Source organism: Oncorhynchus nerka, linkage group LG18 (genome assembly GCF_034236695.1).
Source record: "Oncorhynchus nerka isolate Pitt River linkage group LG18, Oner_Uvic_2.0, whole genome shotgun sequence".
In the NCBI taxonomy this organism is placed as follows: domain Eukaryota; kingdom Metazoa; phylum Chordata; class Actinopteri; order Salmoniformes; family Salmonidae; genus Oncorhynchus; species Oncorhynchus nerka.
Genome location: NC_088413.1, coordinates 18,665,196 through 18,736,981, shown reverse-complemented (window position 1 = coordinate 18,736,981; position 71,786 = coordinate 18,665,196). Strand labels below are relative to the sequence as shown.

The 71,786-nt window shown below is 40.8% G+C and overlaps 2 protein-coding genes and 3 long non-coding RNA genes across 6 annotated transcripts; all 5 read right to left on the bottom strand.

Moving 5' to 3' along the window:
* Positions 1-15,369: 15,369 nt before the first annotated feature.
* LOC135561789 (C-type lectin domain family 4 member E-like) lies at positions 15,370-19,976 on the bottom strand. Its single transcript, XM_065003644.1, has 4 exons — positions 19,948-19,976; positions 19,685-19,827; positions 19,484-19,584; positions 15,370-16,190 (listed from the first exon to the last, which is right to left on the bottom strand). The coding sequence occupies exons 1-4, from the start codon at positions 19,967-19,969 to the stop codon at positions 16,157-16,159; spliced, it is 300 nt and encodes a 99-aa protein (XP_064859716.1). The 5' UTR covers positions 19,970-19,976; the 3' UTR covers positions 15,370-16,156.
* Positions 19,977-30,569: 10,593 nt separating this feature from the next.
* LOC135561787 (C-type lectin domain family 4 member M-like) lies at positions 30,570-52,647 on the bottom strand. 2 transcript variants are annotated; one of them, XM_065003636.1, is made up of 6 exons: positions 52,294-52,647; positions 51,259-51,354; positions 43,630-44,103; positions 42,783-42,949; positions 42,479-42,582; positions 30,570-31,355 (listed from the first exon to the last, which is right to left on the bottom strand). In XM_065003636.1, exons 1-6 carry the CDS (start codon positions 52,394-52,396, stop codon positions 31,196-31,198), a joined length of 1,104 nt encoding a protein of 367 aa, XP_064859708.1. In that variant the 5' UTR covers positions 52,397-52,647; the 3' UTR covers positions 30,570-31,195. The 2 variants fall into 2 exon arrangements, with proteins under 2 accessions (XP_064859708.1, XP_064859709.1); XM_065003637.1 differs by lacking the exon at positions 51,259-51,354.
* Positions 41,030-42,472, bottom strand: LOC135561790 (uncharacterized). Its single transcript, XR_010459653.1, has 2 exons — positions 41,693-42,472; positions 41,030-41,610 (listed from the first exon to the last, which is right to left on the bottom strand). It is a non-coding gene; the product is annotated as an uncharacterized LOC135561790 (long non-coding RNA).
* A 3,943-nt stretch (positions 52,648-56,590) lies between the features above and the next one.
* Positions 56,591-64,798, bottom strand: LOC135561792 (uncharacterized). The gene is made up of 2 exons (XR_010459655.1): positions 64,368-64,798; positions 56,591-57,278 (listed from the first exon to the last, which is right to left on the bottom strand). It is a non-coding gene; the product is annotated as an uncharacterized LOC135561792 (long non-coding RNA).
* A 463-nt stretch (positions 64,799-65,261) lies between these two features.
* LOC135561791 (uncharacterized) lies at positions 65,262-67,817 on the bottom strand. Its single transcript, XR_010459654.1, has 3 exons — positions 67,725-67,817; positions 67,191-67,280; positions 65,262-65,549 (listed from the first exon to the last, which is right to left on the bottom strand). It is a non-coding gene; the product is annotated as an uncharacterized LOC135561791 (long non-coding RNA).
* Between the last annotated feature and the right edge of the window lie 3,969 nt (positions 67,818-71,786).

The following is a 71,786-nucleotide window of genomic DNA, read 5'->3' as shown; positions in this document are numbered from 1 at the left end:
AATCACTATGGTATGGAGTAACATCTAGTTGTTAAAGGACTAATTAATCACTATGGTATGGAGTAACATCTAGTTGTTAAAGGACTAATGAATCACTATGGTATGGAGTAACATCTAGTTGTTAAAGGACTAATGAATCACTATGGTATGAAGTAACATCTAGTTGATAAAGGACTAATTAATCACTATGGTATGGAGTAACATCTAGTTGTTAAAGGACTAATGAATCACTATGGTATGGAGTAACATCTAGTTGTTAAAGGACTAATGAATCACTATGGTATGGAGTAACATCTAGTTGTTAAAGGACTAATGAATCACTATGGTATGGAGTAACATCTAGTTGTTAAAGGACTAATTAATCACTATGGTATGGAGTAACATCTAGTTGTTAAAGGACTAATGAATCACTATGGTATGGAGTAACATCTAGTTGTTAAAGGACTAATGAATCACTATGGTATGGAGTAACGTCTAGTTGTTAAAGGACTAATGAATCACTATGGTATGGAGTAACGTCTAGTTGTTAAAGGACTAATGAATCACTATGGTATGGAGTAACATCTAATTGTTAAAGGACTAATTAATCACTATGGTATGGAGTAACATCTAGTTGTTAAAGGACTAATGAATCACTATGGTATGAAGTAACATCTAGTTGTTAAAGGACTAATGAATCACTATGGTATGGAGTAACATCTAGTTATTAAAGGACTAATGAATCACTATGGTATGGAGTAACATCTAGGTGTTAAAGGACTAATTAATCACTATGGTATGGAGTAACATCTAATTGTTAAAGGACTAATGAATCACTATGGTATGGAGTAACGTCTAGTTGTTAAAGGACTAATGAATCACTATGGTATGGAGTAACATCTAGTTGTTAAAGGACTAATGAATCACTATGGTATGAAGTAACATCTAGTTGTTAAAGGACTAATGAATCACTATGGTATGGAGTAACATCTAGTTATTAAAGGACTAATGAATCACTATGGTATGGAGTAACATCTAGGTGTTAAAGGACTAATTAATCACTATGGTATGGAGTAACATCTAATTGTTAAAGGACTAATGAATCACTATGGTATGGAGTAACATCTAGTTGTTAAAGGACTAATTAATCACTATGGTAATAACATCTAATTGTTAAAGGACTAATTAATCACTATGGTATGGAGTAACATCTAGTTGATAAAAGACTTATTAATCACTATGGTATGGAGTAACATCTAGTTGTTAAAGGACTAATTAATCACTATGGTATGGAGTAACATCTAATTGTTAAAGGACTAATGAATCACTATGGTATGGAGTAACATCTAGTTGTTAAAGGACTAATTAATCACTATGGTATGGAGTAACATCTAGTTGTTAAAGGACTAATGAATCACTATGGTATGGAGTAACATCTAGTTGTTAAAGGACTAATTAATCACTATGGTATGGATAACATCTAGTTGTTAAAGGACTAATGAATCACTATGGTATGGAGTAACATCTAGTTGTTAAAGGACTAATTAATCACTATGGTATGGAGTAACATCTAGGTGTTAAAGGACTTATGAATCACTATGGTATGGAGTAACATCTAATTGTTAAAGGACTAATGAATCACCATGGTATGGAGTAACATCTAGTTGTTAAAGGACTAATGAATCACTATGGTATGGAGTAACATCTAGTTGTTAAAGGACTAATGAATCACTATGGTATGGAGTAACATCTAGTTGTTAAAGGACTAATTAATCACTATGGTATGTAGTAACATCTAATTGTTAAAGGACTAATGAATCACTATGGTATGGAGTAACATCTAGTTGTTAAAGGACTAATTAATCACTATGGTATGGAGTAACATCTAGTTGTTAAAGGACTAATGAATCACTATGGTATGGAGTAACATCTAGTTGTTAAAGGACTAATTAATCACTATGGTATGGAGTAACATCTAGTTGTTAAAGGACTAATGAATCACTATGGTATGGAGTAACATCTAGTTGTTAAAGGACTAATTAATCACTATGGTATGTAGTAACATCTAGTTGTTAAAGGACTAATGAATCACTATGGTATGGAGTAACATCTAGTTGTTAAAGGACTAATGAATCACTATGGTATGGAGTAACATCTAGTTGTTAAAGGACTAATGAATCACTATGGTATGGAGTAACATCTAGTTGTTAAAGGACTAATTAATCACTATGGTATGGAGTAACGTCTAGTTGTTAAAGGACTAATGAATCACGATGGTATGGAGTAACATCTAGTTGTTAAAGGACTAATGAATCACTATGGTATGGAGTAACATCTAGTTATTAAAGGACTAATGAATCACTATGGTATGGAGTAACATCTAGGTGTTAAAGGACTAATTAATCACTATGGTATGGAGTAACATCTAATTGTTAAAGGACTAATGAATCACTATGGTATGGAGTAACGTCTAGTTGTTAAAGGACTAATGAATCACTATGGTATGGAGTAACATCTAGTTGTTAAAGGACTAATGAATCACTATGGTATGAAGTAACATCTAGTTGTTAAAGGACTAATGAATCACTATGGTATGGAGTAACATCTAGTTATTAAAGGACTAATGAATCACTATGGTATGGAGTAACATCTAGGTGTTAAAGGACTAATTAATCACTATGGTATGGAGTAACATCTAATTGTTAAAGGACTAATGAATCACTATGGTATGGAGTAACATCTAGTTGTTAAAGGACTAATTAATCACTATGGTATGGAGTAACATCTAATTGTTAAAGGACTAATTAATCACTATGGTATGGAGTAACATCTAGTTGATAAAAGACTTATTAATCACTATGGTATGGAGTAACATCTAGTTGTTAAAGGACTAATTAATCACTATGGTATGGAGTAACATCTAATTGTTAAAGGACTAATGAATCACTATGGTATGGAGTAACATCTAGTTGTTAAAGGACTAATTAATCACTATGGTATGGAGTAACATCTAGTTGTTAAAGGACTAATGAATCACTATGGTATGGAGTAACATCTAGTTGTTAAAGGACTAATTAATCACTATGGTATGGAGTAACATCTAGTTGTTAAAGGACTAATGAATCACTATGGTATGGAGTAACATCTAGTTGTTAAAGGACTAATTAATCACTATGGTATGGAGTAACATCTAGGTGTTAAAGGACTTATGAATCACTATGGTATGGAGTAACATCTAATTGTTAAAGGACTAATGAATCACCATGGTATGGAGTAACATCTAGTTGTTAAAGGACTAATGAATCACTATGGTATGGAGTAACATCTAGTTGTTAAAGGACTAATGAATCACTATGGTATGGAGTAACATCTAGTTGTTAAAGGACTAATTAATCACTATGGTATGTAGTAACATCTAATTGTTAAAGGACTAATGAATCACTATGGTATGGAGTAACATCTAGTTGTTAAAGGACTAATTAATCACTATGGTATGGAGTAACATCTAGTTGTTAAAGGACTAATGAATCACTATGGTATGGAGTAACATCTAGTTGTTAAAGGACTAATTAATCACTATGGTATGGAGTAACATCTAGTTGTTAAAGGACTAATGAATCACTATGGTATGGAGTAACATCTAGTTGTTAAAGGACTAATTAATCACTATGGTATGTAGTAACATCTAGTTGTTAAAGGACTAATGAATCACTATGGTATGGAGTAACATCTAGTTGTTAAAGGACTAATGAATCACTATGGTATGGAGTAACATCTAGTTGTTAAAGGACTAATTAATCACTATGGTATGGAGTAACATCTAGTTGTTAAAGGACTAATTAATCACTATGGTATGGAGTAACGTCTAGTTGTTAAAGGACTAATGAATCACGATGGTATGGAGTAACATCAAGTTGTTAAAGGACTAATGAATCACTATGGTATGGAGTAACATCTAGTTGTTAAAGGACTAATGAATCACTATGGTATGGAGTAACATCTAGTTGTTAAAGGACTAATTAATCACTATGGTATGTAGTAACATCTAGTTGTTAAAGGACTAATGAATCACTATGGTATGGAGTAACATCTAGTTGTTAAAGGACTAATGAATCACTATGGTATGGAGTAACATCTAGTTGTTAAAGGACTAATTAATCACTATGGTATGGAGTAACATCTAGTTGTTAAAGGACTAATTAATCACTATGGTATGGAGTAACGTCTAGTTGTTAAAGGACTAATGAATCACGATGGTATGGAGTAACATCAAGTTGTTAAAGGACTAATGAATCACTATGGTATGGAGTAACATCTAGTTGTTAAAGGACTAATGAATCACTATGGTATGGAGTAACATCTAATCACTATGGTATGGAGTAACATCTAGTTGTTAAAGGACTAATGAATCACTATGGTATGGAGTAACATCTAGTTGTTAAAGGACTAATGAATCACTATGGTATGGAGTAACATCTAGTTGTTAAACTAATTAATCACTATGGTATGGACTAATGTTATGGTATGGAGTAACATCTAGTTGTTAAAGGACTAATTAATCACTATGGTATGGAGTAACATCTAGTTGTTAAAGGACTAATTAATCACTATGGTATGGAGTAACATCTAGTTGTTAAAGGACTAATTAATCACTATGGTATGGAGTAACATCTAGTTGTTAAAGGACTAATTAATCACTATGGTATGGAGTAACATCTAGTTGTTAAAGGACTAATTAATCACTATGGTATGGAGTAACATCTAGTTGTTAAAGGACTAATGAATCACTATGGTATGGAGTAACATCTAGTTGTTAAAGGACTAATTAATCACTATGGTATGGAGTAACATCTAGTTGTTAAAGGACTAATGAATCACTATGGTATGGAGTAACATCTAGTTGTTAAAGGACTAATTAATCACTATGGTATGGAGTAACATCTAGTTGTTAAAGGACTAATCACTAATCACTATGGTAATGGTATGGAGTAACATCTAGTTGTTAAAGGACTAATGAATCACTATGGTATGGAGTAACGTCTAGTTGTTAAAGGACTAATGAATCACTATGGTATGGAGTAACATCTAGTTGTTAAAGGACTAATGAATCACTATGGTATGGAGTAACATCTAGTTGTTAAAGGACTAATGAATCACTATGGTATGGAGTAACATCTAGTTGTTAAAGGACTAATGAATCACTATGGTATGGAGTAACATCTAGTTGTTAAAGGACTAATGAATCACTATGGTATGGAGTAACATCTAGTTGTTAAAGGACTAATGAATCACTATGGTATGGAGTAACATCTAGTTGTTAAAGGACTAATGAATCACTATGGTATGGAGTAACATCTAGTTGTTAATGGACTAATGAATCACTATGGTATGGAGTAACATCTAGTTGTTAAAGGACTAATGAATCACTATGGTATGGATTAACATCTAGTTGTTAAAGGACTAATGAATCACTATGGTATGGAGTAACATCTAGTTGTTAAAGGACTCATTAATAACTACGTTATGGTGGAGCAGTGTAATAGATTGATAATTGACATGATGACAAATATGACATATTGTTGAGATTTTTTTATTGTAAAAAGTTTCCTTTGATTAATTATTCTATTGGAAAATGTATTTAGATGTCTTGTTTTCGACCCAAATCAATAAACATATTAAACAGCATCATCTTAGTTCATTTATTCATTTACTAGACCTACTATTGACCAATAATAACTTGTGTTTGGGTTGACAAATCACTTATATTATTAGGCCCAAAAAACATGAATGAGAGTTAGAAATAAAGCACAGAACAGAATGAACAAGGAATGAAGAGGAAGTTACACACAACTGTCTGGTCCTCAAGGATGATTCCCAAATGGCATCCTATTCACCTATGTAGTGCAGATAAAGAGAATAGGGTGCCATTTGTCTCACATCCCAATAGTCTCATTCTTATTGGTGGATAGAGCCTTGACACATTCTAACACCTACAGCGTTCTTATTGGTGGATAGAGACTTGACACATCCTGTCACCAGCTGTGGGCCACAGACAGAGAACAGAGAAGTTCAGGATTTAGACACATCAAATCAACTACTGCTCAGTCAGTTAGAAAGGTAATCATACAGTAGATATTACCATTGGGAGTCAGTTAGAATGGTAATCATACAGTAAGTCAATACTTTAAGTAAAAGTACGTTTGAATCATAGATATTACAATAAGAGGTGAGACAGACTGAATTAGTTCATTCATTGATTGATTGGTGTTACGGATACAGTTATCCTGTGTGTGTGTATCCTGTGTGTGTGTTTCTTTTCTCTCCTTCTCCCCTCACAGGTAAAAATCATCGCTCCCCAATCAATCAACAATCAATCATCAATCAGAAGACACACCTCCTCCTATTTCCTGCCCTATCACAGTTCTTTCCCCATGGTTTAAAAACCCCATCATTTGTTTGCTCTGGAGCTCAATCTCTAGCTCAATCTCTCTGTAAATGCCATGTCTGTAGGTCTCTGTGTTTCACTCTCGCTTTGTGTCTTAAACCTCTCTTTTGTTTAAAGCACCTCCATAGCACTTTGTCATCACCTGTGAGTATTGTTTTTGGTTATGGTGTTTGTTTGTTGCTGGTGGGAAAAGGGGGAAACCAAGACAAGTCGCCCATGGGCATACACTACCCGTAGGTGAACTTTGTTAAATACACTAGTTAGAACTGGGCGGACCACCCACTGTATTTTTGGTTAGTTAGTTAGCTGTTGTTAAAGTAGGCTAGTCTAGCTTAGGGGTGTTTTTGAATACTTATTGTTTCTTTCCTTGGGTCCAGCTCAGCCCCTTTTTCTGCTCCCCCCATTACCGTGTGTTTATAAATAAACCTAGAGTTTGACGGTAGATTTCTGTTGTCGTGGTTATTTCATTCACACTTTTACTTTGTCACAATAATAATTTGCATGAGTTATGTTACGGGTCTCATTACCATCCCCCCTAGACTGTCGGGCCAAAGGGGATTTGTAACAATTGGTTTAATCATTGATATTTGGTACGTTGAGTTAAGATGGCCGACTACGTCAACAAACAGGTGATTGAATTGAATGAAGTTAATGAAGAAAACCGGAACAGATTAACTAGGAGCGTGAAGACTGAGACCCATCTCTCAGGTAAGAACTAAGTATTCTAAGTATCTTAGTGTCTCACACAGGAGCTGAGGCACGCAGGCAGGTCTGCACGTACAAACTGAATGCATTCACACACTACCACCACACACTAGAAAAACACTTGTACATTTGTATTGTTCTGTCTTCTGGGTGGTTCAGTTAGAATGGAGCATGGTGTTCAAAACCTGCTGGGGTCACGTACACCAAAATGTATCAATTCAATGTATTTTTTTACTTCAGTTTTTAGAACTATTTGGAACTATTTAAATAAGATTGATGATAACGTTTTTTTAGCAACAACACAGTGGACACCCCGCCAATGTTTTTGGTAAACAGCTGAGGGGCTGGAAAAAATGTAACCACTCTCAAATTCATAGAGAGAGCTACAGTATGTCTGCAAGGAGTGACCATTCATGATAAAAAATTATAGTTTGAACCATGAGGCTACATACACAGTGTTTGTTTACAAATCCATAGTTTATCATTTTATGGTAAAACAAGTTTATATTTGGGTTCTGATGGGGCTAGACAGTTAAACTAAGCTCATGAGGTATTTCTCAGTTACATTTTTCAAGAATCAAATAGGTAAATATCATTAATTTAAATTGATGTTAAAAAAATTGATATAGCAATCGCATGTCTACTCTTTAAATCATGCTTCAGCTATATTGTGTCATTTCTACATACAGCAGCTTCCTGGTAATCAGAGTTGAGATAAACCACACTCTTGAGCCTCTTGAGCAAACGGTTGCTGCCAACCCTCCATTGGGGGAAAACCAATGACACATTCGAAATGTTTGGTTCTCAGAATTGGTTAGGGACGTGGGATGATGTGTGTTATGTTTTAATCTTAATCATTGATGATGATGATGGTGTGTGTGTGTGTGTCTGCCTGTGTTTCTCTGCAGATAGAAGACTAAGACTCTACAGGCTGGCTGCTGTGTGTTTAGGAGTGCTGTGTGTTCTACAAGTCACTCTCAACATCTCCCTGAGACTGGCTTTCGGTGAGTGTATTGTTATCTAATCATTACACTATATCTGAGTCCCAAATGACACACTATTGGGGCGGCAGGGTAGCCTAGTGTTTAGAGTGTTGGACTAGTAACCGGAAGGTTGCAAGTTCAAATCCCAGAGCTGACTAGGTACAAATCTGTCTTTCTTCCCCTGAACAGTCAGTTAACCCACTGTTCCTAGGCCGTCATTGAAATTAAGAATTTGTTCTTAACTGACTTGCCTAGTTAAATAAAGGTAAAATATTTTTTTTAAATAGCGCTCTGGTCTAAAGTAATGCACTCTATAGGAAACAGAGTGCCATTTGGGAACCTGTTCCATTTGGGACCCTGTTTAATGGATTCATTTTGACCAGGGCCCAAAGGACAGATATTTATGTCATTGTCACACCATAGTTCTGTTCTCACAAAGCAAGGAACACAATTCAGACTTACAGACGTTACATAGCTTGTGGGACCAGTAGTTTGACAATATGTTTGAGAAACACACAAAGAACGACAACACCACAACCGTTATCTCCCAAATAGCACCCTATCCTCTTTAAAGGGCACTACTTTTGACCAGGGTACATAGGGCTTTGGTCCTCGGTACTGCACTATATAAGGAATAGGGTGTCATTTGGGATGCATCACATGCAGGAACTTCTTTGTTTTTCAGCAGGCTCTAACGAAGAGAGGAACCAGTTAGAGGCCTGTTACAACACCCTGGCTACAGAAAGGGACAGGTTGAGTGGCATGGTCAGTGTTCTGACCTATGATAATGTGATTCTGCAGAAGAGGCTCTCTGGGTGTGGTAAGTTGTCAAGTCAGTCACTTGAGCTGCGTCCACATTCTCTACCTTTCCTTCTCCTGAAGTGTGCACTTGTAGTGTGCCCTCGGACACTGGCAGTGTTCCGATTTTCTATCTTTCTCCAGAAGTGTGCACATTTCAGTCATACATTTTAATGCATTGGATTGGTGTAAGCACGGCTAGAATGAGTTTTCACCATATTCCTTTAAATCCATGAGTGAGAGTGTATGAGTGTACACTTCGGGAGAAGGGTATAGCATCGGAATTTAACCCCTGTGGGCAGCCTCGTTATGGATTTACTAGCAGTTAATTACGATGTTAGAATATGTTGTTCCATAAAGTATAATGTATTTCTCTGACAGAGCTAAACAGTTTGGAAAATCTGGAAAAGCTGACGGGAAGGAAACCTGTCCCAATAATCTCTCCTTTCCCCAGCAGTGTGCACTTGTTCACTTCCCTTCCTGGATTATAAAAGAAATGACAGGTATATGGGAATTCCCTCTAGCGCCCATGCCTACACCAACCAAATGCTTTTAGATTTCAGGAGAAGAGAGAGAGAGAGAGAGAGAGAGAGAGAGAGAGAGAGAGAGAGAGAGAGAGAGAGAGAGAGAGAGAGAGAGAGAGAGAGAGAGAGAGAGAGAGAGAGAGAGAGAGAGAGAGAGAGAGAGAGAGAGAGAGAGAGAGAGAGAGAGAGATAATGTTTTTATTTAACCTCACTGGAGAGAATTGTACATGAGCAAATGTATGAATATGTTAACAAACAGGATCGAATGTATGACTTTCAGTCTGATTTTAGAAAAACATACTCCACTGATTCATGTCTACTTTACTTGACTTCATCAGGAAAGAGATTGATGAGGGAAATCTGGGTGGAATGGTACTACTTGACCTACAGAAGGCCTTTGATACAGTCAACCACTGTCTCCTAATCTCCAAACTGGAGGCACTGGGGTTAAGCAGTATCCCTCTAGGATGGGTAAAGTCCTATTTATCAGGAAGTAGTAGAGGTTAATGGTTCACTGTCTCAGGCAAAACCATTGAGCCTCTGCTGTTTTTATTGTTTAATGATATGAAAGATGCTTGTTCTTGCTGTCTTTTTCTTTTATGAGGATGACTCTACGCTACTGGTGTCTCACAAAAGTAAAACTATGTTGGAGAGCATACTTAGCACAGAGCTTACTAACATTAGCAAATGGCTTGGAGATAACAAGCTATCTCTGCAATTAGGGAAAACTGAAGCAATTATTTTTGGATCCAGGCGTAAATTGTGTAGGTTGTCTGAAATCAGAGTGGAGTTAGGGGGTGAGGTGCTGACTACTAAAACCTCTGTTAGCTACTTGGGATGTATCCTTGATGGAAGCTTGGATGGTGTGAGCATGGCCAGTAAGGTGCTAGGGAAGGTTAATGCCAGGACTAAGTTTTTGGCTAGAATGTCCGAGCTGCTTGATAAGGACTCCATGAAAGTGCTAGCTACTGCCCTCATTCAATGCCATTTTGACTATGCTTGTACTTCCTGGTTTGGGGGCTTATCTAAACTTATGTAGGGGAAGTTCAAGATAGCCCAGAATAAGTTGATCAGGGTAGTATTGAAGGTGAGTCCACGTACTCACATAGGCAGGAGCTGCTTTCAGGAACTAAACTGGCTGCCTGTTGAGGCTAGGGTGTCCCAGATGAGACTAAGTTTGGTTTACAGGAGTATTTATGGTCCTGCACCCAGATATTTAAGTGATTACTTTCCTCGTGTTATGGATGCACACAATCACAGCACCATATCAGGTATTAATGTGCATGTATGGCTTTTAAGTTTTATGTGTGCTTGTTTTTTTTAAATGGTCGAATTAATAAACTAAACTAACCATAACAGAAGTTGTTGTACCAGCTGCATGGTGATGCAGATCTCCTGGTCTGGATTGGTCTGACTGACTCCGTTAAGGAGGGGACCTGGAAATGGGTGGACGGCACACCACTGACCACATCGTAAGAGAAATTACTACTTTTATAATACGGCTCTAACATGTGGATAGCATTTAGGATGATGTTTCTACCACAGTATCTGACAGTGTCTGACATTTTCACCTGTGTGTCTAGTGTGTGTCCTGTCCTCAGTGGAATGCATAAACAACATTTGGGGAGTTTGCCACACCAAGATTTAAATGCTAAAATCGTCACTGGACAGCATGGCCAATTTATTTACCATTTTCTGGCCCATAGTGTTGCGAGTGAATGTTTATCTTTTTAAGCTTGGAAAAGAAAACATTTCAGACAGATGTTTAAAACCTTAAACCACACACCCTCTCCACCGAATAGCAGGCAGGGGAAGCAAAATAGTGATTGCTTTGCAATGTTTGCAGTTAGCCACTGATTCCTTCGAAACCACTCATTGTTCAATTTGCGATTTCCAACTTGTTGTGTAATGTTTATGTGCAATGCCCAATGAGCACTGATACATTTTATTTATAATTTCTGTTCATATGACAAGGATTTAAAAGGATTTGCCAGTAAATTGTGGACATGATTCATGAGGATGACTGCTTGTCTAGATTGCTATCTAAGATTTTGAAAGTAACATGATCAGTCCAATCAAAGCTACAGTGTATTCGTAAAGTATTCAGACCACTTGACTTTTTCCACATTTTGTTACATTGCAGCCTTATTCTAAAATGGATCAAATCAAAACAAATCTTCATCAATATGCACACAATACCCCATCATGACAAAGTGAAACAAATGTATTACAAATAAACAACTGAAATACCTTATTTACATAAGTATTCAGACCCTTTGCTATGAGACTCGAAATTGAGCTCAGGTGCATCCTGTTTCCATTGATCATCCTTGAAATCTTTCTACTACTTAATTGGAGACCACCTGTGGTCAATTCAAATTATTGGATTTGATTTGGAAAGGCACACACCTGTCTATATAAGGTCCCACAGTTGAGAGTGCATGTCAGAGCAAAAACCAAGCCATGAGGTCAAAGGAATTATTAGAACTCCCAGACAGCATTGTGTCGAGGAACAGATCTGGGGAAGGGTACCAAAACATTTGTGCGGCACTGAAGGTCCCCAAGAACACAGTGGCCTCCATCATTCTTAAATGGATTAAGTTTAGAACCACCAAGACTCTTCCTAGAGCTGGCCGCCCGGCCAAACTGAGCAATCGGGGGAGAAGGGCCTTGGTCAGGGAGGTGACCAAGTACCCAATGGTCACTCTGACAGAGCTCCATAGTTCCTCTTTTGAAGCTTCCAGAAAGACAATCATCTCTGCAGCGCTCCACCAATCAGGCCGTTAGTTGACAGTGCATGTCATAGCGAAAATCAAGCCGTGAGGTCGAAGGAATTGTCCATAGAGCCCTGGGACAGAATTCTGTCAAGGCACAGATCTGGGGAAGGGTAGAAAGCTATTTCTGCAGTATTGAAGGTCCCCAAGAACACTGTGATCTCGCTCATTCTTAAATGGAAGAAGTTTGGAAGCACCAAGACACTTGCTAGAGCTGGCCGCCTGGCCAAACAGAGAAATAAGGGGAGAAGGGCCTTGGTCAGGAAAGTGAAGAAAGTGAAGAACCCGATGGTCACTCTCACAGAGCTATGGAGTTCCTATCTGGAGATGGGAGAACCTTCCAGAAGGACAACTATCTCTGCAGCACTCCACCAATCAGGCCTTTATGGTAGAGTGGCCAGACGGAAGCCACTCCTCAGTAAAAGGAACATGACAGCCACTTGGAGTTTGCCAAAAGGCACCTAAAGGACTCTCGGACCACGAGAAACAAGATTCTCTGATGAAACCAAGATTGAATGCCAAGCGTCATGTCTGGAGGAAGCCTGGCACCATCCGGTGAAGCATGGTGGTGGCAGCATCATGCCGTGGGGATGTTTTTCAGTGGCTCGGACTGAGAGACTAGTCAGGATCGAGGTAAAAATGAACAGTGCAAAGTACTGACAGATCCTTGTTGAAAACCTGCTCCAGAGAGCTCAGGACTTCAGAATGGGGCTAAGGTTCACCTTCCAACAGGACAACGAACCTAAGGACACAGTCAAGATAACGTAGGAGTGGCTTTGGGACAAGTCTCTGAATGTCCTTGAGTGGCCCAGCCAGAGCCCGGATTTGAACCCGATCTAACATCTCTAGAGAGACCTGAAAATTGCTGTGCAGTGACACTCCCCATCCAACCTGACAGAGCTTGAGAAAATCTGCAGAGAACAATGGGAGAAACTTCCCAAATACAGGTGTGCCAAGCTTGTAGCTTCATAAACAGTCTGAATTCTTAAGTAAATGTAATATTTCCGTTTTTTAAATGTTATACATTTGGAAATATTTCTAAAAAGCTGTTTCTTTCTTTGTCATTATGCGGTAAATTCAATAGATTAATGAGGGAAAAAACTATTTAATCAGTTTTAGAATAATGCTTTAACGTAACTAAATGTAGAAAAAGTCAAGAGGTCTGATTACTTTCAGAATGCAATGTATAACGTGATTTGATGTCATTTCATCTGTGGCAAATGGCCTTGAGTCTTCTTGATGGGATCTTCTAATGTAAATCTACGGCAGCACCCAAAGGGGCTTGAACTGCCTAGCTCTCCCTGTAGATTCTGCTGTGACTTAGTAACAGAACACTGAGCCAATCACAGCACAACTAAAGAACTCTACCAACCCGAACGCCCTGTATATTCCGCTGGCTGAAAACACCCCCACAGAAAGCACTAAGCAAAGCTGAAACACCTGCATTTTGGAGCTGTCTTACTCAAGAAAACAAAAAGGAAAAAACTTTGGAGGGAGGGACCTTGGATATTCTCTCCCAATGCGTTTTGAGAATGAGGTGGGGAGAGAGGACAGAAGGAATTGAGGGAAGGTGAATTCAGAAAGAACCAATGGGTGCATTCAAATATTCTATATTTTCTCCAGAAGTGTGCACTTGTTCACTTCCATTTATGGATTCGAAAGGAAATCACCAGTATATGGTAATTCCCTCTAGCCCACATGCCTACACCAACCCAATGCCTTTATATTTGTGGGAAGTAGTGGATGAAAGGATGAAAGGAGAGATCATTGGAACGCAACACAGATCTGAATATTAGAAAACTAATATGGTGGACTCTATGTGTGTTTGTTATCTGTAGGTACTGGAAGAGTGGTAAGCCGGACTATGGTGGTACCAACAACAAGGATTGTGTCGAGGTCTACCATCGGGACAACGTTTTGGCCAACTGGAACGATGCACCATGCAACCGCATGCTGCACTGGATCTGTGAGAAATTACAGAAATAGCTCAAATAGCTCAACGTTTAGGGTCACTTAGAAATGTCCTTGTTTTTGATAGAAAATACAATGTTTTGTCAATTAAAATGAAATAAAATTGATCAGTAATACAGTGTAGACATTGTTAATGTTGTAAATGACTACTGTAGCTGGAAACGGCAGATTTCTTATGGAATATCTATAGTCGTGGCCAAAAGTTTTGAGTATGACACAAATATTAATTTTCTTCAAGGTTGCTGCTTCAGTGTCTTTAGATAATTTTGTCAGATGTTACTATGGAATACTGAAGTATAATCACAAGTATTTCATAAGTGTCAAAGGCTTTTATTGAAAATTACATGAAGTTGATGCAAAGATTTCTTATTCAAGACCTCTGCAATCCGCCGTGGCATGCTGTCAATTGACTTCTGGGCCGCATCCTAACTAGATGGTAGCCCATTCTTGCATAATCAATGCTTGGAGTTTGTCAGAATTTATGGGGTTTTGTTTGTCCACCCGCCTCTTGAGGATTGATCACAAGTTCTCAATGGGATTAAGGTCTGGGGAGTTTCCTGGCCATGGACCCAAAATATTGATGTTTCGTTCCTCGAGCCACTTTGTTATCACTTTTGCCTTATGGCAAGGTGCTCCATCATGCTGGAAAAGGCATTGTTTGTCACCAATCTGTTCCTGGATGGTTGGGAGAAGTTGCTCTCGGAGGATGTGTTGGTAACATTCTTTATTCATGGCTGGTTTCTTATGCAAAATTGTGAGTGAACTCACTCCCTTGGCTGAGAAGCAACCCCACACATGAATGGTGTCAGGATGCTTTACTGTTGGCATGACACAGGACTGATGGTAGGGCTCACCTTGTCTTCTCCGGACAAGCTTTTTTCCAGATGACCCAAACTATAGGAAGTCCAGCAAACCCGGAGTCGCCTCTTCACTGTTGACATTGAGACCGGTGTTTTGTGGGTACTATTTAATGAAGCTGCCAGTTGAGGACTTGTGTGGTGTCTGTTTCTCAAACTAGACACTCTAATGTACTTGTCCTCTTGCTCAGTTGTGCACCGGGGCCTCCCACTCCTCATTCTATTCTAGTTAGAACCAGTTTGCACTGTTCTGTGCTTTTCTTTCAAAAACAATGACATTTCTAAATGACCCCAAACTTTTGAACGGTAGTGTACATATAGGTCAAATACACATTTGTTTAAATGTGTTTATTATTTCATTACCTACAAATGTTTGATGTACATTAACATTTTCCTTAATATTGTGAAATTAAATGTGAGCACATTTACATGGTACCTGACATTATCTTTCTTGCTTTCACCTGTAATTAATTTGTGGCAATAGATTATTGGCAGCCTTTAGAATCAGTCACAATACTGTATCAGTTTCAGCTTTGTCCTTTTCCCTCTAAACAGTTTATTAATGAAGTATTACTTCTATGAAATTATGAAATGGAATGAAATGGCATTGCTTCTATGAAATAGAAAATATGAGGATACTGTGTTGTGTTCTGTGTATTGGCCATAGAGACTATAACACATTAACATTTAAACTTAGGTTAACAGAAAGAAGACAACATTATGGTAATATGTAAATGTTTTAGCTTTGCTTTCGGACTAATCTGAAAAAAACATGTGCAAACTCTACACTTGGTGCCAATGCTTAGCTAGTCTTACTAACAATATTTCTGGTCTGATATCAATCATCGTTTTCACACTGACCACATTAATTAAGTACAGCCCTCCTCCTGCCCTACATTAGACGACAGCCATGGCATTCTCTCAACCAGCTTCACCTGGAATGTTTTTCCAACAGTCTTGAAGGAGTTCCCACATATGCTGAGCACTTGTTGGCTGCTTTTCCTCCACTCTGTGGTCCAACTCATCCCAAAACATCTCAATTTGGTTGAGGTCAGGGGATTGTGGAGGCCAGGTAATCTGATGCAGCACTCCATCACTCTTCATCTTGGTCAAAAAGCCCTTACACAGCCTGGAGGTGGGTTGGGGTCACTGTCCTGTTGAAAAACAAAGGATAGTCCCACTAAGCGCAAAGCAGATGTGATGGCGTATCGCTGCAGAATGCTGTGGTAGCCATGCTGGTTAAGGGAGCCTTGAATTCTTAATAAATCACAGACAGTGTAACTAGCAGAGCACCCCCACACCATCACACCTCCTCCTCCATGCTCCACGGTGGGAACCACACATGCAGAAATCCAGTGGTGGGCCGCCAGGGCCAGCAAGGCCTTCTCTGCTGGCCTAAACATCATCAGAATATGATTTTTTTAAATATATTTTCCCACAAATATGTATAAAATTATTCCCCAGAGTAAGAGTTATACTCTTCATTTCATAGCTTTCCTCTTGGTTGCACTGCTTCCAGCCCCAGGTTGAGATTTGGAGGGCTGGTCTTTATGTTAGATCTTTTATCCAATCATATTCAGCCATCATGTGTTGCCAGAGGTCTAAAATCTGCCCTCAGGCCTTCAGAATCAACAGTGGGGGCGCTTGTAGCTTAAAGTGAATGGAAATTCAAATTTAGTGTCAACCAATCAGCTTTAGAGTTGGCTATTGTACGCCTGCTGGCTGGCTCCAGTGTTACACAGGAGCCAGCTAGCAGGCGTAGTGCGTACACGTCTTTTGATTGGATTGCCAATATTGAGAGGCAGGTCCTATATGGGCAGAATCTCAGAACTAGGAAACTGAATTTGATAAACAAATTAATTTGCGTACTACTAAGCTGTTTTTTCAACCCACAATGGCGGAAGGAGAAGATATTGATTTGGTCGAGGATATAATTAGAACGCCATTCTCAAGACAAACTTTTTAAGAAAAGTTAGACATTGTCAGGAGAGGTCGACGCCGACGCTACAAAGCCTGTCACAGGCAGGAAAGGGGTTCATTCGCCACTTTAAAAGTTCCAACTACGAGCGTTATCAATGGCTCACAGGCTCCGAGAAGCACTGCAAACTGTACTGCTGGGAATGCCTATTATTTGCAAGTGATCGCTTTGGTGTTTGGAGCCACACTGGCTTTGCAAACTTGAGTTGTCTAACCAAGGCAGCAACGAGACACCAAAGTACAGCTGGGCACTTACAAGCAATGGTGCTTTTGAAAACTTTTGGGGACACCCGAGTGGATCTACAGCTCAACGAACAAGCGCGCAGGGCAACGAAGCTGCACAATGAAAAGGTATTGTACTCTTCCCCTGCAATTCTCTGAATAAAAATGTCAATTTCAAGGTGACGCAACGCCTGGTTATACTGCGTTTCTGTCTAAATGTATAGTGTCTAGAGCCATGGCATCATAATGATGGTAATAAGAGGTGGATTAATTCGGGTGGGACAGTGTAGGACTTCACTGAAGGCCCAGGCCCCAGGCCCATGGCACGCTACTGCAGAAATCATCTGTGTTTCTGCGTCTCAAAGACACAGTGATTGAAACCAAAAATCAAACATTTGGACTCATCAGACCAAACACTAGATTTCCACTGCTCGTGTTTCCTGGCCCAAGCAAGTCTCTTCTTACTATTGGTGTCCTTTAGTAGTGGTTTCTTTGCAGCAATTTGACCAAGAAGGCCTGATTCACACAGTCTCCTCTGAACAGTTGATGTTGAGATGTGTGTTACTTTAACTCTGTGAAGCATTTACTAGGGCTACTAATTCTGAGGCTGGTAACTAATAAACTTAGTTTAATAGAGGTAATTTTGGGTCTTTCTTTCCGGTGTCGGTCCTCATGAGAGCCAGTTTCATCATAGCGCTTGATGGTTTATGCAACTGCACTTTAAACCTCTTACAGCTCCCCCCCTACTTTGTGCAATTTCTGCCTGAAGACATACGCAAATCTAACAGCCTGTAGCTCAGGCACAGAACCAAGGATATGCATATTCTTGGTATCATTTGAAAGAAAACACTCTGAAGTTTGTGTAAATGTGAATTGAATGTAGGAGAATATAACACAATAGATCTGGTTTAGATAAAACAATGATAACTTCCAAAATGTGTGTGCTACATGACATTTATCATGAAGTCACCCAGGTGACCAACACAAGTAGCCCAAATGTACCCAAGTGGCCAAATTGGTGAAAGTATACATTTTGAAACAAATAACTATATACAAAATACCAAAATGGTATTCTAACACACTCCCCCACAAAAATTGTGAAAAAATTTGAAGAGAAAAATGTTTTGAAAAAAAAAAATGGAAAAATTGTGCAGGTAGAGTCTAGTGAGTGTGTGGGTAGAGTCTAGTGAGTGTGTGGGTAGAGTCTAGTGAGTGTGTGGGTAGAGTCTAGTGAGTGTGTGGATAGAGTCTAGTGAGTGTGCGGGTAGAGTCTAGTGAGTGTGCGGGTAGAGTCTAGTGAGTGTGTGGGTAGAGTCTAGTGAGTGTGTGGGTAGAGTCTAGTGAGTGTGTGGGTAGAGTCTAGTGAGTGTGTGAGTAGAGTCTAGTGAGTGTGTGGGGTAGAGTCTAGTGAGTGTGTGGGTAGAGTCTAGTGAGTGTGTGGGTAGAGTCTGTGTGGGCAGAGTCTAGTGAGTGAGTCTGTGGGTGTGAGTCTCTAGTGAGTGTGAGTGTGTGGTGTAGAGTCTAGTGAGCGTGCGGGTAGAGTCTAGTGAGCGTGCGGGTAGAGTCTAGTGAGCGTGCGGGTAGAGTCTAGTGAGTGTGCGGGTAGAGTCTAGTGAGTGTGCGGGTAGAGTCTAGTGAGTGTAGAGTCTGAGTGAGTGTGCGGGTAGAGTCTAGTGAGTGTGCGGGTAGAGTCTAGTGAGTGTGTGGGTAGAGTCTAGTGAGTGTGCGGGTAGAGTCTAGTGAGTGTGCGGGTAGAGACTAGTGAGTGTGCGGGTAGAGTCTAGTGAGTGTGCGGGTAGAGTCTAGTGAGTGTGCGGGTAGAGTCTAGTGAGTGTGCGGGTAGAGTCTAGTGAGTGTGCGGGTAGAGTCTAGTGAGTGTGCGGGTAGAGTCTAGTGAGTGTGCGGGTAGAGTCTAGTGAACTAGTGAGTGTGCGGGTAGAGTCTAGTGAGTGTGCGGGTAGAGTCTAGTGAGTGTGCGGGTAGAGTCTAGTGAGTGTGCGGGTAGAGTCTAGTGAGTGTGCGGGTAGAGTCTAGTGAGTGTGCATACTCAGTGCAAGAGAGTCAGTGCAAAAAAACAACAAAAAGGGGTCAATGTGTATTTTTTAATGACATTTTAAGATATATCTTTAGTTCATGTAGAATGACATTTCTGAGTGGAAACAATACTTTTTATGAACATGATTGGAAGCAATATATCATTGTTGTTTTTTATTTCCATATCACAGGGTAAAATGGTCAAATCTCTCACCCTGTGGTCAGTGGGGTGCCGTCCACCCACTTCCAGGCCCCCTCAGTAACAGAGTCAGTCAGACCAATCCAGGCGCTCAGGTGGAGGTTGAAGAGAAACTCCTGTTGGTGAGAAAGATACTGATATTGTCAACTACTATAGACTACATGTGTTAAATACGGGAAGATACAATACTCACCAAGAGATGTTTGATTCTCTCACCTGTTCCTTATCACTGTTTACGATCACCAGGTCTGCTCCTCTCATCAGACACTCCTGTCTGCTCTCCCCCCAGGGTTTTTTCACAGTAGACAGGAAGTACCAACTGGATTCAAACTTCTGCCAGTCTTCAGGACAGGTTTGTTCTACAAGACAGAAATATTATTTTCCATCTCATTATTCTGCATCTATTATTGAAGAATACAAACACAAGTTTACTGCATATTAGATATGTGATGTTATGATCATTTATCAGGTAAACTCACTCAGATTTGAGAACTTTGTCATAAGATCATCTCTCAATACTTTTTATGAACATTATATCATTGTTGTTTTTTATTTCCATATCACAGGGTAAAATGGTCAAATCTCTTTGTGTCAGGGGGTGTTTCCAGGCCCCTCAGTAACAGGTCTGACCAATCCAGGCGCTCTGGTTGAAGAGAAACTCTTTTGGTCAGGATACTGTGTTGTAACTGGTCTGTAGCTGGTCTCTCACCTGTTCCTTAGTCACTGTTTGTAGGTCTGTCCTCTCAGGGTCTGCTCTCCCCCAGGGTTTTTTTCACAGTTGTACCAACTGGATTCAACTGGTCTGTATTCTGCTATTATTGAAGAATGGTCTTAGATATGTGATGTTATCTTTTATCAGGTCAGGGTGTTTGAGAACTGGTCATAAGATCAGCTGGTCTCTCTCTTTAGTCAGGGTGTTGTAACTGGTCTGTAGCTGGTCTCTCTCTTTAGTCAGGGTGTTGTAACTGGTCTGTAGCTGGTCTCTCTCTTTAGTCAGGGTGTTGTAACTGGTCTGTAGCTGGTCTCTCTCTTTAGTCAGGGTGTTGTAACTGGTCTGTAGCTGGTCTCTCTCTTTAGTCAGGGTGTTGTAACTGGTCTGTAGCTGGTCTCTCTCTTTAGTCAGGGTGTTGTAACTGATCTGTAGCTGGTCTCTCTCTTCAGTCAGGGTGTTGTAACTGGTCTGTAGCTGGTCTCTCTCTTCAGTCAGGGTGTTGTAACTGGTCTGTAGCTGGTCTCTCTCTTCAGTCATAGTGTTGTAACTGGTCTGTAGCTGGTCTCTCTCCACAGTCTCATTTCCTCTGTTATCTGGAAAGGATTGATACATATAGCTCCTGGTTAATTCACTCACGTAACAGTAATTCAAGAAATCTAAATGCATATTCTCATGATAATGATTGAGATGATTGGCATGCGGTGTTTACATTTCACCAGTAAAACGTGATGAATTATCATTCAAGATTGACATGGATGTTTAGTCTATTTTGAAATGAGCTGTTCCTGACTTGGTGAAGGACAAAGAACATTTTCTCCGAGACGATGTGGATATAGTCAGACGTTGTAATCTGAGGATTCATTTGATGTATATTCTATAAAGAGATTCATAAGATGCCATCTGTCGGTACATACTTTGATTGAGAAATAATAATGTCATAAACTATTTTTTGTACTCCCTCACCTAAACAAGTATCACTCCACCACTGTTTACAAAAGACATGATTGACATCGGTGAAAGTGGACAGAATATCAGCTGATTATTGATGATGAATGATGCAAATCTGCTAGTTAGCTAGGTCGATAATTCTTTCACTGATTAGGATTTAATCTTCAATGCTCTCAAATATTAACTTCATAATATAGCCTGACCTTCATGGTCTGACCTTCAGCTTATAATGGCTTCATAAAGCCTTCATATCAAAGGCTTCATAAAGCCTTCATAATGTCGTCATAAGCACTACATAAATGTGTTATTTAGCATCTGTAAGTATATGTCATGCTTTATAAAGGGTTCATAAACGTGGCATAACTGTGTGACAATATCTCCCATGTCAAGTGTGACATAACCCACTATGTTGAATATGATATAAACGTGTAAAGGGTGACATGTTGTGCTGAAGGATGAAGCTCTAAAGTTAAGTCATTTTAGTCACATTACACCTAATCTTGTTCCCAGACACTTCCGCCCAAATGCTCGGAAGGTCTGGTGGACCAACGCATAAAACTTGGCCTTCATTAGTTAGGTTAGATTTAAAAGCACATTTTAATTAAGAAGAGAAGTTATGAAAATGGGCAGGGCTTAGCCATAATAATGACTTTGTGGCTGTGTTAACTATTGACGACCAGTGGGAATGTTTTTGCTGAAGGACATAGGCTGATGGAAAATATTTTACTCAATATGGCCACTCAATTTTAGTGCTTGATATCCCAGGCTTATACAGCGCATTTGGAAAGTATTCAGACCCCTTGATTTTTTTCATATTTTGTTATGTTACAGCCTTATTCTAAAATTTATTAAATTGTTTTCTCCCCTCTTCAATCTACACACAATAACCCATAATGAGGCAAAAACAGGTTTTTAGACATTTTTGCAACTTCATTAAATATTACAAAATGTAAATATTACATTTACATAAGTATTCAGACCCTTTACTCAGTACTTTGTTGAAGCACCTTTGGCATCAATTATAGCCTTAGGTATGACACCCCATTCATGGCACACCCGTATTTGGGGAGTTTCTCCCATTCTTCACTGCAGATCCTCTCAAGCTCTGTCAGGTTGGATGTGGAGCATCACTGCACAGCTATTTTCAGGTCTCTCCAGAGGTGTTCAATAGGGTTTAAGTCCGGGCTCTGGCTTGGCCACTGAAGGACATTCAGAAACTTGTTCTGAAGCCTCTCCCGCATTGTCTTGGCTTTGTGCTTAGGGTCCTTTTGGAAGGTGAACCTTCACCCCAGTCTGAGGTCCTGAACGCTCTGGAGCAGGTTTTCATCAAGGATCTCTCTGTACTTTGCTCCGTTCATCTATACCTCGATCCTGACTGTCACGTTGTTACATCCAGACCTTAGTGAGTGTGTGATGGTATAGATGGTATTGAGTACAGTATATTCATATGAGATGAGTTGTTACATCCTGACCTTAGTGAGTGTGTAATGGTATAGATGGTATTGAGTACAGTATATTCATATGAGATGAGTTGTCACGTCCTGACCTTAGTTCCTTTTTTATGTCTCTATTTTAGTTTGGTCATTGCGTGATTTGGGGTGGGCATTCTATGTTTTGTATTCTAGGTTTTGTATTTCTGTGTTTAGCCTGGTATGGTTTCCAATCAGAGGCAGCTGAGAACCATACTTAGGCAGCCTGTTTTCCCACTATGGGTTGTGGGTAGTTATTTTCTGTTTAGTGTTTTTGTTGCACCTTGCAGAACTGTTCGTTTGTCGGTTTGTTGTTTTGTTCCAGTATTCATCTTTATTAAAAGTATTATGAATACGTACCACGCTGGACTTTGGTCCTCTTCTCCTTCTCCCGACGACACTCGTTACACTGACTAGTCTCCCAGTATCTGCTGCTGAAAACATCCCCATAGCATGATGCTGCCACCATCCTGCATCACCGTGGGGATGGTGCCAGGTTTCCTCCAGACATGGAGCTTGGCACTCAGGCCAAAGCATTCCATTTTAGTTTCATCAGACCAGCGAATCTTGTTACTCATGGTCTGAGAGTCTTTTGGTGTCTCCAAAATCTCTGCAGCATTCCAAGCGGACTGCCACGTGCCTTTTACTGAGCAGGGACTCCAATCAAGTTGTAGAATATCTCAAGGATTATTAATGGAAACAGGATGCATCTGAGCTCAATTTCAAGTCTCTTAGCAAAGAGTCTGAATATCTATGTAAATAAGGTATTTCTGTTTATGATTTTTTTTTTATACATTTGCTAAAAATTCTAAAAACTTTGTCATTATGTTGTATTGTGTGTGGATTGATGAAGGGAAAATGATTCTATCAATTTTTGAATTAGTCTGTAACAAAATGTGAGAAAATTGTCTGGCATCTGAATCATTTTTGAATGCACTTGGCTTGTGTAGTCAAGTAGAGCTGATGCAGTTTTTTTAATTTTTTGTCACATTTTTTGAAAAATAAATACATTTGAGCATTGATGGTTTCATTACTGGCAGTGCTTGACCTTGACTGAAATAGGTTCTGGTACTCATTTTGGGTTCCGGTACTGTTTCATATTTAGGTGTAGGAGCTCCACACTACGTTTGAGCTGATATTCCTTAAGAGGAACAGGAGCTCAAGCAGTAGAACATTTGATGTGCCGGTACTCTGCTCCGGTGAGATCCTGCCCAAGTCAAGCCCTGGTTACTGGAAGAATATCAGGACCACTTTGAAAGAATCGGAGTGTTGTATTGAGCATTTACAAAAAATGGAGAGTTGGCGCCACCTTGCGGAAATATTGAAAACAGGCTGGTGGATCGCATCCTGACAAAGCCCCTGGGAAGAAGTTCTGGCTTGGCTACTCTTGGTGTTGCCAACTTCAGGTACTAGAGGGCTGGGGTTCAAGCCCTTATCTCATCTCCTGAAGTTGTTTTCACCTTTCATCTGTCGCCTCGTATTTACGTGTGTGTGTGTGTGTGTGTGTGTGTGTGTATAGATAGATAGATGACTCGGTTCAGTCAAAGAAGAATGATAGAGGACTTCCAGCTATATGGGGTGACGCTCACCCGCATTGCCATGATTACCCAGGACTATTACCCAGTGGAATTGGGAATTAACTTATATCTGGGCTGCACAGTAATGACACATTTCATTTGTATAAAATGTTTCAAATACTTATTGTTCATAAACATATTTTCCAATCGGATATCTCCCATCAGATGCAGGATGATGTCAGTATGTTTCTGTTCCTCCCTGATGAGTTCACTGCCAACATGACGCTGTTGGAGGAGAGCCTGATGGCCGAGTTTGTCCAGCGCTCCACTTGAGTAATGAGCATGTATCTGGTTTCTCTGTCCTCTTAATGTTGACAGAGCCAGAGCACGCATGTAGAAGTAGTCTAACTGGCCTGCTGCGCAAATGTAGGAAAGTAACCATTTGGGGATGTCTTGTTTCTGATCGTGTTCACTCAACACCACTAATTAGCTGAGCTTCTAAGTCGTTTTTTCTTCACCTCACACAGTTATTCAGCATACTTTTCTCACAGTATTTGAAAAATCTTTACAAAACTCTCCCCCTCGATAATCACCAGTCCTCCTTAGAAAAAGCAACATGTCATGCTCTGAGGATCCCGTATATCCAGTGGAAATTTCACAAAATACCTCAGCACATCTCCCTTCCAGCAAAAACAGCTGTGTCTGTCCTGAGCTCACTGGAGCAAAACACTCTGAGGACCGGAATAGCCTAGTTGTTAAAATGTTGCAAGTTCACTAGCATTAGCTTTGGATACAATTGATTGATTTAATACAATGTTGCACATCACTAATGATAGATCAAGGTAGAAAGAGGGGCAGACATGAGAAGTAGAGAGATGAATGTGATTGAAAGAATCTACATTTTCATCCGGATGTTTTCTGATTTTATTTGTTCTAGTTGAAAATGGAAGTTCTTGGCCTACTGCTACATTGCCTTAGGATATCTCTTCGTGCACTCATTTCTTTAGACGCCATTAATGGAATTTCTACTTTAAAATGTTTATCATTTTAATTTCGGTTTGAAGCGGCAGGTTGCATAGCGGTTTAGAGCGTTGGGGCGGTATACTAGGTGAACAATCTGTCAATGTGCCCTTGACTAAGGGACTTACTCCTAGTTGCTCCTGTAAGTCGTTCTGGATAAGAACGTCTAATGAATGATGCAATTGTGTTTTGTATTATTAACCATGTGACAATTATTTTGAGAAACAAATACGTTTCTATTTAATTGAAAATGTTCCACTAAAATGTGTTTATGAAAATTATAACTGACACGCAGATCGGTAGAAATGGAAGGATAAATTGTAAACGTTCCCAAACTGGAAACTCATGCACAGTCTATGACTACTTGTAAGTACAGAACTAGGAACAAAGAACCTACCCCAACACTTGCTTTGTGAGTACATAACTATAGTGTGATAATAAAATACATGTCTGCCCTGTTCAAATGTAGTCAGAAAATGGAATAGAGTCCCAAATGGCACTCTATTTCCTACATAGTGCACTGTCAAAAGTACTGTACTAATAGGGTATCATTTGGGCCTCACCCACAGAAATCCAGTCTCAGGGAGATGTTGAGAGTGACTTGTAGAACACACAGCACTCCTAAACACACAGCAGCCAGCCTGTAGAGTATTGTTCTTCCATCTGCAGAGGAACAGGAAGGCACTCCGTCCTACATTATGATTCAAATAGAACAAACATCATCCAACATCACTAATGACTAATATTAGATTTCTGAGAACCAAACATTTCCATTGCGGTTGGCAGCAACAATTTTCCAAAAGTACACAATAAAGCAGAAGCATCATATAACAGCTCAATCTGCGATTCCTGTAGCAGAATTTAAAGGTGCAATCTGTGATTGCAATATTACATTATTCACATATTTTTAATGTATTATATTTCCCCCTTGATTCTTGAAGAATGCAACTTCTACTGTAAATGCCTCATGAGCTTAACTTTCTAACTCCATCAGGACCCAAAATATTAGCTTGTTCTACCATGGAACTGTTAACAAACACTGTGTAGACTCAGATGGGTAAAACTATCATTTTGATCTCATACAGTACCAGACATACATAGTTCTGTCTATGAATTACATACAGTACCAGACATATATACATAGTTCTGTCTACGAATTACATATAGTACCAGTCATACATAGTTCTGTCTATGAATTACATACAGTACCAGTCATACATAGTTCTGTCTATGAATTACATACAGTACCAGACATACATAGTTCTGTCTATGAATTACATACAGTACCAGTCATACATAGTTCTGTCTATGAATTACATACAGTACCAGACATACATACATAGTTCTGTCTATGAATTACATACAGTACCAGACATACATAGTTCTGTCTATGAATTACATATAGTACCAGTCATACATAGTTCTGTCTATGAATTACATATAGTACCAGTCATACATAGTTCTGTCTATGAATTACATACAGTACCAGTCATACATACTGTAGCTCTGTCTATGAATTTGAGAGTGGTTATATTTCTGCAGTGTGCATTTTTCTGAGAGTGGTTACGTTTCTCTGAGCGGAAAAAAGCGGGCAGGTCACCAGTTGCACAGAGCCTGTTTCAGGTTACTAGACCCTCAGCTGTTTACCAATAAGAGTGGTGGGGTATCCACTGTGTTGCTGTTATAAAGATTATTTTCAATTGATCTTATTAAATAGTTCTACATATTGAATTGATGCATTTTAGTGTATGAGACCCCAGCAGGTTGTAAACCTCAGGCTCTGTACCAACTGAACCACACAGAAGACAGAACAATACAAACACGTACAAGTGTTTTTCTATGACGTGCTATTAGTGTGTGTGCACATGCCAGAATACGTGTGTGCTTTCGGTTTGTGCGTTCATACCTGTCTGCGTGTGTGTGTGTGTGTGTGTGTGTGTGTGTGTGTGTGTGTGTGTGTGTGTGTGTGTGTGTGTGTGTGTGTGTGTGTGAGAGAAAGATAATTCTTTGTACCTGAGAGATGGGTCTCAGTCTTCACGCTCCTCGTTGCTCTATTCTGGTTTTCTTCATTAACTTCTTTTAATACAATCACCTGTTTGTTGACGTAGTCGGCCATCTAAACTAACTGTACCGGATATAAATGTTGACCCCAATCAATCAATTAATCAACGAATTCAGTTTGTCTGACCTTTTATTGCAATATATATGATTTTTACTTATAGTATTAACTTACTTACGATTACATTTCTAACTGACTCATAATGATAATATCTACTTTATGATTACCTTTCTGTCTCCTAATGGTAATATCTACTGTATGATTACCTTTCTAACTGACTCCTAATGGTAATATCTACTGTATGATTACCTTTCTAACTGACTCCTAATGGTAATATCTACTGTATGATTACCTTTCTACCTGACTCCTAATGGTAATATCTACTGTATGATTACTAGTAGTTGAGTAGTTGCTTTGATATGCGTCTCCACTGGTACCTCTCTGATGTCTGTCTGTGGTCCACTACAGTTGATAGAATGTATTAAGAATCCTATCACCTTCAAGCAGGAAGTTGGTAGACCTAACAGGATATTCTAAACAGAGTGATATAACATGATAGCTGCATGACAACAAGTAATGAGGAGCGCAGTCTTTCATCCTATCACTTTGACAGGCCTGTTTGTGGCATCCCCATCCTTCAAATGGAGTTCACATTATGACTCTATCTCTCTCTATGCCTTCGATGGCCTTTTTAAATACTGTCTGTGTGTGACATTAGTGTTAGGAGTTATTTAGAAGTGTATGAAGAAAATCTGTCTGCATCTTAATCAGAGGTTTAAAAGGTGAACTTCACAGAACACAATGTGTGTGTGTGTGTGTGTGTGTGTGTGTGTGTGTGTGCCAATTCAGTACTGCTCTGCCCTCTGTGTGTGTTTTAACAATCCAATCACATTCAATCAGGAAGCTGGAAGACCTTACAAGGACATTTTTCCTTTATTTTTTCATGTGTGCCTTAGTTATTCTTATTAAAGCAATTTATGTAATAATTGATCATGGAAAAATCACAAGCCTATGGCAAATCACATAACATGTTTATATTAAAAACAAAACATAATTCTTTCACTGATTAGGATTTAATCTTCAATGCTCTCAAATATTAACTTCATAATATAGCCTGACCTTCATGGTCTGACCTTCAGCTTATAATGGCTTCATAAAGCCTTCATATCAAAGGCTTCATAAAGCCTTCATAATGTCGTCATAAGCACTACATAAATGTGTTATTTAGCATCTGTAAGTATATGTCATGCTTTATAAAGGGTTCATAAACGTGGCATAACTGTGTGACAATATCTCCCATGTCAAGTGTGACATAACCCACTATGTTGAATATGATATAAACGTGTAAAGGGTGACATGTTGTGCTGAAGGATGAAGCTCTAAAGTTAAGTCATTTTAGTCACATTACACCTAATCTTGTTCCCAGACACTTCCGCCCAAATGCTCGGAAGGTCTGGTGGACCAACGCATAAAACTTGGCCTTCATTAGTTAGTTAGATTTAAAAGCACATTTTAATTAAGAAGAGAAGTTATGAAAATGGGCAGGGCTTAGCCATAATAATGACTTTGTGGCTGTGTTAACTATTGACGACCAGTGGGAATGTTTTTGCTGAAGGACATAGGCTGATGGAAAATATTTTACTCAATATGGCCACTCAATTTTAGTGCTTGATATCCCAGGCTTATACAGCGCATTTGGAAAGTATTCAGACCCCTTGATTTTTTTCATATTTTGTTATGTTACAGCCTTATTCTAAAATTTATTAAATTGTTTTTTCCCCTCTTCAATCTACACACAATAACCCATAATGAGGCAAAAACAGGTTTTTAGACATTTTTGCAACTTCATTAAATATTACAAAATGTAAATATTAAACTAACTGTACCGGATATGCCAGACAGTAGCTCTGTCTATGAATTTGAGAGTGGTTATATTTCTGCAGTGTGCATTTTTCTGAGAGTGGTTACGTTTCTCTGAGCGGAAAAAAGCGGGCAGGTCACCAGTTGCACAGAGCCTGTTTCAGGTTACTAGACCCTCAGCTGTTTACCAATAAGAGTGGTGGGGTATCCACTGTGTTGCTGTTATAAAGATTATTTTCAATTGATCTTATTAAATAGTTCTACATATTGAATTGATGCATTTTAGTGTATGAGACCCCAGCAGGTTGTAAACCTCAGGCTCTGTACCAACTGAACCACACAGAAGACAGAACAATACAAACACGTACAAGTGTTTTTCTATGACGTGCTATTAGTGTGTGTGCACATGCCAGAATACGTGTGTGCTTTCGGTTTGTGCGTTCATACCTGTCTGCGTGTGTGTGTGTGTGTGTGTGTGTGTGTGTGTGTGTGTGTGTGTGTGTGTGTGTGTGTGTGTGTGTGAGAGAAAGATAATTCTTTGTACCTGAGAGATGGGTCTCAGTCTTCACGCTCCTCGTTGCTCTATTCTGGTTTTCTTCATTAACTTCTTTTAATACAATCACCTGTTTGTTGACGTAGTCGGCCATCTAAACTAACTGTACCGGATATAAATGTTGACCCCAATCAATCAATTAATCAACGAATTCAGTTTGTCTGACCTTTTATTGCAATATATATGATTTTTACTTATAGTATTAACTTACTTACGATTACATTTCTAACTGACTCATAATGATAATATCTACTTTATGATTACCTTTCTGTCTCCTAATGGTAATATCTACTGTATGATTACCTTTCTAACTGACTCCTAATGGTAATATCTACTGTATGATTACCTTTCTAACTGACTCCTAATGGTAATATCTACTGTATGATTACCTTTCTACCTGACTCCTAATGGTAATATCTACTGTATGATTACTAGTAGTTGAGTAGTTGCTTTGATATGCGTCTCCACTGTTACCTCTCTGATGTCTGTCTGTGGTCCACTACAGTTGATAGAATGTATTAAGAATCCTATCACCTTCAAGCAGGAAGTTGGTAGACCTAACAGGATATTCTAAACAGAGTGATATAACATGATAGCTGCATGACAACAAGTAATGAGGAGCGCAGTCTTTCATCCTATCACTTTGACAGGCCTGTTTGTGGCATCCCCATCCTTCAAATGGAGTTCACATTATGACTCTATCTCTCTCTATGCCTTCGATGGCCTTTTTAAATACTGTCTGTGTGTGACATTAGTGTTAGGAGTTATTTAGAAGTGTATGAAGAAAATCTGTCTGCATCTTAATCAGAGGTTTAAAAGGTGAACTTCACAGAACACAATGTGTGTGTGTGTGTGTGTGTGTGTGTGTGTGTGTGTGTGTGTGTGTGTGTGTGCCAATTCAGTACTGCTCTGCCCTCTGTGTGTGTTTTAACAATCCAATCACATTCAATCAGGAAGCTGGAAGACCTTACAAGGACATTTTTCCTTTATTTTTTCATGTGTGCCTTAGTTATTCTTATTAAAGCAATTTATGTAATAATTGATCATGGAAAAATCACAAGCCTATGGCAAATCACATAACATGTTTATATTAAAAACATCGAATACAATTATTTTACAGATTACAGTATGTCTACAGACTCTTAAACTATAGAGAAAATTGACGCCACTCGAACTGGGCTTTCTTTGACAATGCAATCACGAATTCATTGAATGAATATTAAAAAGTGTTGATTATTTGGTGTGAGGAGAGCACAGCGCACTGAAGAAAGCAGTAAGATGTGAGACACAGTGTTATGTTTCTGCCAAATGTTCACTGCTAGCGTGCGAGGCCAAGAGTGCAAGCCACTTCATTTAGGCCGCGCAGGTATCTGTATCTGTGTTACAGTATGGTGTCATGTAGAAGAGGCTGGTGGGAGAAGCTGTAGGAGGACAGGCTCATTGTAATGGATGGAATGGAATTCAGGAAACGGAGCCAAACGTGTTTAAAATATGTTTGATGCGTTTGATACCGGTCCATAAATTGCATTCCAGCAATTAAAATGAGCCCGCCTGCCCTCCCACCAGTCTCCTCTGTTGTCATGGTGATGTTAAACCCTTTTCTCACAGATCCAGTAACGATTATTAAAACATGACAGGTCATTCCATGCCTTTACAGGACGCCATGTTTCCGTGTTCAGCTCAACACAGTCCTCCTCCCCATTTGCTAGGTCGTCACCACCATTATCAGGCTGCTGTGAGTACCAGTAACTACAGGGTAAAGAAGACAGAGAAAATAAAATAATAAACATTTTGATTTGTCACATGCGCGAAATACAACAGGTGAAGACTTTAACGTAAAATGCTTACTTATGGGTCCTTTCCCAACAATGCAGAGTTCAAATGTGAGATAAAAAGCTAAATAGAAAAAGGAAATAGTAACACAATAAAATAACAACAACAAGGAATACCGAGTCTATGTGCAGGGGTACGAGGTAGTTGAGGTCATTAAGGGGGACTAGGCAATCAAGATAGATAATAAACAGAGTAGCAGCACTGCATGTGAAAAGTGGGAAGCTGTGTATGTGTGCGTGTGTGGCATCAATATGCGTGTGTGAGTGTGTAGTGTGTGTGTGTGGGAGGATCAATGTAGGATGTCTGAGTGTTTGAATGTGTGGGTAGAGTCTAGCGAGTGTGTGGGTAGAGTCTAGCGAGTGTGGGTAGAGTCGAGCGAGTGTGTGGGTAGATTCTAGCGAGTATGTGGATAGATTCTAGGGAGTGTGTGGGTATATTCTAGTGAGTGTGTGGGTAGATTCTAGCGAGTGTGTGGGTAGATTCTAGTGAGTGTGTGGGTAGATTCTAGTGAGTGTGTGGGTAGATTCTAGCGAGTGTGTGGGTAGATTCTAGCGAGTGTGTGGGTAGATTCTAGCGATTGTGTGGGTAGATTCTAGCGAGTGTGTGGGTAGATTCTAGCGAGTGTGTGGGTAGATTCTAGCGAGTGTGTGGGTAGATTCTAGCGATTGTGTGGGTAGATTCTAGCGAGTGTGTGGGTAGATTCTAGCGAGTGTGTGGGTAGATTCTAGCGAGTGTGTGGGTAGACTCTAGCGAGTGTGTGGGTAGATTCTAGCGAGTGTGTGGGAAGATTCTAGTGAGTGTGTGGGTAGATTTAGTGAGTGTGTGGCTAGATTCTAGCGAGTGTGTGGGTAGATTCTAGTGAGTGTGGGTACAGTGCCTTGCGAAAGTATTCGGCCCCCTTGAACTTTGCGACCTTTTGCCACATTTCAGGCTTCAAACATAAAGATATAAAACTGTATTTTTTTGTGAAGAATCAACAACAAGTGGGACACAATCATGAAGTGGAACGACATTTATTGGATATTTCAAACTTTTTTAACATACCAAAACTGAAAAATTGGGCGTGCAAAATTATTCAGCCCCTTTACTTTCAGTGCAGCAAAATCTCTCCAGAAGTTCAGTGAGGATCTCTGAATGATCCAATGTTGACCTAAATGACTAATGATGATAAATACAATCCACATGTGTTTAATCAAGTCTCCGTATAAATGCACCTGCACTGTGATAGTCTCAGAGGTCCGTTAAAAGCGCAGAGAGCATCATGAAGAACAAGGAACACACCAGGCAGGTCCGAGATACTGTTGTGAAGAAGTTTAAAGCCGGATTTGGATACAAAAAGATTTCCCAAGCTTTAAACATCCCAAGGAGCACTGTGCAAGCGATAATATTGAAATGGAAGGAGTATCAGACCACTGCAAATCTACCAAGACCTGGCCGTCCCTCTAAACTTTCAGCTCATACAAGGAGAAGACTGATCAGAGATGCAGCCAAGAGGCCCATGATCACTCTGGATGAACTGCAGAGATCTACAGCTGAGGTGGGAGACTCTGTCCATAGGACAACAATCAGTCGTATATTGCACAAATCTGGCCTTTATGGAAGAGTGGCAAGAAGAAAGCCATTTCTTAAAGATATCCATAAAAAGTGTTGTTTAAAGTTTGCCACAAGCCACCTGGGAGACACACCAAACATGTGGTCAGATGAAACCAAAATTGAACTTTTTGGCAACAATGCAAAATGTTATGTTTGGCGTAAAACCAACACAGCTCATCACCCTAAACACACCATCCCCACTGTCAAACATGGTGGTGGCAGCATCATGGTTTGGGCCTGCTTTTCTTCAGCAGGGACAGGGAAGATGGTTCAAATTGATGGGAAGATGGATGGAGCCAAATACAGGACCATTCTGGAAGAAAACCTGATGGAGTCTGCAAAAGACCTGAGACTGGGACGGACATTTGTCTTCCAACAAGACAATGATCCAAAACATAAAGCAAAATCTACAATGGAATGGTTCAAAAATAAACATATCCAGGTGTTAGAATGGCCAAGTCAAAGTCCAGACCTGAATCCAATCGAGAATCTGTGGAAAGAACTGAAAACTGCTGTTCACAAATGCTCTCCATCCAACCTCACTGAGCTCGAGCTGTTTTGCAAGGAGGAATGGGAAAAAATTTCAGTCTCTCGATGTGCAAAACTGATAGAGACATACCCCAAGCGACTTACAGCTGTAATCGCAGCAAAAGGTGGCGCTACAAAGTATTAACTTGAGGGGGCTGAATAATTTTGCACGCCCAATTATTCCGTTTTTGATTTGTTAAAAAAGTTTGAAATATCCAATAAATGTCGTTGCACTTCATGATTGTGTCCCACTAGATTCTTGCGAGTGTGTGGGTAGATTCTAGTGAGTGTGTGGGTAGATTCTAGCGAGTGTGTGGGTAGATTCTAGTGTGTGTGTGGGTAGAGTCTAGTGAGTGTGTGGGTAGATTCTAGCGAGTGTGTGGGTAGATGTTAGTGAGTGTGTGGGTGGATTTAAGTGAGTGTGTGGGTAGATTCTAGCGAGTGTGTGGGTAGATTCTAGCGTGTGTGTGGGTAGATTCTAGCGAGTGTGTGGGTAGATTCTAGTGAGTGTGTGGGTCGATTCTAGTGAGTGTGTGGGTAGATTCTAGCGAGTGTGTGGGTAGATTCTAGTGTGTGTGTGGGTAGAGTCTAGTGAGTGTGTGGGTAGATGTCTAGCGAGTGTGTGGGTAGATGTTAGTGAGATGTTAGTGAGTGTGTGGGTGGATTTAAGTGAGTGTGTGGGTAGATTCTAGCGAGTGTGTGGGTAGATTCTAGCGTGTGTGTGGGTAGAGTCTAGTGAGTGTGTGGGTAGCGTTTATTGAGTGTGTGGGTAGATTCTAGCGAGTGTGTGGGTAGATTCTAGTGAGTGTGTGGGTCGATTCTAGTGAGTGTGTGGGTAGATTCTAGTGAGTGTGTGGGTAGCGTTTATTGAGTGTGTAGGTAGATTCTAGCGAGTGTGTGGGTAGATTCTAGTGAGTGTGTGGGTAGATTCTATTGAGTGAATGGGTAGCGTTTATTGAGTGTGTGGGTAGATTCTAGCGAGTGTGTGGGTAGATTCTAGTGAGTGTGTGGGAAGAGTCTAGTGAGTGTGTGGGTAGATTCTAGCGAGTGTGTGGGTAGATTCTAGTGAGTGCGTGGGTAGATTCTAGTGAGTGTGTGGGTAGATTCTAGTGAGTGTGTGGGTAGATTCTAGTGAGTGTGTGGTAGATTCTAGTGAGTGTGTGGTAGATTGTAGTGAGTGTGTGGGTAGCGTTTATTGAGTGTGTGGGTAGATTCTAGCGAGTGTGTGGGTAGATTCTAGCGAGTGTGTGGGTAGCGTTTATTGAGTGTGTGGGTAGATTCTAGCGAGTGTGTGGGTAGATTCTAGTGAGTGTGTGGGTAGCGTTTATTGAGTGTGTGGGTAGATTCTAGCGAGTGTGTGGGTAGATTCTAGCGGGTGTGTGGGTAGATTCTAGCGAGTGTGTGGGTAGATTCTAGCGAGTGTGTGGTAGATTCTAGCGAGTGTGTGGGTAGATTCTAGCGAGTGTGTGGGTAGATTCTAGCGAGTGTGTGGGTAGATTCTAGCGAGTGTGTGGGTAGATTCTAGGGAGTGTGTGGGTATATTCTAGGGAGTGTGTGGGTATATTCTAGGGAGTGTGTGGGTAGAGTCTAGTGAGTGTGTGGGTAGCGTTTATTGAGTGTGTGGGTAGATTCTAGCGAGTGCGTGGGTAGATTCTAGCGAGTGCGTGGTTAGATTCTAGCGAGTGTGTGGGTAGATTCTAGCGAGTGTGTGGGTAGATTCTAGCGAGTGTGTGGGTAGATTCTAGGGAGTGTGTGGGTATATTCTAGGGAGTGTGTGGGTAGAGTCTAGCGAGTGTGTGGGTAGCGTTTATTGAGTGTGTAGGTAGATTCTAGTGAGTGAATGGGTAGCGTTTATTGAGTGTGTGGGTAGATTCTAGCGAGTGTGTGGGTAGATTCTAGTGAGTGTGTGGGTAGCGTTTATTGAGTGTGTGGGTAGATTCTAGCGAGTGCGTGGGTAGATTCTAGCGAGTGTGTGGTTAGATTCTAGCGAGTGTGTGGGTAGATTCTAGCGCGTGTGTGGGTAAATTCTAGCGAGTGTGTGGGTAGATTCTAGGGAGTGTGTGGGTATATTCTAGGGAGTGTGTGGGTAGAGTCTAGCGAGTGTGTGGGTAGCGTTTATTGAGTGTGTAGGTAGATTCTAGTGAGTGAATGGGTAGCGTTTATTGAGTGTGTGGGTAGATTCTAGCGAGTGTGTGGGTAGATTCTAGTGAGTGTGTGGGTAGCGTTTATTGAGTGTGTGGGTAGATTCTAGCGAGTGCGTGGGTAGATTCTAGTGTGTGTGGGTCGATTCTAGTGAGTGCATGGGTAGATTCTAGTGAGTGTGTGGGTCGATTCCTGTGAGTGTGTGGGTAGATTGTAGTGAGTGTGTGGGTAGATTGTAGTGAGTGTGTGGGTAGCATTTATTGAGTGTGTGGGTAGATTCTAGCGAGTGTGTGGGTAGATTCTAGTGAGTGTGTGGGTAGATTCTAGTGAGTGAATGGGTAGCGTTTATTGAGTGTGTGGGTAGATTCTAGTGAGTGTGTGGGTAGATTCTAGTGAGTGAATGGGTAGCGTTTATTGAGTGTGTGGGTAGATTATAGCGAGTGTGTGGGTAGATTCTAGTGAGTATGTGGATAGCGTTTATTGAGTGTGTGGGTAGATTCTAGCGAGTGTGTGGGTAGATTCTAGTGAGTGTGTGGGTAGAGTCTAGTGAGTGTGTGGGTAGATTCTAGCGAGTGTGTGGGTAGATTCTAGCGAGTGTGTGGGTAGATTCTATTGAGTGCGTGGGTAGATTCTAGTGAGTGTATGGGTCGATTCTAGTGAGTGTGTGGGTAGATTCTAGTGAGTGTGTGGGTAGCGTTTATTGAGTGTGTGGGTAGATTCTAGCGAGTGTGTGGGTAGATTCTAGTGAGTGTGTGGATAGCGTTTATTGAGTGTGGGTAGATTCTAGCGAGTGTGTGGGTAGATTCTAGGGAGTGTGTGGGTATATTCTAGGGAGTGTGTGGGTATATTCTAGGGAGTGTGTGGGTAGAGTCTAGTGAGTGTGTGGGTAGCGTTTATTGAGTGTGTGGGTAGATTCTAGCGAGTGCGTGGGTAGATTCTAGCGAGTGTGTGGTTAGATTCTAGCGAGTGTGTGGGTAGATTCTAGCGAGTGTGTGGGTAGATTCTAGCGAGTGTGTGGGTAGATTCTAGGGAGTGTGTGGGTATATTCTAGGGAGTGTGTGGGTAGAGTCTAGCGAGTGTGTGGGTAGCGTTTATTGAGTGTGTAGGTAGATTCTAGTGAGTGAATGGGTAGCGTTTATTGAGTGTGTGGGTAGATTCTAGCGAGTGTGTGGGTAGATTCTAGTGAGTGTGTGGGTAGCGTTTATTGAGTGTGTGGGTAGATTCTAGCGAGTGCGTGGGTAGATTCTAGCGAGTGTGTGGTTAGATTCTAGCGAGTGTGTGGGTAGATTCTAGCGCGTGTGTGGGTAAATTCTAGCGAGTGTGTGGGTAGATTCTAGGGAGTGTGTGGGTATATTCTAGGGAGTGTGTGGGTAGAGTCTAGCGAGTGTGTGGGTAGCGTTTATTGAGTGTGTAGGTAGATTCTAGTGAGTGAATGGGTAGCGTTTATTGAGTGTGTGGGTAGATTCTAGCGAGTGTGTGGGTAGATTCTAGTGAGTGTGTGGGTAGCGTTTATTGAGTGTGTGGGTAGATTCTAGCGAGTGCGTGGGTAGATTCTAGTGTGTGGGGTCGATTCTAGTGAGTGCATGGGTAGATTCTAGTGAGTGTGTGGGTCGATTCCTGTGAGTGTGTGGGTAGTGTAGTGAGTGTGTGGGTAGATTGTAGTGAGTGTGTGGGTAGCATTTATTGAGTGTGTGGGTAGATTCTAGCGAGTGTGTGGGTAGATTCTAGTGAGTGTGTGGGTAGATTCTAGTGAGTGAATGGGTAGCGTTTATTGAGTGTGTGGGTAGATTCTAGTGAGTGTGTGGGTAGATTCTAGTGAGTGAATGGGTAGCGTTTATTGAGTGTGTGGGTAGATTATAGCGAGTGTGTGGGTAGATTCTAGTGAGTATGTGGATAGCGTTTATTGAGTGTGTGGGTAGATTCTAGCGAGTGTGTGGGTAGATTCTAGTGAGTGTGTGGGTAGAGTCTAGTGAGTGTGTGGGTAGATTCTAGCGAGTGTGTGGGTAGATTCTAGCGAGTGTGTGGGTAGATTCTAGTGAGTGCGTGGGTAGATTCTAGTGAGTGTATGGGTAGATTCTAGTGAGTGTGTGGGTAGATTCTAGTGAGTGTGTGGGTAGCGTTTATTGAGTGTGTGGGTAGATTCTAGCGAGTGTGTGGGTAGATTCTAGTGAGTGTGTGGATAGCGTTTATTGAGTGTGGGTAGATTCTAGCAAGTGTGTGGGTAGATTCTAGTGAGTGTGGGTAGATTGTAGTGAGTGTGTGGGTAGATTGTAGTGAGTGTGTGGGTAGATTCTAGTGAGTGTGTGGGTAGATTCTAGCAAGTGTGTGGGTAGATTCTAGTGAGTGTGGGTAGATTCTAGTGAGTGTGTGGGTAGATTCTAGTGAGTGAATGGGTAGCGTTTATTGAGTGTGTGGGTAAATTCTAGTGAGTGTGTGGGTAGATTCTAGTGAGTGAATGGGTAGCGTTTATTGAGTGTGTGGGTAGATTATAACGAGTGTGTGGGTAGATTCTAGTGAGTATGTGGATAGCGTTTATTGAGTGTGTGGGTAGATTCTAGCGAGTGTGTGGGTAGATTCTAGTGAGTGTGTGGGTAGAGTCTAGTGAGTGTGTGGGTAGAGTCTAGTGAGTGTGTGGGTAGATTCTAGCGAGTGTGTGGGTAGATTCTAGCGAGTGTGTGGGTAGATTCTATTGAGTGCGTGGGTAGATTCTAGTGAGTGTATGGGTCGATTCTAGTGAGTGTGTGGGTAGATTCTAGTGAGTGTGTGGGTAGCGTTTATTGAGTGTGTGGGTAGATTCGAGCGAGTATGTGGGTAGATTCTAGTGAGTGTGTGGGTATATTCTAGTGAGTGAATGGGTAGCGTTTATTGAGTGTGTGGGTAGATTCTAGCGAGTGTGTGGGTAGATTCTAGTGAGTGTGTGGATAGCGTTTATTGAGTGTGGGTAGATTCTAGCAAGTGTGTGGGTAGATTCTAGTGAGTGTGGGTAGATTGTAGTGAGTGTGTGGGTAGATTCTAGCAAGTGTGTGGGTAGATTCTAGTGAGTGTGGGTAGATTCTAGTGAGTGTGTGGGTAGAGTCTAGTGAGTGTGTGGGTAGATTCTAGCAAGTGTGTGGGTAGATTCTAGTGAGTGTTGGAAGATTCTAGTGAGTGTGTGGGTAGATTCTAGTGAGTGTGTGGGTAGATTCTAGTGAGTGTGTGGGTAGATTCTAGTGAGTGTGTGGGTAGATTCTAGTGAGTGTGTGGGTAGATTCTAGTGAGTGTATGGGTAGTGTTTATTGAGTGTGTGGGTAGATTCTAGTGAGTGTGTGGGTAAATTCTAGCGAGTGTGTGGGTAGATTCTAGTGAGTGTGTGGATAGCGTTTATTGAGTGTGGGTAGATTCTAGCAAGTGTGTGGGTAGATTCTAGTGAGTGTGGGTAGATTGTAGTGAGTGTGTGGGTAGATTGTAGTGAGTGTGTGGGTAGATTCTAGTGAGTGTGTGGGTAGATTCTAGCAAGTGTGTGGGTAGATTCTAGTGAGTGTGGGTAGATTCTAGTGAGTGTGTGGGTAGAGTCTAGTGAGTGTGTGGGTAGATTCTAGCAAGTGTGTGGGTAGATTCTAGTGAGTGTTGGTAGATTCTAGTGAGTGTGTGGGTAGATTCTATTAGTGTGTGGGTAGATTCTAGTGAGTGTGGGTAGAGTCTAGTGAGTGTGGGTAGATTCTAGTGAGTGTGTGGGTAGAGTCTAGTGAGTGTGTGGGTAGATTCTAGCAAGTGTGTGGGTAGATTCTAGTGAGTGTGTGGATAGCGTTTATTGAGTGTGGGTAGATTCTAGCAAGTGTGTGGGTAGATTCTAGTGAGTGTGGGTAGATTGTAGTGAGTGTGTGGGTAGATTGTAGTGAGTGTGTGGGTAGATTCTAGTGAGTGTGTGGGTAGATTCTAGCAAGTGTGTGGGTAGATTCTAGTGAGTGTGGGTAGATTCTAGTGAGTGTGTGGGTAGAGTCTAGTGAGTGTGTGGGTAGATTCTAGCAAGTGTGTGGGTAGATTCTAGTGAGTGTTGGTAGATTCTAGTGAGTGTGTGGGTAGATTCTAGTGAGTGTGTGGGTAGATTCTAGTGAGTGTGTGGGTAGATTCTGGTGAGTGTGTGGGTAGATTCTAGTGAGTGTGTGGGTAGATTCTAGTGAGTGTATGGGTAGTGTTTATTGAGTGTGTGGGTAGATTCTAGTGAGTGTGTGGGTAGATTCTAGCGAGTGTGTGGGTAGATTCTAGTGAGTGTGTGGATAGCGTTTATTGAGTGTGTGGGTAGATTCTAGTGAGTGTGTGGGTAGAGTCTAGTGAGTGTGTGGGTAGATTCTAGCAAGTGTGTGGGTAGATTGTAGTGAGTGTGTGGGTAGATTCTAGTGAGTGTGGGTAGATTCTAGTGAGTGTGTGGGTAGATTCTAGTGAGTGTGTGGGTAGAGTCTAGTGAGTGTGTGGGTAGATTCTAGCAAGTGTGTGGGTAGATTCTAGTGAGTGTTGGTAGATTCTAGTGAGTGTGTGGGTAGATTCTAGTGAGTGTGTGGGTAGATTCTAGTGAGTGTGTGGGTAGATTCTAGTGAGTGTGTGGGTAGATTCTAGTGAGTGTATGGGTAGTGTTTATTGAGTGTGTGGGTAGATTCTAGTGAGTGTGTGGGTAGATTCTAGCGAGTGTGTGGGTAGATTCTAGTGAGTGTGTGGGTAGAGTCTAGTGAGTGTGTGGGTAGATTCTAGCAAGTGTGTGGGTAGATTGTAGTGAGTGTGTCGGTAGATTCTAGTGAGTGTGGGTAGAGTCTAGTGAGTGTGGGTAGATTCTAGTGAGTGTGTGGGTAGAGTCTAGTGAGTGTGTGGGTAGATTCTAGCAAGTGTGTGGGTAGATTCTAGTGAGTGTTGGTAGATTCTAGTGAGTGTGTGGGTAGATTCTAGTGAGTGTGTGGGTAGAGTCTAGTGAGTGTGTGGGTAGATTCTAGCAAGTGTGTGGGTAGATTGTAGTGAGTGTGTGGGTAGATTCTAGTGAGTGTGGGTAGATTCTAGTGAGTGTGTGGGTAGATTCTAGAGAGTGTTTGGTAGATTCTAGTGAGTGTGTGGGTAGATTCTAGAGAGTGTTTGGTAGATTCTAGTGAGTGTGTGGGTAGATTCTAGTGAGTGTGTGGGTAGATTCTAGTGAGTGTGTGGGTAGATTCTAGTGAGTGTGTGGGTAGATTCTAGAGAGTGTTTGGTAGATTCTAGTGAGTGTATGGGTAGTGTTTATTGAGTGTGTACATACAACCAGTGCAAGAGAGCCATTGCTTACAGTCAGAGCAAAAATCAACAAAAAAAGAGGTCAAAGTAAACAGTCAAGCTTGGACAAACTTTATTTGTATTATTTTTTATAAAATGTTCATGTGCAAATAGTACTTGGTTTCTATGATATATCTTCAGTGCTCGTGGAATGACATCTATGAATGGAAATATGATTTGAAGCAATATGTCATTTGTTAAGTCTCCAAACATCTGGAGGATCAAATCTCACCTTGAACTCCTTACACTGTGGTCAGTGTTACTAGAGCAGTAGTCTCTTACCTTGGGGTGGTCAGTGTTACTAGAGCAGTAGTCTCTTACCTTGGGGTGGTCAGTGTTACTAGAGCAGTAGTCTCTTACCTTGGGGTGGTCAGTGTTACTAGAGCAGTAGTCTCTTACCTTGGGGTGGTCAGTGTTACTAGAGCAGTAGTCTCTTGCCTTGGGGTGGTCAGTGTTACTAGAGCAGTAGTCTCTTACCTTGGGGTGGTCAGTGTTATTATAGAGCAGTAGTCTCTTACCTTGGGGTGGTCAGTGTTATTATAGAGCAGTAGTCTCTTACCTTGGGGTGGTCAGTGTTACTAGAGCAGTAGTCTCTTACCTTGGGGTGGTCTGTGTTACTAGAGCAGTAGTCTCTTACCTTGGGGTGGTCAGTGTTATTATAGAGCAGTAGTCTCTTACCTTGGGGTGGTCAGTGTTATTATAGAGCAGTAGTCTCTTACCTTGGGGTGGTCAGTGTTACTAGAGCAGTAGTCTCTTACCTTGGGGTGGTCAGTGTTACTAGAGCAGTAGTCTCTTACCTTGGGGTGGTCAGTGTTATTGAGCAGTAGTCTCTTACCTTGGGGTGGTCAGTGTTACTAGAGCAGTAGTCTCTTACCTTGGGGTGGTCAGTGTTACTAGAGCAGTAGTCTCTTACCTTGGGGTGGTCAGTGTTACTAGAGCAGTAGTCTCTTACCTTGGGGTGGTCAGTGTTACTAGACAGTAGTCTCTTACCTTGGGGTGGTCAGTGTTACTAGAGCAGTAGTCTCTTACCTTGGGGTGGTCAGTGTTACTAGAGCAGTAGTCTCTTACCTTGGGGTGGTCAGTGTTACTAGAGCAGTAGTCTCTTACCTTGGGGTGGTCAGTGTTACTAGAGCAGTAGTCTCTTACCTTGGGGTGGTCAGTGTTATTATAGAGCAGTAGTCTCTTACCTTGGGGTGGTCAGTGTTATTATAGGCAGTAGTCTCTTACCTTGTTCTGGTCAGTGTTATTATAGGCAGTAGTCTCTTACCTTGTTCTGGTCAGTGTTATTATAGAGCAGTAGTGTCTTACCTTTGGGTTATCAGTGTTATTAGAGCAGTAGTCTCTTACCTTGGGGTGGTCAGTGTTATTAGAGCTTTAGTCTCTTACCTTGGGGTGGTCAGTGTTGTTAGAGCATGTGTCTCTTACCTTGGGGTGGTCAGTGTTATTAGAGCTGTAGTCTCTTACCTTGGGGTGGTCAGTGTTATTATAGAACAGTAGTCTCTTACCTTGGGGTGGTCAGTGGTGTGCCATCCACCCATTTCCAGGTCCCTTCAGTAACAGAGTCAGACAGACCAATCCAGGCTCCCTTATTGAGGCCAAAGAGAAACTCCTGTTCGTGAGAAAGATACTGATATTGTCAACTACTAAAGACCACATGTGTTAAATACTGTAAGATACATTACTGACCAAGATATGTTTGATTCCCTCACTCTCTCTCTCTCTCTCTCACTCACTCACTCACTCACTCACTCACTCACTCACTCACTCACTCACTCACTCACTCACTCACTCACTCACTCACTCACTCACCTGTTCCTCCTTGCTGTTTATGATCACCAGGTTTGCTCCTCTGTTCAGACAGTCCAGTCTGCTCTCTTCCCAGGTTTTCATCTCAGTAGACAGGAAGTAACACCTGGATCTCCACAGCCTCCAACTGTCTGGACAAGTTTTTCTGATTTTCTGACAAATGTTTATCCCTGATGAAGAAATGTAAATAATATGTGAAATATATAACACTTGTTTATTGTATTGAATTTTTTTTACATTGTCATTTAACTATTGGTGAATCCTTGATTGGTGTGCACTGCAGGTTCCACCCTGGACGTAACATGGTAAACATAAATCTGTCTCCTTCCATTTAGTATGATATGTTACATTTCACATGGTGTGTTTTATTTTGTTGATGTCAATCATCAGTTACTTATGAAATGTTTTCACTTTGTTGTAGCTAATGTTAGCTATGTGGCTAGGTTGCTAACCTAAACTAGGTAAGATATAAAGGTTAGGGTTCGGGGTTAGGGTTAGAGTTAAGGGAATGGTTAGCTGACATGCTAAGTATATTGTGGCAAAGTAGTTAAAAAGTGTCAAGTAGTTGCACAGTTGCTAATAAGTTACAGATACTGAAGTCGTCCATGATGTGATTCGAACACGCAACCTTTGGGTTGCTAGACGGTTGCATAATATAATATGGCCACCCATCCTTCCTCCTTTTGTTTTTGCAAATAAGTAAGTAACCTATCTTATGTAACCGTACCAAACGTAACATATCATACTATTCTGAGTGTCACAGATTTACATTTACTATCTTTGAAGTCAGACTGGAGAATGAAAGGTAGAGAAGAGGGATACAGCCCTAGTGACTGACTTGACTACTTACCACTCACAGAGAGCCTCTTCTCCAGCGCCACCTTCTCATTGGTCAGAACGCTGACCCTGTTTCTCAAAATGTCCCTGTCTCTAGTCAGGGCATTATAACGCTCCTGTAACTGGTTTTTGTTATCTGTATTCTCTGCCTGGTCTCTGTCCCTCAATAACTGGTTTCTCTCCATCTCTAGCTGGTTCATGTTATTTTTAGACTGGTCTATCTCCTCCTGCAACTGGTCTCTGTCTGTACACAGGTCAATGATACCACTACTGGTAACTGACTGGTCTCTGCCCCTCAGTAACTGGTCTCTCTCCCTCTCTAGCTGGTTCATGTTCGTCTGACACTGGTCTCTCTCCTTCTGCAGCTGGTCTCTGTCTGTACATAGGTCAATGATACCACTACTGGTATCTGGCTGGTTTCTGTCTTGCACCAGACCAGTGGTGTTGTAACAGTTCTCTAACTGGTTCCTCTTTTCGTTATAGCCAGCTGAAAAACAAAGAGGTTCCTGCATGTAATGCGTCCCAAATACCACACTATTCCTTTTGTAGTGCAGAACCGAGGACCAAAGCCCTATGTACCCTGGTCAAAAGTAGTGCCCTTTAAAGAGGATAGGGTCCTATTTGGAACACAGTCCTGGTTGTGGTGTTTACATTGTTCACCATGTTCAGTGACTTATACAAGGCCAAGGGCACCAGTTACTGTAGTTACTCAAATCTCTGTGGACAATGTCAACATTATTATAATACTTTTTTTTTGGGGGGGGGGGGCAGTTTTTATATTGAGGACAGATAATTGCTTCCATCAATGCAATTGTCTGCATCATTTCCAATCCGCCATATATGTTTTTGGTAAATATACACCTATCTACATATATACATACACATACCCATATACACATATAAAAATATACATAAACATTCATACATGTGTACATACATATACACATTGTAGAATACACCTTTATTATTCCCCACAGACCCTATCACCCCTCCCCCAATTGGAGTGAACTAATACACATTAACACTTAGGTTTCTACCTTAAGTTTATACATATTTTACAGACACAATCTATTTGACAAAAGTTATATTTAGTTTGTTTTCAGTCCTTCCTCTATTTCTGATGTCCATCCAGTTAGATTTGCAGTGGGGCAAAAAAGTATTTAGTCAGCCACCAATTGTGCAATTTCTCCCACTTAAAAAGATGAGAGAGCCCTGTAATGTTCATCATAGGTACACATCAACTATGACAGACAAAATGAGAAAAAAAATACAGAAAATCACATTGTAGGATTTTTAATGAATTTATTTTCAAATTATGGTGGAAAATAAGTATTTGGTCAATAACAAAAGTTTATCTCAATACTTTGTTATATACCCTTTGTTGGCAATGACAGAGGTCAAACGTTTTCTGTAAGTCTTCACAAGGTTTTCACACACTATTGCTGGTATTTTGGCCCATTCCTCCATGCAGATCTCCTCTAGAGCAGTGATGTTTTGGGGCAGTTGCTGGGAAACACAGACTTTCAACTCCCTCCAAAGATTTTCTATGGGGTTGAGATCTGGAGACTGGCTAGGCCACTCCAGGACCTTGAAATGCATCTTACGAAGCCACTCCTCCGTTGCCCGGGTGGTGTGTTTGGGATCATTGTCATGCTGAAAGACCCAGCCACGTTTCGTCTTCAATGCCCTTGCTGATGGAAGGAGGTTTTCACTCAAAATCTCACGGTACATGACCCCATTCATTCTTTCCTTTACACGGATCAGTCGTCCTGGTCCCTTTGCAGAAAAACAGCCCCCATGCTTCACAGTAGGTATGGTGTTCTTTGGATGCAACTCAGCATTCTTTGTCCTCCAAACACAACGAGTTGAGTTTTTACCAAAAAGTTATATTTTGGTTTCATCTGACCATATGACATTCTCCCAATCTTCTTCTGGATCATCCAAATGCTCTCTAGCAAACTTCAGACGGGCCTGGACAGCCACTTATATTTTATTTATTTTACCTTTATTTTACTAGGCAAGTCAGTTAAGAACAAATTCTTATTTTCAATGACGGCCTAGGAACAGTGGCTTAACTGCCTGTTCAGGGGCAGACCGACAGATTTGTACCTTGTTAGCTCGGGGATTCGAACTTGCAACCTTTCGGTTACTAGTCCAACGCTCTAACCACCAGGCTACCCTGCCGCCCATGCAGGATTTGAGTCCCTGGCGGCGTAGTGTGTTACTGATGGTAGGCTTTGTTACTTTGGTCCCAGCTCTCTGCAGGTCATTCACTAGGTCCCCCGTGTGGTTCTGGGATTTTTGCTCACCGTCCTTGTGATCATTTTGACCCCACGGGGTGAGATCTTGCGTGGAGCCCCAGATCGAGGGAGATTATCAGTGGTCTTGTATGTCTTCAATTTCCTAATAATTGCTCCCACAGTAGATTTCTTCAAACCAATCTGCTTACCTATTGCAGATTCAGTCTTCCCAGCCTGGTGCAGGTCTACAATTTTGTTTCTGGTGTCCTTTGACAGCTCTTTGGTCTTGGCCATAGTGGAGTTTGGAGTGTGACTGTTTGAGGTTGTGGACAGGTGTCTTTTATACTGATAACAAGTTCAAACAGGTGCCATTAAAACAGGTAACGAGAGGAGGACAGAGGAACCTCTTAAAGAAGAAGTTACAGGTCTGTGAGAGCCAGAAATCTTGCTTGTTTGTAGGTGACCAAATACTTATTTTCCACCATAATTTGAAAATAAATTCATTAAAAATCCTACAATGTGATTTTCTGGATTTTTTTCTTCTAATTTTGTCTGTCATAGTTGAAGTGTTCCTATGATGAAAATTACAGGCCTCTCGCATCTTTTTAAGTGGGAGAACTTGCACAATTAGTGGCTGACTAAATACTTTGTTGCCCCACTAGATATTTGTACCTGCTCCATTTAACAACATTTCTGAACCTATTTACATTTTACAGACCCTGTATGTTTTACGTTTGTTATCTTGTTGTTATTGGTCCCACTTTGAGCTCCATTCAACTTCTCCCATCAATCTCTTAAAACCATTAATTAGGGATTTCTATTTGCAATATATTTTTCAACTGTGCTGTGATGCTTCACAAAAGTACGGAACCTTTCTATTCTCATAGTTTCTAGAGATTGTAAATTAAAGATTTTTTTTTCTAAAATTATAATTATAGTATTGATCGATTGACTCTGACTTTTCAAATTACCCAGTATTGCTATCTGCAGCGTTAGTTCTAGGTACATTTTGTAATTCTTCAGCCATTCCTGGACCTGTGACCAAAAACGAGCTACATATGGACAGTACCAAAATAAATGATCTAATGACTCTGCCTCCTTGCAGCAAAATCTGCAGAGCTGGGAAGATTGTATCCCCCATATAAATAACATTCTATTGGTTGCAAAAATGTTGTATGATCATTTCAATTGAAAAAGTCGAGTTTTGAATCCGGCGTTGTTTTGTTTGTCAATTCATTAACCGTGTGCCATGGAATCGGTACATTGAAAGTCTCTTCCCCACTATTTTGTCATTTATATGCACAGCTGTTTTTTGGTACTTTTACTTTATTTATCACAAACTTCTTTTTACCATTTTAGTTTTTTTAATGCAGGGCCGACAGACAAGTTCTGTACTTTTTCCCCCTTCAACTTACCTCTTCCATTTTTGTGGCAATGCTGCAATCAGTTGGTATGTACATTTGGTTAGAGCAGACATTTCCATATGTCTGTGTTATCTGCATGTGTGACATAACTCCACCAGTCCTATTCATGATAGCATTTACAAAGATTATACCTTTTTTGAACATTTTATCGAAAAATATGTTTTTTTAAATTAGTTAGCATATTTGAATTTAACCTCAATATTGCTTGATTTATTTGTTCTTTCTTTTCAGATGGATTAAACTGAAATTGCAACCAACCTTCTAAGGCTTGATTAAAAAATAATTATATTTTGGAGATGATTACGCTTTAATATAACCGGAAGTGAGCAGCTGCAATCTGAATAAAGGGAAAAGGCCATTCTTGAACATGGGGTGAGACATTGTTACTACAGTAATTTGCTGGACAACCATTTCAGATTTCAGTCTAACTTTTGTATTTAATCATTTCTGCCCTCCAAATTGATGTTCGTGATATAAATAGGCCCTTTTAATTTTGTCTGGCTTGCAATTCCAAATAAAATATCATAGTTAAACTGTGATATGACTAAAGAGTTCATCAGGATGATTTTTCCACAAATAGACAGGTATTTTCCTTTCCATGATAACAAGATCTTATCTATTTTTGCTAACTTTCTATTAATTTCCTATTGATTGGAGTGAGATTTCACATCCCCGTCAGACCATTGTATTGGTAAACTACACGGTAATATAAAAGTTGCATTTTTTTAGTGCTCCAATACATAATATAGTACACTTATCATCATTTGGTTTTAATACAGAGAGGACAGAAAAAGTGTCTAGATTGTTTATGAGGCTGTGGAAGGATTCTATTTCTGGTTTTAAAATAAAGCATGAATCATCAGCATACAATGACACCTTTGTTATTAAGCCATGAATTTCTAATCCCTGTTGTTGAATCTAATTTTAACAGCTAACATTTTGATGGCAATAATAAATAGATATGCTCGATAGTGGACAACCCTGTTTTACTCTTGACAGTTTAAAACTTTCTGAGATGTAGCCATTATTGACTCTTTTACACCTAGGGTTACTATACATAACTTTAACCCATTTTATAAGAAATTCTCCAAAATCGAAATATTCCATGCATTTATATATAATCTCCAGTCATACTTTTTCAAAAGCCTTTTCAAAATCAGCTATGAAAAGCACACCTGGTTTTTCCGACATTTCATAGTATTCTATTGTTTCCAGCACTGGTCTTATATTATCTCCAATGTATCGTCCATGTAAAAAACCTGTCTGATTAGGATGAATAGTAACTGTCAAAACCTTTTTTATTTCTATGCGCCAAGCAGTTAGCTAGAATATTTGCATCACAACACTGAAGTGTAATAGGCCTCCAATTTTCCAGATCTACTGGATCTTTATATACACCACTTGGATCCTGTTTCAGTAATAATGAAATCAATATTTTTTGGGGTGTGTCAACAATATTGACAAACTACTGGTCCCACACGTTACGTAACGTCAAGTCTGAATTGTGATCCTTACTTTGTGAGTACAGAACTATGGTGTGATAATAAAATACATATCTGTCCTATGGGCCCTGGTCAAACATAATGCAGTACAGTGCATTCGGAAAGTATTCAGACCCCTTTCCTTTTTCCACATTTTGTTACGTTACAGCCTTATTCTAAAATGGATTAAAATATTGTTTTTCCTCATCAATCTACACACAATTCTCATAATGACAAACAAAAACAGGTTTTGTATATTTTTGTAAATGTATAACATCTTATACATTTACACCAAATGTATAACATATTATGCTTCACGGAGTCGTGGCTGAATGAAGACAATATCAACATATAGCAGGCTGGCTATACGATGTACCAGCAGGATAGAACTGCGGAATCTGGTAAGGCAAGGGGCGGCGGTCTATGTATTTTGCTAAACAACAGCTGGTGCACTATATCTAAGGAAGTCTTGAGCTATTGCTGGCCTGAGGTAAAGTTTCTCACGATAAGCTGCAGGCCACATTACCTACGAGAGAGTTTTCATCTATATTCTTTGTAGCTGTTTACATACCACCACAGTCAGAGTCTGGCACTAAGACAGCATTGACTGAGCTGTATTCCGCCATAAGCAAACAAGAAAACACTCATCCAGAGAATGCGCTCCTAGTACCCGGGGACTTGAATGCAGGCAAACTTAACCAAATTTCTATCAGCATGTTAAATGTGTATCCAGAGGGAAAAGAACTCTGCACCACCTATACTCCACACACAAAGATACATACAAAGCTCTCCCTCACCCTCCATTTGGCAAATATGACCATAATTCCATCCTGCTGAAGCCATGAAGTGCTTTGAAAGGCTGGTCATGGCTCACATCAACAACATCATTCCAGAAACCCTAGACCCACTCCAATTTGCATACCGCCCCAACAGATCCACAGATGATGCTGTCTCTATTGCACTCCACACGGCCCTTTCCCACCTAGACAAAGGAACACCTATGTGAGAATGCTATTCATTGACCCCAGCTCAGCGTTCAACACCATTGTGCCCTCAAAGCTCATCAATAAGTGAAGGACCCTGGGACTAAACACCTCTCTCTGCAACTGGATCCTGGACTTCCTGACGGGCCGCCCCCAGGTGGTGAGGGTAGGCAACTACACATCTGTCACGCTGATCCTCAACACGGGGGCCAGCTGCACTATCGAGAGCATCCTGACTGGTTGCATCACTGCCTGGTGTGACAACTGCTCGGCCTCCGACCGCAAGGCACTACAGAGGGTAGTGCGACCAGACTAGTACATCACTGGGACCAGGCTTCCTGCCATCCAGGACCTCTTATGCCAGGCGGTGTCAGAGGAAGGACCTAAAAATTGTCAAAGACTCCAGCCACCCTAGTCATAGACTGTTCTCTCTGCTACCATACTGCAAGCGGTACCGGAGCGCCAAGTCTATATCCAAGAGGCTTCTAAACAGCTTCTACCCCCAAGCCATAAGACTCCTGAACATCAAGTCAAATGACCTCCCAGACTATTTGCATTGCCCCCCTCTCCCCTCTTTAATTTAATTTAATTTAACTTAAAATAAAAACAGAAATACCATATTCACATAAGTATTCAGACCCTTTGCTATAAGACTCGAAATTGAGCTCAGGTGCATCCTGTTTCCATTGTTCATCCTTGAGATGTTTCTACAACTGGAATGGACTCCACTTGTGGTAAAGTCAATTGATTGGACATGATTTGTAAAGGCACACACCTGTCTATATAAGGTCCCACAGTTGAGAGTGCATGTCAGAGCAAAAACCAAGCCATGAGGTCAAAGGAATTATTAGAACTCCCAGACAGCATTGTGTCGGAAGAAGTTTGGAACCACCAAGACTCTTCCTAGAGCTGGCCGCCCGGCCAAACTGAGCAATCGGGGGAGAAGGGCCTTGGTCAGGGAGGTGACCAAGAACCCAATGGTCACTCTGACAGAGCTCCATAGTTCCTCTTTTGAAGCTTCCAGAAAGACAATCATCTCTGCAGCGCTCCACCAATCAGGCCTTTATGGTAGAGTGGCCAGACTGAAGCCACTCCTCAGTAAAACGTACTTGACAGCCCTTTTGGAGCTTGCCATAAGACAACTGAAGGACTCTCAGACAATGAGAAACAAGATTCTCTGCTCTGATAAAACCAAGAATGAACTTTTTGGCCTGAATGCCATACCAAAGAAGACTTGATGATGTAATCGCTGCCAAAGGTGCTTCAGTTTTTCATTGTTAATAAATTGTAAAACATTCTAATAACATGTTTTTTCTTTGTTGTTTTTGGCTATTGTGTTGTTTTGTGGATTGATGAGGATAAAATACATCTTTAGAGAAAAGCTGTAACGTAACAGAATGTGGAAAAAGTCAAGGGGTCTGAATACTTTCCAAATGCATCCCAAATCCCTATTAAAAGCATTGCTATTGACCATTCCCCTAGTAGGGTGTCTTTTGGGATACAACCTCACTCACAGAAAGCCAGTCTCAGGGAGATGTTGAGGGTGACTTGTAGAACACACAGCACTCCTAAACACACAGCAGCCAGCCTGTAGACTCTTAGTCTTCCATCTGCAAAGGAACACGCACACCATTGTCCCACTTCACTAATGAATATGATTAAAACACAACACACAACATCCTACATCACTAATGACTATGATTAAAACACAACACACATCCTCCTACATCCCTAACGATTATGATTTGAACTTTGAGAAACAAACATTTCCATTGCGCCATTGGTTTTCCCCCGATTTAGGGTTGGCAGCAAGAGTTACCTCAAGAGTGCTGTCATCTCAATTCTGAAAACAGGAAGCTACTGTGTGACGAAATTACATGCAGCTTTAGCATGATTTAAAGGGGCAATCTGCAATTGCTGTAGCATGATTTAAATGGGCAATCTGTGATTGCTGTAGCATGGTTTAAATGGGCAATCTGCCTAAATCACTTTTTTTTTTTTTACATTTAAATGAATGATATTTCCCCATTGATTCTGAAGAATGTAACTTAAAACGTAAATGCTCTATGAACTTAGTTTAACTTTCTAAACCCATCAGGACCCAAAATATAAGTTTGTTCTACCATGGAATTGTAAACAAACACTGTGTAGCCTCAGATGTTTGAAACAATCATTTTAATCTCCAGGGTGATCAGTCCTTGAAAACGTACTGTAGCTCTGTCTATGAATTTGAGAGTGGTTACATCTTTACAACCCCGGCGGGGTGTCCACTGTGCTGTTATTTATTTAAAAATTGTTATTTTCAAATATTTGTATATAAATAGTTCCTAATTTTTAAAACTGAAGTGAAAAAATACATTGAATTGATACATTTTGGTGAACTTGACCCCAGCAGGTTTTGAACCCGAAGCTCCGTACCAACTGAACCACCCAGAAGAAGAAGAAGAAGTGTTTTTCTATTATGTGGTATTAGTGTGTGTTTGCATTGTTAGGTGTGTGTTACAGTGTGTGTGAGAGAGAATAAGATACACAGAATTCTTTGTCCTTACCTGAGAGTTGGGTTTCACTCGTCACGCTCCTCGTTGCTTTGTTCCTGTTTCCTTCAGTAACTTCATTTAATTCAATCACCTGTTTGTTGACGTAGTTTGCCATCTTAACTAACCGTACCGAATATCAATGATTACCCCAATCAATCAATGAATCAACTTCAAATTCAGTCTGTCTGACTTCTTATTGTAATATAAATTATTGTAGCATTTACATATAGTATTAACTTACTTATGATTACCTTTCTAACTGACTCCTAATGGTAATATCTACTGTATGATTACTAGTAGTTGAGTAGTTGCTTTGATATGTGTCTCCACTGGTACCTCTCTGATGTCTGTCTGTGGTCCACTACAGTTGAGAGAATGTTGTAAGTACCCAATCACTTTCAAGTAGGACGTCGTATTTCGCAAGGCCTGTTTGTGGCATTGTTCATAAGGAACTGACATTATGGCTTGTACTCCATGACTGGCAATCAATGCCCATATAGGGGATTATTTTCCTCTCTATGTTGTCTGTGTGTGACATCAGTTTGAGGAAATATTCAGAAGTTTGTAAGAAATCTGTCTGCACCTTTGTCAGAGGTTTAAAAGTGGAATTTTACAGACGTGCGTGCGTTTGTGCGTGCGTGCGGATATGCCTGTGTGCAGCGTGCGGATCTGCCTGTGTGCAGCGTGCAGATCTGCCTGTGTGCAGCGTGCGGATCTGCCTGTGTGCAGCGTGCGGATATGCCTGTGTGCAGCGTGCGGATCTGCCTGTGTGCAGCGTGCGGCTCTGCCTGTGTGCAGCGTGCGGATCTGCCTGTGTGCAGCGTGCGGATCTGCCTGTGTGCAGCGTCTGCCTGTGTGCAGCGTGCGGCTCTGCCTGTGTGCAGCGTGCGGCTCTGCCTGTGTGCAGCGTGCGGATCTGCCTGTGTGCAGCGTGCGGATCTGCCTGTGTGCAGCGTGCTGCTCTGCCCTCTGTCTTTGTCCAACTGCAGGTCACACTTTAAAGATCCAATCACATTTGATCAGGAATCTGGTAGACCATGTTAAAGGACAGTGTTCCTTTATTTATTAATCTGTGCTTTTGTTAAAATTCTCTCTCTGTCACCTGTTCCATATCACTGTTTATGATCACCAGGTCTGCTCCTCTCTTCAGACAGTCCTGTCTGCTCTCCTTCCAGGTTTCAGTCTCAGTAGACAGGAAGTACCAACTGGATTCCAACTTCTGCCAGCCTTCAGGACAGGTTTGGTCTACAAGACAAAAACATTTAACTTTTAATTATTATGCACCTCTTATTATTAAACAACGCAATGTGCAATTGATGTCATGATCTTATATTAAGTAAACGATTAGAGAACCTTCTCATGAGATCATCTCTCTCCCTATGTAACTGGTCTCTCTCTTTAGTAAGATTTTTGTATCTGGTCTGTATCTGGTCTCTCTCTTTAGTCATTGTTGTAACTGGTCTGTAGCTGGTCTCGTTCTTTAGTCAGGGTGTTGTAACTGGTCTGTAGCTGGACTCTCTCTTTAGTCAGGTTGTTGAATCTGGTCTGTATCTGATCTCTCTCTTTAGTCAGGTTGTTGAAACTGGTCTCTAGCTGATATCTCTCCTCAGTCAGGTTGTGTTAAATAGGCTTTAAGTTTTCTATATCTTTAGTCAGGGTGTGGTAACTTGTCTGTAGCTGGTTGTTATAACTGGACTGTAACTGTTCTCTCTCTTTAGTCAGGTTGTTGTAGCTGATCTGTAGTTGGTCACTCTCTGAGGTTGAACAGGCTAGTAATAGGGTTTGCAACAACTGCGGCAGATCATTTTAGTACGAGAGGGTCCAGATTCTCTAGCCCAGCTGATTTGTAGGGGTCCAGATTTTGCAGCTCTTTCAGAACATCAGCTGTCTGGATTTGGGTGAAGGAGAAGCAGGGGGGCTTGGGCAAATTGCTGCGGGGGGTGCAGAGCTGTTGGCTGGGGTAAGAATAGCCAGGTGGAAAGCATGACCAGCCGTAGACAAATGCTTAATGAAATTCTCGATTATCGTAGATTTATCGGTGGTGACAGTGTTTCCTCGCCTCAGTGCAGTGGGCAGCTGGGAGGAGATGATCTTATTCTCCTTGTACTTTACAGTGTCCCAAAGCTTTTTGGAATTAGTGCTACAGGATGCAAATTTCTGTTTGAAAAAGCTAGCCTTTGCTTTCCTAACAGACTGTGTATATTGGTTCCTAACGTCCCTGGAAAGTTGTATATTGCGGGGGCTATTTGATGCTAATGCAGAACACCACAGGATGTTTTTGTGCTGGTCATATGCAGTCAAGTCTGGAGTGAACCAAGGGCTATATCTGTTCTTTGTTCAACATTTCTTGAAAGGGGCATGCTTATTTAAGTTGGTGAGGAAAGCACTTTTAAAGAATAACCAGGCATCCTCTACTGACGGGATGAGGTCAATATCCTTCCAGGATACCCGGGCCAGGTTGATTAGAAAGGCCTGCTCGCTGAAGTGTTTTAGGGAGCTTTTGACAGTGACGAGGGGTGGTCGTTTGACCGCGGACCCATTACGGACGCAGGCAATGAGGCAGTGATTGCTGAAATCCTGGTTGAAGACAGCAGAGGTATATTTAGAGGGCAGGTTGGTCATGATGATGTCTATGAAGGTGCCCGTGTTTATGGATTTAGGGTTGTACCTGGTAGGTTCCTTGATAATTTGTGTTTGACATTGAGGGCATCTAGCTTAGATTGTAGGATGGCCGGGTGTTAAGAATGAGAAATGCCAGAATAATAGTAGGGAGAATTATTTATTTAATCTTTTATTTATTTCATCACATTCCCAGTGGGTCAGACGTTTACATACACTCAATTAGTATTTGGTAGCATTGGCTTTAAATTGTTTAACTTTGGGCAAACATTTCGAGTAGCCTTCCACAAGCATCCCACAATAAGTTGGGTGAATTGTGGCCTTTCCTCCTGACAGAGCTGGTGTAACTTAAAAAGATGAGAGGGGCCTGTAATTTTCATCATAGGTACACTTCAACTATGACAGACAAAATGAGAAAAAAAATACAGAAAATCACATTGTAGGATTTTTAATGAATTTATTTGCAAATTATGGTGGAAAATAAGTATTTGGTCAATAACAAAAGTTTATCTCAATAATTTGTTGGCAATGACAGAGGTCAAATGTTTTCTGTCAGTCTTCACGTGGTTTTCACACACTGTTGCTGGTATTTTGGCCCATTCCCCGATGCAGATCTCCTCTAGAGCAGTGATGTTTTGGGGCTGTTGCTGGGCAACACGGACTTTCAACTCCCTCCAAAGATTTTCTATAGGGTTGAGATCTGGAGACTGGCTAGGCCACTCCAGGACCTTGATATGCTTCTTACGAAGCCACTGTCTTGCGAAGCCATTGGGATCATTGTCATGCTGAAAGACCCAGCCACGTTTCATCTTCAATGCCCTTGCTGATGGAAGGAGGTTTCCACTCAAAATCTCACGATACATGGCCCCATTCATTCTTTCCTTTACACGGATCACTCGTCCTGGTCCCTTTGCAGAAAAACATCCCCAAAGCATGATGTTTCCACCCCCATGCTTCACAATAGGTATGGTGTTCTTTGGATGCAACTCAGCATTCTTTGTCCTCTAAATACGACGAGTTGAGTTTTTACCAAAAAGTTATATTTTGCTTTCATCTGACCATATGACATTCTCCCAATCTTCTTATGGATCATCCAAATGCTCTCTAGCAAACTTCAGACGGGCCTGGACATGTACTGGCTTAAGCAGGGGGACACGTCTGCCACTGCAGGATTTGAGTCCCTGGCGGCGTAGTGTGTTACTGATAGTACGCTTTGTTACTTTGGTCCCAGCTCTTGAGAAATGACCCTTCTTTCAAGAGGACTCTACCCCTATCTCTCATTCAGCCTTCTCTCAGAGGACTCACGCCCCTTTTTGAGAAAGGACCCTTCTTTCAAGAGGACTCTACCCCTATCTCTCATTCACTGAGCTCGCTATTTTCTTAAAACTTAGTGCTCATTTTCTTAAAACTAAGCTTGTTAACCCATTATCAAAGAATCCAGGTCTTATCTAAATTTGTTTAGGATAGAGTAGACAGTCTCCCCTGCTCCAGTGATTTCAGGCGGGTTTCATCTGCTCCAACCTCTATGTGGAGTGAGAATTCCCTGGGTCACTGTTGACCGTCGTGTACGGTTGACCTGTCTTCACTCTGGAATCAGTTGAAGACTGCCATTATCCACCCCATCCTCGTTGCCAAGAATTGTAAAGGAAATTCTGCCCTATGTGCACACAAGTGACCACAGGAAACTTCCTTGATCAGAGGTTAGTTTGTTTAATAAGGATTGCAACCCAGAGTATACACTTACAGTAATTTGCATGTAACACACTCATCACAAAATATGGTGTTTTCCCTTTTTATCCCCTACTGAGGATCACCCCACCCTTAACTTTAATACCATATAAGCTCATAATTAATAGTTGGTAATACAAAGATGTCTCTGCTAGGCAGAGTTCAGCTTATTGTGTTATTGGCAGTTAGCTTCCCAATCACTCTTCCCATTTTTGCTGTCATTTGCAAGCAAAAGTAAGACTGGAACATAGCAACAACAGGAACATTTGGTTCCCTTTATCTATCTGTTACCCAAAGTATAGTTTCAACACACAAACATATGACTTTGTACAGGTGACCTTTTCATGCACTTGCAAGGTCTATCACTGATTCTTAATCTCAAGCTCAAGCAAAACATTAATCATTGTACTTTTGCAGTCACCGGTAGAATTGTAATGTACAGATATTATAAAATTCCTTTCAGTCCTCCCACCAGCCTCCTCTGTTGTCATGGTGTTGTTAAACCACTTTCTCAGTAATGATTGTCTGAACATGACAGGTCATTCCGTGCGTTTCCAGGACGCCATATTTCTGTGTTCAGCTCAACACAGTCCTCCTTCCGATTTGCTGGGGTGTCACCATCATTCTCAAGCTGCAGTTTGTGCCAGTAACTACAGGGTAAACAATGAATAAACATTTTGATTTGTCACATGAGCGAAATAGAACAGGTGTAGACTTTACCATGACATGTTTAGTTATGGGTCCTTTCCCAACAATGCAGAGTTAAACTGTAAGAAATAAATTAGTAAAACATTTGCTAAATAAAAAATAAAAATAGTAACACAAAAAAAAGTGAATAGGCAATTAGGACAGAAAATAAACAGAGTAGCACAGCGAGTGTGAAGAATGTGGAAGTGTGTGTGGATGTGTTAAATACTATTTCTAGGGGGTTTAGGGTTAAGGTTAGAATTAGTATAGTTTTAGGGTTAGGAGCTAGGGTTAGTTTTAGGGTTATGTGTACATGTATGTGTGTATTTGAGTATCAGTGTAAGTACAGTGGGGCAAAAAAGTATTTAGTCAGCCACCAATTTTGCAAGTTCTCCCACTTAAAAAGATGAGAGAGGCCTGTAATTTTCATCATAGGTACACTTCAACTATGACAGACAAAGTGAGAAAAAAAATCAAGAAAATCTCATTGTAGGATTTTTATTGAATTTATTTGCAAATTATATGGTGGGAAATATGTATTTGGTCACCTACAAACAAGCAAGATTTCTGGCTCTCACAGACCTGTAACTTCTTATTTAAGAGGCTCCTCTGTCCTCCATTTGTCTATCACACCTGGATGGTAAAATCTCACCTTGTAGTCATAGGATTATGAACAACCCAGAGAATCCGTCCTACTCCTTACACTGAGGTGAGTGTTATTAAAGCAGTAGTCTCTTACCTTGGGCTGGTCAGTGTTAATAGAGCAGTAGTCTCTTACATTGGGGTGGTCAGTGTTATTACAGAGCAGTAGTCTCTTATTGTTAAGGGATTTTTTTATCAATAATGACTAATTATGTATACATTTCAATCAGGACTGACTAATCAGAATACTATTATGTTACTGTATAGATGTATGAATTTTCTTTTAATCCTAGTACTGAATATAATGTGTGTAAATAGAATCAAGAATTAGAACAATGACTGTCTGTTCCTTGGTAGAAATGAATGAATTTATCGTCAGACTGGCTAGAATGCTTATCTACACAGGAAGCCCTTGGCTCGTCATAAACTATATTAAATTGGTGTGGGACGATGTGGGAAGGCTTGAGATATTGCCTTTGTACCAGGGTAAAGAAGAGACGGGACAGTTCGAAAACTAATGACGTCATTTTCAGTTTATAACCTGTGGTAAACTGTATCATGTTCAGTACTCTCAAGAATAAACACTGCTGATTGATTTTGAGACTGGTCTCTGTCCATTTTATGCAAATAAGAGTCTTACAAATTCTTATAAGTGGACTGAGTGTTTAATTTAATTGGGTATTAACCTCTTCAACCTATGGGGGCGCTGTGTCATTATTGGATAAAAAGACGTGCCCGTTTTAAGCACAATATTTTGTCACGAAAAGATGCTCGACTATGCATGGAATTGACAGCCTTGGAAAGACAAAACTCTGACGTCTCCAAAACTGCAAAGATATTATCTGTGAGTGCCCCAGAACTAATGCAACAGGCGAAACCAAGATGAAGTTTCATACAGGAAATGCCCCAGATTCTGAAGGCGCTGTGTTCCAATGTCTCCTTATATGGCTGTGAATGCGCCAGGAATGAGCCTGCGCTTTCTGTCTATTCCCCGAGGTGTCTGCAGCATTGTAACGTGTTTGTAGGCATATCATTGGAAGATTGACCATAAGAGACTACATTTTCCTGGTCTCCCGCCCGGTGTCCTGTGTGCGTAATCTGTAGGTCCATGCGCGTTCCATTTCTTCAGAAGAGAAAGTAAACTGCCACGATGGATTTTATCGTCGATAGATATGTGAAAAACACCTTGAGGATTGATTCTAAACATCGGTTTGCCATGTTTCTGTCGATATTATGGAGTTAATTTGGAAAAATGTTTTTTTTTTCTTAACCAAACGTGATGAACAAAACGGAGCAATTAGTCGACACAAATAATATTTTTTGTAAAAACGGAACATTTGCTATCTAACAGAGTCTCCTCATTGAAAACATCTGAAGTTCTTCAAAGGTAAATGATTTTATTTGAATGCTTTTCTGGTTTTTGTGGAAAATGTTGCATGCTGAAATAGCCTAGCATAGGATTATGCCTCTATCAATACTGTTACACAAATGCTTGTTTAGCTATGGTTCAAAAGCATATTTTGAAAATCTGAGATGACAGTGTTGTTAACAAAAGGCTAAGCTTGAGAGCAAATAGATTAATTTCATTTCATTTGCGATTTTCATGAATAGTTAACGTTGTGTTATGCTAATGAGCTTGCGGATAGATTTACACAATCCTGGATACAGGTTTTTTTTCGTAGCTAAACGTGACGCAGAAAACGGAGCAATTTGTCCTAAACAAATAATCTTTCAGGAAAAACTGAACATTTGCTCTCTGAGAGTCTCCTCATTGAAAACATCCGAAGTTCTTCAAAGGTAAATGATTTTATTTGAATGCTTTTTCTGGTTTTTGTGAAAATGTTGCCTGCTGAATGCTAACGCTAAATGCTACGCTAAATGCTACGTTAGCTATCAATACTGTTACACAAATGCTTGTTTAGCTATGGTTCAAAAGCATATTTTGAAAATCTGAGATGACAGTGTTGTTAACAAAAGGCTAAGCTTGAGAGCAAATAGATTAATTTCATTTAATTTGCGATTTTCATGAATAGTTAACGTTACGTTATGGTAATGAGCTTGAGGCTGTAGTCACGATACCGGATCCGGCATGGCTCGACGCAAGAAGTTAAAACTTGTAGGAATTTAATTCCAGTAACACTTATCTTGGGGTGGTCAGTGTTATTATAGAACAGTAGTCTCTTACCTTGGAGTGGTCAGTGTTATTATAGAACAGTAGTCTCTTACTGTTAAGGGAATTTTTTATCAATGATGACTAATTATGTATACATTTCAATCAGGACTAACTAATCCGAATACTATTATGTTACTGTACATACCTTAAGGGAACATTTTGACATTTGCTGTATGGTTAGTGAGAAAGTCCATATTGCAAATGTACGGTCCCTTACTAGACGTCCGAAAACGTTTCTAAAATTCACGACATTCGGTTTCCATTTATAAAATAATCAAATTTTGGTCATTTTTCCGCTGTCCCGGAAAATCCCACAAGAGGGCATAAACAATCATATTGCAATTGTACAAAACATCACGAATCACGACGTGGCCTTATCTCCAAAACGGAAAATATTTCGAAGCCGAAACTTGGTGAGCGTAGGTTTGGCATAATGGGCAGTTGGCCCCGAACAAGATGGCGTCTAGGCCAAAATGAAAATAGAGAATAGAGAAATAATTGAAAATAGAGAAATAATTTCAAGGAGTCTCCGGTGTCAATAAAAAAAGAACCAGCCATTTATCTATCGTCATTTAAGAGAAATCGTACAATGACAAATTGGTGATGTTCAAAGATAGGTGTTTTTTTAAAACAGTTACAGATCCAGTTGCAGGGTGTTCATACGAATCTTTTTAAAGTGTGCTGCGGAGCTCTGCGAGATTTCTGTGATTTTCTATGATTTTCTGAAATAACACACACTCACTAAACCCTCTGTAAATAACTCAGTTCTTAACGTAAACACTTAAAACTCAGGATTCTGTAAAGGCAAACCCCAATCAGGATATGAGTTTATTTATAGCTTCCTGTGCCAACCGGAAGTGCCTTAAATGGTGTCATAGTGGCTGTTTCCAAGGGTTAAAAAAGTCACATCTCTCCAAAACTTCATATGGGGCGGCAGGGTAGCCTAGTGGTTAGAGCGTTGGACTAGTAACCGGAAGGTTGCAAGTTCAAACCCCCGAGCTGACAAGGTACAAATCTGTTGTTCTGCCCCTGAACAGGCAGTTAACCTGCTGTTCCTAGGCCGTCATTGAAAATAAGAATTTGTTCTTAACTGACTTGCCTGGTTAAATAAAGGTACAAAAAAAAATATGTGTGACTAGGTAACCCTCCTGAACTGTAAATTCGTCATTTCTCCCAACAGATCTCAAAGAAAAGCTCCCTCACACACACACAGGAAGGATGGAGTGACAAAGTGTGGTGCTTAAAGACACAGAGAGCAGGCAATGGCATTACCATAATCCCTAGGCCGTGCCGAGTTCAACGAGATATCCCGCTTGCTCGGTCTAAGCGCAGCGACCATTAGAAAAGTAGGCCCAAAATGAAGCCTGCCCCACAACGTCATTTGCTTTTGGGTGACAACGGCGGAACCGTTAGGTTTAGAAGGACAATTCAACCACAGGAATGTTCCTAAGGTCCTCCCATCTGTGCAAGCATAACCTTGACCGTGTGGCATTAACCCTTAACAGTAAAACAGGGTTTTTTGATCTCACAGATTACAATGACATCTCTCCCCATAGGAATACATTGCCTGCTCCCCTAAATTCAACCTGGAGCCTATGTGGGTTAATAATGCCTTATGAACCTGTCTTCAATGCCAATCCATCAGGCCACTATGAGGTCTACCTGTGTCGATTCTAAGCTTCCTGGAGCAACCGGAAGTGGTTAAATTCACCCAAAAGGTATTTTGATGTAAATAACCTGCAACTGTGAAAATGACTGCATTCAACCCTGTGTAGATCAGTCAATTCTTAACTTAAAGACTTAAAACTCCGTATTCGGTAAGAGGCTACCTCAGTCAAGACATGTGTTTACCTATAGCTTCCTGTGCCAACCGGAAGTGCCTTTAATTGGGTCACACTGTCTGTTTTGAAGGGTTAAAAAAGTCACATCTTTCCAAAACTTCATGTGTGACTAGGTAACCCTCCTCAACTGTAAATCAGTCATTTCTCCCAACAGATGTCAAAGAAAAGCTCTCACACACACACACACAGCAAGGATGGAGTGAAAAAAGTGCGGTGCTTAAAGACACAGAGAGCAGGCAATGGCATTACCATAATCCCTAGGCTGTGCCGAGTTCAACGAGATATCCCGCTTGACCGTAGCTCGCTCGGTCTAAGCGCAGCGACCATTAGAAAAGTAGGCCCAAAATGAAGCCTGCCCCACAACGTCATTTGCTTTTGGGTGACAGTGAGAGAACCGTTAGGGTGAGAAGCACAATTCGACCTCAGGTACGTTCCTAAGGTCCTCCCGGTCCGTGCAAGCCTAACATTGACCGTGTGGCATTAACCCTTCACAGTTAAAATAAGGTGTTTACATCAAACAGTTTGCATTGACTTCGCTCCCCATAGGAATACATTGCCTGCACCCCTAAATTCAACCTGAAGCCTATATGGGTTATGAATGCCGTATGAACCTGTCTTCGGTAACAGTCCATCAGGCCACTATGAGGTCTACCTGTGTTAATTCTAAGCTTCCTGGACCAACCGGAAGTGGTTAAAATCGCCCTAAAAGTGTATATCCATACCCTGCCTGCAGTTTGATAGACATAGTGCATTCAACCCTGTGTAAATCAGTCAGTTCTTAACGTAAAGACTTAAAACTCAGGATTCTGTAAAAGCATACCCGAATGAGGATGTGTGTTGACTTATAGCTTCCTGTGCCAACCGGAAGTGCCATAATTGGTGTCTCAGGGGCTGTTTCGAAGGGTTAAAAAAGTCAGATCTTTCCAAAACTTCATATGTGTGATTAGGCAACCCCGACGTATTCATTGATCTGGCCAAGGCTTTCGACTCTGTCAATCACCACATCCTCTTCGGAAGACTCCACAGCCTTGGTTTCTCAAATGATTGCCTCGCCTGGTTCCCCAACTACTTCTCTGATAGAGATCAGTGTGTCAAATCGGAGGGTCTGCTGTCCGGACCTCTGGTAGTCTCTATGGGGGTGCCACAGGGTTCAATTCTTGGACCGACTCTCTTCTCTGTATACATCAATGAGGTCGCTCTTGCTGCTGGTGAGTCTCTGATCCACCTCTACGCAGACGACACCATTCTGTATACTTCTGGCCCTTCTTTGGACACTGTGTTAACAACCCTCCAGGCAAGCTTCAATGCCATACAACTCTCTTTCCGTGGCCTCCAATTGCTCTTAAATACAAGTAAAACTAAATGCATGCTCTTCAACCGATCGCTACCTGCACCTACCCGCCTGTCCAACATCACTACTCTGGACGGCTCTGACTTAGAATACGTGGACAACTACAAATACTTAGGTGTCTGGTTAGACTGTAAACTCTCCTTCCATACCCATATCAAACATCTCCAATCCAAAGTTAAATCTAGAATTGGCTTCCTATTTCGCAACAAAGCATCCTTCACTCATGCTGCCAAACATACCCTTGTAAAACTGACCATCCTACCAATCCTCGACTTTGGCGATGTCATTTACAAAATAGCCTCCAATACCCTACTCAACAAATTGGATGCAGTCTATCACAGTGCAATCCGTTTTGTCACCAAAGCCCCATATACTACCCACCATTACGCTCTCGTTGGCTGGCCCTCGCTTCATACTCGTCGCCAAACCCACTGGCTCCATGTCATTTACAAGACCTTGCTAGGTAAAGTCCCCCCTTATCTCAGCTCGCTGGTCACCATAGCATCTCCCACCTGTAGCACACGCTCCAGCAGGTATATCTCTCTAGTCACCCCCAAAACCAATTCTTTCTTTGGCCGCCTCTCCTTCCAGTTCTCTGCTGCCAATGACTGGAACGAACTACAAAAATCTCTTAAACTGGAAACCCTTATCTCCCTCACTAGCTTTAAGCACCAACTGTCAGAGCAGCTCACAGATTACTGCACCTGTACATAGCCCACCTATAATTTAGCCCAAACAACTACCTCTTTCCCAACTGTATTTAATTAATTTATTTATTTTGCTCCTTTGCACCCCATTATTTTTATTTCTACTTTGCACATTCTTCCATTGCAAAACTACCATTCCAGTGTTTTACTTGCTATATTGTATTTACTTTGCCACCATGGCCTTTTTTGCCTTTACCTCCCTTCTCACCTCATTTGCTCACATTGTATATAGACTTGTTTATACTGTATTGTGCCAGAATACGTGAGTGCGTTCGATTTGTGCGCTCATACCTGTCTGCATCTGTGTGTGAGAAAGAGAGAAAGATTATTCTTTGTACCTGAGCGACGGATCTCAGTCTTCACGCTCCTCGTTGCTCTGTTCTGGTTTTCTTCATTAACATGATTTAATTCAATCACCTGTTTGTTGACGTAGTCGGTCATCTTATCTAACCGTACCGAATATCAATAATTACCCCAATCAATCAATTAATCAACTAATTCAGTCTGTCTGACGTTTTATTGTAGTATATATGATTTTAACTTTTACTTATAGTATTAACTTACTAATGATTACCTTTCTAACTGACTCCTAATGGTAATATCTACTGTATGATTACTTTTCTAACGGACTCCTAATGGTAATATCTACTGTATGATTACTTTTCTAACTGACTCCTAATGGTAATATCTACTGTATGATTCTAACTTCAGTGACTATTAGTTGAGTAGTTGCTCTGATATGCGTCTCCATTGGTGTCTCTGTTGTCTGTCTGTGGTGCACTGCAGTTGAAAGAATGTTTTAAGTATCCAATCACTTTCAAGCAGGACGTCATATTTCGCAATAACTATATGTGACATTGTTCGTAAGGATGTGACATTATGGCTCGTACTCCGTGACTCACATTCAATCAGGAAGCTGGTAGAACTCAGAGGACATTGTTCCTTTATTTATTAATCTGTGCCTTTGTTCCTCTTATTATAAAAGTTATTTATGATAATAATTGATAATGAAATTTAAAAAGAAATAAATAAACTTAGCAGAAGCATGGGAAGTCACATGACATGTTTCTATTAAAAAGAGCTAGAGAGAGATTTGTGTACAGCCTACAAGAAATGATACATAATGAACTGTACATTTTAACATTGACAACAGCTATTGCGTTCTATATACCTCATTTGATTTGTGTGCGTGCATGATTCAGTGTGTGTGTGTGTGTGTGTGTGTGTGTGTGTGTGTGTGTGTGTGTGTGTGTGTGTGTGTGTGTGTGTGTGTGTGTGTGTGTGTGTCTTTCTCTCCAACATCTCGTTCATAGAGCAATTCTACCAAAACATATAATCGGTCCTAAGATATAGTAAAGAGTTCCTTCAACAGCAGTACCTACAAAGAGCCTTTTTCACAGATCCAGTAGTGTGGATTTGAACACTGATAGTCCCACCATTCTCCTTGGCCTGATGACCAGTAAGGTATCACCACACAGTTCTCCACTCCACCACCATAAGGGCCTCCACTCCTCCAATAGCTGCAGTAGAAACAACAGAGTTACACTGACCACTCTCTCAGAACCTAGAATATGAACAACACAGTTAGACTGACCACTCTCTCATAACCTAGAGTATGAACAACACAGAGTAAGACTGACCACTCTTTCAGAACCTAGAGTATGAACAAACTGACAGACTGACCCTGTCACTAAACCGGTCTCTTTCTTTAGTCAGGGTAATGTAACGCTCCTCTAACTGGTTTTTGTCAGTTTTCTCTTGATCTCTCGTTATGCAGCTGGTCGCTATCCCTCTGTAACTGGTCTCTCTCCCTCTGTAACTGGTCTCTCTCCCTCTGTAACTGGTCTCTCTCCCTCTGTAACTGGTCGCTCTCCCTCTGTAACTGGTCGCTCTCCCTCTGTAACTGGTCGCTCTCCCTCTGTAACTGGTCGCTCTCCCTCTGTAACTGGTCGCTCTCCCTCTGTAACTGGTCTCTCTCCCTCTGTAACTGGTCTCTCTCCCTCTGTAACTGGTCTCTCTCCCTCTGTAACTGGTCTCTCTCCCTCTGTAACTGGTCTCTCTCCCTCTGTAACTGGTCTCTCTCCCTCTGTAACTGGTCTCTCTCCCTCTGTAACTGGTCTCTCTCCCTCAGTAACTGGTCTCTCTCACTATGTAACTGGTCTCCCCCCCTATGTAACTGGTCTATCTCCCTTTGTAACTGGTCTCTCTCCCTATGTAACTGGTCTCTCTCCCTATGTAACTGGTCGCTCTCCCTATGTAACTGGTCGCTCTCCCTATGTAACTGGTCACTCTCCCTATGTAACTGGTCACTCTCCCTATGTAACTGGTCGCTCTCCCTATGTAACTGGTCGCTCTCCCTCTGTAACTGGTCTCTCAGCTCAGTAACTGGTTTTGTATCGTCCGGCACTGGTATTTGTCTGTACACAGGTCAATGATACCTCTACTGGTATCTGTCTGTACACAGGTCAATGATACCTGTACTGGTCTCTGTCTGTACACAGGTCAATGATACCACTACTGGTATCTGTTGTACACAGGTCAATGATACCTCTACTGATATATGTCTGTACACAGGTCAATGATGTCTGTACACAGGTCAATGATACCTGTACTGGTATCTGTCTGTACACAGGTTAATGATATCACTACTGGTATCTGTCTGTACACAGGTCAATGATACCTCTACTGGTATCTGTCTGTACACAGGTCAATGATACCTCTACTGGTATCTGTCTGTACACAGGTCAATGATACCACTACTGGTATCTGTCTGTACACAGGTCAATGATACCTCTACTGGTATCTGTCTGTACACAGGTCAATGATACCTCTACTGGTATCTGTCTGTACACAGGTCAATGATACCTCTACTGGTATCTGTCTGTACACAGGTCAATGATACCACTACTGGTATCTGTCTGTACACAGGTCAATGATACCTCTACTGGTATCTGTCTGTACACAGGTCAATGATACCTCTACTGGTATCTGTCTGTACACAGGTCAATGATACCACTACTGGTATCTGTCTGTACACAGGTCAATGATACCTCTACTGGTATCTGTCTGTACACAGGTCAATGATACCTCTACTAGTATCTGTCTGTACACAGGTCAATGATACCACTACTGGTATCTGTCTGTACACAGGTCAATGATACCTCTACTGGTATCTGTCTGGTCTCTGTCTTGCTCCAGACCAGTGGTGTTGTAACCGGCCTCTAAATGTTTTCTCTCTTCATTAGAACGGGCTGAAAGAAAGAAAAGAGAAGTTCCTGTGATGTGTTCCAAATGACACTATATTCCTTATATGGTGAGCTGCTTTTGACCAAAGCCTTAAGTGCCCAGGTCAAAAGTAGTGTACTTTAAAGAGGATAGGATGATATTTGGGACACAGAGGTTGTGGTATTTTCATACATGTTTTGTGTCAACAATTTTGAAACACTGCTGGTCCCACAAATTATGTAACGTCTGTAAGTACGAATTGTGATCCTTGCTTTGTGAGAACAGAACTATAGTGTGATAATAAAATACATATATATCCTATCGGCCAGGGTTAAAGTAATGCACTATACATGGAATAGGGTCCCAAATGACACCCTAGATTCCCAAATGGCACGCTATCCCCTATATTAGTGTACTACGTTTGACCAGTGCACTAATGGAGTGTCATTTTGGGACACAGTCTCACTCACAGAAAGCCAGTCTCAGGGAGTGGTTGAGAGTTACTTGTCAAACACACAGCACTCCTAAACACCCAGCAGCCAGCCTGTAGAGACTTAGTCTTCCCTCTGCAGAGGAACAGGCACACACACACACACATACACACGCAGTTACAGAAACACACACACCATCATCCTACATCACTAATGATTATGATTAGAATTCTGAAAGCCAAACATTTCCAATGCGTCATTGGTTTTCTTTCGATTGAGGGTAGGCAGCAACAGTTTGCTCAAGCTTGTGGTCACCTCACATCAGATAAACAGGAAGCTACTGTATGAAGAAATTACCAAAATTACACAATATAGCCGAAGCATGATTTAAAGGGTCTATCTGCGATTGCTATATCACATCTTATTTTTTACTTTTAAATGAATAATATTTCCCCATTGATTCTTGTATGTAGCTTATTCTGTAAATGCCTCATGAGATTAGTTTAACTTTCTAACCCCATCAGGACCCAAAATATAAGCTTGTTCTACCATGGAACTGTTAACAAACACTGTGTAGCCTCAGATTGTTGAAACTATCATTTTCAACTCGTGGAGGATCAGTCCTTGCATGCATAGTTCTGTCTATGCATTTAAGAGTGGTTTCATTTTTCCAGCCCTGTTCACTGTGTTGTTTAAAAAGGTTGTTTTCAATGAATCACGTTTAAATAGTTCAAAATAGTTCAATACCTGAAGTAAAACAATTGAATTGATAAATTTTAGTGTACGTGACCCCAGAAGATTTTGAACACCCTGCTCCATACCAACTGAACCAACCAGAAGTATTTTTCCTATAATGTGGTATTTGTGTGTGTGTGTGTGTGTGTGTGTGTGTGTGTGTGTTTGGTTTGTGCGTTCCTACTTGCCTGCATCTGAGTGTGTGTGAGAGAGAAAGATATTTCGTAGTTCTTACCTGAGCGATGGTTCTCAGTCTTCACACTCCTCGTTGCTCTGTTCCGGTTTTCTTCAGTAACTTAATTTAATTCAATCACCTGTTTGTTGGTGTAGTCGGCCATCTTAACTAACAGTACCGGATATCAATGATAACCCAAACAATCAATTAATCAACTAATTCATTCTGACCTCTTATTGTAATATATATGATTTTATTTACTTCACTTGTAGTATTAACTTAGTTTATGATTACCTTTCTAACTGATTCCTAATGGTAATATCTACTGTATGATTACCTTTCTAACTGTCTCCTAATGGTAATATCTACTGTATGATTACCTTTCTAACTGATTCCTAATGGTAATATCTACTGTATGATTACCTTTCTAACTGTCTCCTAATGGTAATATCTACTGTATGATTACCTTTCTAACGGACTCCTAATGGTAATATCTACTGTATGATTCTAACTTCAGTGACTAGTAGTTGAGTAGTTGCTCTGATGTGCATCTCCACCAGGTTCCTCTCGGATCTTTGTCTGTTGTTCACTAACATTGATATATACAAGTATCCAATCACCTTCACTCAGGAAGTTATACATTACAGCAGTGGTCACCAAACTACGGCCCGCGGGCCGGATACGGCCCGTCAGCACATTTGGCCCGGCCCTCTGAACAATACCAGAGACGCTATCGAATTTTTTTCCTATTTGGCCTCCAGAAAAAAAAATCCTAGGCCCGGCCCTGTCAAAGAGAGAACGGAATAATGGCGAAAAGGTTAGGTAAGAGAAAAATTGATTCAGAATGCAGGGTATTTAACCTGCAGTGGACAAACGATTTTTTTTTTGTTCAATGCAAAGAAAAGGCTGTTTGTCTCATCTGTCAAGAGACGGTGGCGGTATTCAAAGAATACAATCTTCGCCGACACTATGAATCCCGTCACAAAGACTAGTACGATAGCTTGCAAGGCCAAATACGAGCAGACAAACTCTCAAAGCTAAAAAGTGGACTACTATCTCAGCAGAATACATTTGTACGCCAAACTCAGCTGAACCAGGCATCCGTTCGGGCCAGCTTTCGGGTTGCTAAACTGATAGCAAGAAGCGGTAAGCCTTTCACTGACGGAGAGTTTGTTAAGAAATGTATGGATGCTGTCGCGGAGGAGGTGTGTCCCGAGAAGAAAGATGCATTTAATGCCGTAAGTCTGTCGGCGAGTACAATCACCAGACGCGTTGAAGAAAGCAGAAGACGAAAGAATTTGACTTTTTTTCATTGGCACTGGATGAGAGCACGGACGTGCAAGACACAGCGCAACTGCTCATATTTATTCCCAGCCTTCATATCAGTTTGAGTTGGCTGAGTTACAGAACTGTGATGTTCTGAAAGACTCATTCAAGCCCAACAGTCTCATTGACTTCTATGCCGCCCTCCCAAACGACACATATCCAAACATCAAAAAACACGCAATGAAAATGTCCACAGTTTTTGGCAGCACGTATATCTGCGAGAAAACCTTTTCTCGCATGAAACTGCTGAAAACCCCTGAAAACCCCGATGAGATCAAGATTGACAGATGAACATTTGCATCAGTGCTTGAGACTGGCTGTAACTAGAATGGAACCTGATATTCAACTTCTCACCAGCCAGATGCAGGCCCACAGTTCACACTGATGAACATACATAGGTAAGCTCACTTTTCTGACTTGAATGAGTCATTCTGAGCATAAACAAATATAATCATAATAAAATCTACTGGGATAAAATCCATCTTTACAACCATACTGGTAGTGAAATGTATTGTGCTGTGTAGGTGCTCTATCACTTAGTTCAGTTTCTCAACCTGCTTCTTTTGTGGTTTTCACAGGGAAGTTGATGAGAGAGAGCTGCAAACAGCGGTGTCTACAAGCCTACTGGAACCTACAAAAGGATTATAAGGAAGGAACACAAGAACTTTAAGAGACTGTTCATATGTGTCAGAGAGATTCTGCTCTGACAACTGAGCTGAACTTTTATCTGTTAAGATTGTGCATGGCACGACAGAAAGTTCATGTTCCATGGCTTTTTTTTCTATGAAGAACCCAGAGAGTTATTTAGTTATTATTTATTTCCTGTTTTTTCTGTGAAGAACTCAGAGAGGGTTATTTAGTTATTATTTATTTCATTAATAGTGTTATTATTTGTTTCCTGACTTTTTTTCTGTAAAGAACCTGGAAAGGGTTATTTGGTTATGTGTGGCTTTCTGGAAAACAATAATTTTTTTAAGCTCCCCTACGATCGTCACACTTTTTCTGTTACAAACTGACACCGGCCCCCCATCAGAGAAGGGAAAAGTTATGTGGCCCTCACAGGAAAAAGTTTGGGGACCCCTGCATTACAGGATATTCTAAACAGAGTGATATAACATGATAGCTGCATGACAACAAGTAATGAGGAGCGCAGTCTTTCATCCTATCACTTTGACTGTTCTGTTTGTGGCTTCTCCAGCCTTCAAATGGAGTTCACATTATGACTCTATCTCTCTCTATGCCACCGATGGATATATAGGGGCCCTTTAATTGTATCTAAGCTGTCTGTGTGTGACGTCAGTGTGAAGGGTTATTCAGAGGTGTGTGTGGGACTTCTGTCTGCATCTTTATCCAAAAATGTGTCTGTGTGTCTGTGTGTGTGTCTGTGTGTGTGTCTGTGTGTGTGTGTTTGTGTCTGTGTGTGTGTCTGTGTGTCTGTGTGTGTGTCTGTGTGTCTGTGTGTGTGTCTGTGTGTGTGTGTCTGTGTGTTTGTGTCTGTGTGTGTGTGTCTGTGTGTGTGTCTGTGTGTGTGTTTGCCTGCGTGCAGCATGTATCCTCTCAGTACTCTTCTGCCTTCTGTCTGCGTCCAACTGCAAGTCACATTGTTTTAACAATCCAATCACATTCAATCAGGAAGCTGGTAAACCTGATAGGTTCCTTTCTTACTTAATCTGAGCCTTAGTTCATCTTCTTACTAAAGTCGTTTATGCTAATAATTGACTATGAAAAAATCACATTATGGCAAATCACATAATATGTTTCTATTTAAACAATGAATACAAGCATTTTACAGATGACAGTATGTCTACCTAGAGAGAGATGCATTAGCACTGTAGCACTACTATATAATGAGCTACTGTATAACT

Bases quoted from the DNA above. Each gene is read 5' to 3' on its own strand.
- LOC135561789 (XM_065003644.1), bottom strand. From the start codon at position 19,969: ATGACAAAGTTCTCAAATCTGA. The intron at 19,585-19,684 runs GTGAGAGAATCA...TCTCACCAACAG, and splicing joins TAAACAGTGATAAGGAACAG to GAGTTTCTCTTCAACCTCCA. The intron at 16,191-19,483 runs GTGAGAGATTTG...GTTTTTCAACAG, and splicing joins GGCACCCCACTGACCACAGG to GACAGTGACCCCAACCCACC.
- LOC135561787 (XM_065003636.1), bottom strand. From the start codon at position 52,396: ATGGCAAACTACGTCAACAAACAGGTGATTGAATTAAATGAAGTTACT. The intron at 42,950-43,629 runs GTAAGTAGTCAA...TTTCTTCATCAG, and splicing joins GAAGAGGCTCTCTGTGAGTG to GGATAAACATTTGTCAGAAA. The intron at 42,583-42,782 runs GTGAGTGAGTGA...TCTCACGAACAG, and splicing joins TAAACAGCAAGGAGGAACAG to GAGTTTCTCTTTGGCCTCAA.